Source organism: Salmo trutta, chromosome 4, assembly GCF_901001165.1.
Source record: "Salmo trutta chromosome 4, fSalTru1.1, whole genome shotgun sequence".
NCBI classification, from domain to species: domain Eukaryota; kingdom Metazoa; phylum Chordata; class Actinopteri; order Salmoniformes; family Salmonidae; genus Salmo; species Salmo trutta.
Window position 1 is genome coordinate 15,271,297 of NC_042960.1, and position 71,860 is coordinate 15,343,156.

A 71,860-nucleotide genomic window follows, 5' to 3' on the forward strand; every position below is an offset into this window, starting at 1 on the left:
CCTGGAAGGTTATTGACCTCATCCCGTCAGTAGAGGATGCCTGGTTATTTTTAAAAAATGCCTTCCTCTCCATCTTAAATAAGCATGCCCCTTTCAAGAAATTTAGAACCAGGAACAGATATAGCCCTTGGTTCTCCCCAGACCTGACTGCCCTTAACCAACACAAAAATATCCTGTGGCGTTCTGCATTAGCATCGAACTGCCCCCGCGATATGCAACTTTTTAGGGAAGTTAGAAACCAATACACACAGGCAGTTAGAAACGCCAAGGCTAGCTTTTTCAAACAGAAATTTGCTTCGTGCAACTCCAACTCTAAAAAGTTCTGGGACATTGTAAAGTCCATGGAGAATAAGAACACCTCCTCCCAACTGCCCACTGCACTGAGGATAGGAAACTCTGTCACCACCGATAAGCCCACTATAATTGAGAATTTCAATAAGCATTTTTCTACGGCTGGCCATGCTTTCCACCTAACTACCCCTACTGCATTCAACAGCACTGCACCCCCCACAGCTACTCGCCCAAGCCTCCCCCATTTCTCCTTCTCCCAAATCCATTCAGCTGATGTTCTGAAAGAGCTGCAAAATCTGGACCCCTACAAATCAGCTGGGCTTGACAATCTGGACCCTTTCTTTCTAAAATTATCTGCCGAAATTATTGCAACCCCTATTACTAGCCTGTTCAACCTCTCTTTCGTGTCGTCTGAGATTCCCATAGATTGGAAAGCAGCTGCTGTCATCCCCCTCTTCAAAGGAGGTGACACTCTTGACCCAAGTTGCTACAGACCTATATCCATCCTACCCTGCCTTTCTAAGGTCTTCGAAAGCCAAGTCAACAAACAGATTACCGACTATTTTGAATCCCACCGCACCCTCTCCGCTATGCAATCTGGTTTCAGAGCTGGTCATGGGTGCACCTCAGCCACGCTCAAGGTCCTAAACGACATCGTAACCGCCATCGATAAGAAACATTACTGTGCTGCCGTATTCATTGACCTGGCCAAAGCTTTTGACTCTGTTAATCACCACATCCTCATCGGCAGACTTAGTAGCCTTGGTTTCTCAAACGATTGCGTCGCCTGGTTCGCCATCTACTTCTCTGACAGAGTTCAGTGTGTCAAATCGGAGGGCCTACTGTCTGGACCTCTGGCAGTCTCTATGGGGGTACCACAGGGTTCAATTCTTGGGCCAACTCTTTTCTCTGTATACATAAATGATGTCGCTCTTGCTGCTGGTGAATCTCTGATCCACCTCTACGCAGACGACACCATTCTGTATACTTCTGGCCCTTCTTTGGACACTGTGTTAACAACCCTCCAGACGAGCTTCAATGCCATTCAACTCTCCTTCCGTGGTCTCCAACTGCTCCTAAACACAAGTAAAACTAAATGCATGCTCTTCAACCGATCGCTGCCTGCACCTGCCCGCCCATCCAGCATAACTTCTCTGGACGGTTCTAACTTAGAATTTGTGGACAACTACAAATACCTAGGTGTCTGGTTAGACTGTAAACTCTCCTTCCAGACTCACATCAATCATCTCCAATCCAAAGTGAAATCTAGAATTGGCTTCCTATTTCGCAACAAAGCATCCTTCACTCATGCTGCCAAACATACCCTCGTAAAACTGACCATCCTACCAATCCTCGACTTCGGCGATGTCATTTACAAAATAGCCTCCAATACCCTACTCAACAAGCTGGATGCAGTCTATCACAGTGCCATCCGTTTTGTCACCAAAGCCCCATATACAACCCACCACTGCGACCTGTATGCTCTCGTTGGCTGGCCTTCACTTCATCATCGTCGCCAAACACATTGGCTCCAGGTCATCTACAAGACCCTGCTAGGTAAAGTCCCCCCTTATCTCCGCTCACTGGTCACCATAGCAGCACCCACCTGTAGCACGCGCTCCAGCAGGTATATCTCTCTGGTCACCCCTAAAGCCAACTCCTCCTTTGGTCGTCTCTCCTTCCAGTTCTCAGCTGCCAATGATTGGAACGAACTACAAAAATCTCTAAAACTGGAAACACTTATCTCCCTCACTAGCTTTAAGCACCAGCTGTCAGAGCAGCTCACAGATCTCTGCACCTGTACATAGCCCATCTTTAATTGAGCCCAAACTACTACCTTTTCCCCTACTGTATTTATTTATTTTATTTATTTTGCTCCTTTGCACCATATTATTTATATTTTAACTTTTAACTTTCTTCAAACTACAAATCTACCATTCCAGTGTTTTTTCTTGCCATACTTTATTTACTTTGCCACCATGGCATTTTTTTGCCTTTACCTCCATTATCTCACATCATTTGCTCACATTGTATATAGTCTTATTTTTTTCTACTGCATCATTGATTGTATGTTGTTTTACTCCATGTGTAACTCTGTGTTTTTGTATGTTGTCGAACTGCTTTGCTTTATCTTGGCCAGGTCGCAATTGTAAATGAGAACTTGTTCTCAACTTGCCTACCTGGTTAAATAAAGGTGAAATAAAAATAAATAAAAATAAAATATGACTGGATCTCTATTCCCTTCATACGTTTTAACCAATCGTATTTTTGATAACATTTTTGTGCAGGGTAATAAAAGAAAGGAAAAGATGCTGTGTCCATCTGTTTGTGAGAGCTGTGAGGCAGGAGAGGATCCGTTCTATGGGGGACATGGGTTTGTGTCAGGATGTCCTAAAAACAATATATATATATATATACACCCAACAAAACAGTATATTTAATTAATACAATTAAATATTTGTGTTAATTAGGAAAAATCCCCGTATCAGCCCAGGGTTCAAAGTATTTGTTTTTCTGTGAAATACGTTACCTGCACTTGATTGAGCTCTCCTGATGCAACAGAATAAATTAAATAGTCCCAAAAGTACAGACTCTGCTCATCTGGCACTCCATACCTGCTCAATCAAACGCTCAAAGTATCTGAAAGAAAACAAATATATTGTGAACCCAGGTCTGTCCTGTACCCTGTGGTGGACATCAGGAATAAATCCCACCTGCCACTGACCCTCATCCTGTCGTCTATGCTGCGTCTGGCCCACTACAACCTGGGCAACGTGGCCAAAGGCTCCTTCATCATAACCCTGTTGAAGATCCCTGGTCTCATCCTCACCTACATCCACCACCAGCTCAAAGGAAAAGTATGTGTTTTATCAAAATCACTATCCTAAACCAACAACCTACTGAAGACTGGTTATATTATATTCACTGTCTTGGATCCACAGCCAGCTCAATGGAAAAGTATGTCCTTTATCGAAAGTGCAGAACTGTGTAACCAGCTCGAAGGCTGAGTAAGTATTTGACCACATTCACTTATACAGTAGCAACAACAAGCTAGAAGGGGCAATCTGTAGTTTCAAAATCCATTTTTGGACTTCTAAATGAATGATATACACCTATTGATTCTTGAAAAATATGACTTATAAATGCCTCATCAGCTTAGTTCAACTGTCACACCCCATTTGAACCCAAAATGTAAGCTTGTTTCTCTCCAATTTTTGTGAACATTTTAAATGTAAAAATAAACTGTATTGCCTCAAAACATGGTTAAAACTATAATTTTGATATAATGGATGGTCAGTCCTTGCATCCATAGCTCTGTCTATTAATCTGAGAGTGGTTAATTAGATCCAGGCACATCCCTCAGCTTTTTACCAAAGCACTTTGTTACTGTTTCAACTGTGGATTTGCGCTTTAAAGTCCTTTGTCACATTCACCTACATCCAAAACAAGTTCAAAGGCTGAGTACGTCCTTAATCACCACATTCACTTAGAGAGAGAATAAGCGGTTGAGAGAAACAGAGAAACGGAACGTCGCTTTAAGGGATGGTTTCAGTCTGTAATAATTATGGGTAAATTATATGAATAATCAAAGCAACATAACTTTAATTCCAGTTAATAGTCTTCATTTTCAGTAAATACAAGCATTTATTATCCATGTTAAGATATACAGAATACTTTACATTCTCATTTGAGGATACAATTTCAGAGGACAATGTGGATATTCAAATCATGTGACGTGTCAGTATGTTTACAATTTGAAAACGTGCATTTTAAAATATCTGGAAAAAACAGTTTCCTTTCCATCGTTGAATCAGCATGTGTGATTGACAGGAGAGATGATGAGAGGGGCTGAGTTTTGACCATCATCATCATCATCATCAGAGGGGCCGAAGTATGGAAAGAGTTTCTCTGTGAAGGTGCAGCCAGTGAAAGAGTATATATGAGACCTGGCCTCCACATCATAAAAGGAGACCTGACCCTCCTCATAGTCCACAAACACCCCCACCTTCTGGGGCTTCTCTCTCAGGTAGAGGAGGACAGGGGTGGAGGTGCAGCCATGGTAGTCATTCCCATCCCTTAGTATCACAGTCCAGCATCCATCCTCAGGGCTCAGTGTGATAATCCCCGTCCTGTCTATGGACTCTCTGGCCACTCCTAAACTCCAACTAGTCTTCCCCTTAACCATCACCTCATAGTAAAATCTTCCTGAGGAGAAGCCATCCTTTCCAAGGACAATTAAATGCTGATTAAACCTTTTTGGATTGTCAGGAAGATTCTGTGGTATTTCTCCACATCTTACTTGTTTCCCATCCTCAGACAGGATGAGGTAGAGATTTGCTGTATCAGGGTCCAGAGTCACATCCACCGTATACTGCTGAATCCTCTGCAGTTTCACTTCAGGCAGCTTTTCCATCTCTTTACTCAGTGCTTCTTCCATCTGGGACACAGCTCTCCTCACAGTCCCCACACACAGATCACTGTGAACACTGATCTCAGACCAGTCCTTGGTGGGTGGAGGGGTGTACACTATGGATGGGAAGTTCTGGAGAAGTTGGAGGTGGTCCTCAGTCTGTGAGAGCTGCTTCAGATCAGTGCTTCTCCTCTTTAGCTCAGTGATTTCCTGCTCCAGCTCTTTAATGAACCCTTCAGCCTGCCTCTCTACTGCTTTCTGCTTCTCCTCAATCACCTCAATGAGCTCAGCCTGGCTTTTCTCAATGGAACGAACCAGAGCAGTGAAGACCTGCACGCTGTCTGCTATCTCCCTCTCTACATCTCTCTTGCTGAGATCTACTGAGAGTCTGATCTCTTCAACCTTCTTCAGTCTCTCCTGGATAATCAGCTGCACTTCTGCCTCAGTTTTCCCCAGCTGAGCCTTCCTCTCTCCACACTCTTCCTCTATAGGGACAGTGTCATGAGTCTTGTGGTCTGCCTGACACACACATGTTTGACACACACATGTTTGGTCAGTCCTACAGAACAGCTCCAGGAGTCTGTCATGCTTTTTACAGATCCTGTCTTCCAGGTTCTCCACAGGGTCGATCAGTTTGTGTCTCTTTAAGGCTGGGGCTATCTGATGAGGCTCCAGGTGAGTCTCACAGTAAGATGTTAGACACACCAGGCAGGACTTCATGGCACTGAGCTTCTTCCCAGTGCAGACATCACAAGCTACTTTTCCGGGTTTGGGAGGGGACTCATCTTTACCTCTGTCTCTCATCCGTTTAAAATTCTCTACAACCTGTCTTAACGTTGTGTTGACACGAAGCTCAGGTTGTCTGTATAACTTCTCCTTACACAGAGGACATTGACACAGGTCATTGCTATCCCTGTACTTTGTGATACAGACCATGCAGAAGTTGTGTCCACATGAAGTGGTGACTGGCTCAGTGAACACATCCAGACATATAGAGCACAGGAACTGGTCTTCAGAAAGTAGAATGCTGGAGGAAGCCATATCTAGAGCGAGAGAACAAAGTCGAAACTGTAAAGCACAGTTAAAGTTCAAAGTTTTTAGTTAGCAAATTGCCGCAAACCTTCAGATCAAAATAATAATAGACTCCAGCTCCAGAATATAATCAATCAGTCATTAATACAATATTTATGTTTTTAACGGAGCCTATTCCATTTCCTGGAATTGGTCAGCTGTCAATAGTTTCAGTGTCATTGTCAACACGGCATTAAGAGACATTAACCAATCTTGATTAAAGTTGTTTAACCGTACTACATACAGTATTAATTTGACAATGTACTAAATATAGTTAAACATAGGTACTGTAGATGAAGAAAGCAGGAGACTACCATAAAATAAATATTCAAGGTAATACTTCTTCACCGATCGTTGTAAATCTCTACTCACCCGTGTTTGTGTAAAAAAGTGTGGGCGTGTTCTCAGATTTTGCTCTAGTATTTACTGTAGTTTAAAAAACATGAGGCTGTGTAGCCGTTTAAGAGAGATTTGAAATAGTTTAGAGTTTGAAATAGTTTATTCATGTGTGCAACGTACAACATGTCTAGCAACTTCAGTTTCACTTTAGCAAAGTGACATCAGCAGTCTCCTCCCCACCCAGTGCTGCTCTGGAACAGAATTAACCCTTCACATGGCTGATATATTGTTTTACCTTCTCAATACAACCAGGGTTGAACAGTTTAAACACGAGTGTTATAATTGTTTTTTTACTGATCTAGGTAGAAGTGTGAATCAGAAATGTGAAACAAGGACCTATTGCAGGTTTATGGAAGGTTTTCAGACATCAACAACAGAATTCTAATTCCACATTGGAATGAAAAAGTAGTGGCTGTCTTGTTAGATTTTACCATTCATTAAGAAGCAAGAAATTTCACAGATTGTGCCTTTAAACATACTCACTTTGACTTATACCAACTACCAGTTTATCAAGTCAAGCCAGACAATGGGTGAAAGGAGAAAATGCACAATGTCTTTACTGTTTGTAGGAAAATGCCTGTGCTCGCTGTATGCTGAAAAACTGCATCTGCTGCTTGTGGTGCCTGAAGAAGTGTCTAATGAAATGCAGGTCCTACAAATATTGAGGTTGTTTTGTGTTAAAGGCAATGCATGATCATCACTGACAATCCCTAAATTGTGGCAATATTGAGTTTGTCTCTTTCATATATTTTATTGGAGTTTAAAAAACAAATCTGCAGGACATAACAAAACATGCCACTTGGTGGCAGACAACCCACACAGCATCCATAAGCAACAACAGATAAAACAACACTGACAGACAATTGACAACAAAAACTAAGAGCAATAATGGTAATACAGTTATGGTCCTTTACGATGCCAAGACTGTGATCTTGAGCTTTGGTTAAAATACAATCAAATGGGTGCATCGTTCCAGACCTGTACAGGCCGTAAATCCCTAAATCGTGGCAACATTGGGTCATTACTGCATCATGAGATTGTAATTCTGTATTAATATATTCATGGACCAAGAGAAAAATGAAAACATAAAATAATTGATCTATCGTCTCTCTTAGTTTCATAATTTTCATTCAATTCGCAAGAGGCTGAATGTATCTCACTGGAGAAACATCCGCACGAGCGAAACAGCGTCGCTCTGTCTCAGTATGTGTAGGCCATCTATCTGATGCTGTCCGGTCCAAAAGAGTATAACATTGTTGCCGCCCATAGCATTGAATGCAAGGGAAGCCAGCGAGCATTTGGCCTCAGTTGATGAGAAAAGTATGAAATAATAGCCAATCAGAGCTAAACTGAGTGAGCTCAACTGTGAATGGTCCTGGAGCGCCAAAAAAAAGTGTCAATAGAAGCTGGTTTGGATTTGGCTTCTCTCCAATCGCATCGAGAGCATATGTCATTGACAGAAACAACTTGAATTCTTGCATCTCTTTGTGTTGTTGTCCATCGGTGGCTAGCTAGTTAGATAAATTTGTCTCTTTCCTAAATTAACCATGGATGGAGACAGGGATTTGGACTTGTGGTGTTACTTCATTCTCCATACTGGACACTGATTTTAATGGCGATTCTGATCCAACCATAAATACATACATAGTGCCCCTGGCCTGAGAGGATGGAAGTTCAATATGTAGCTTGATGTAGAAGGCTAATGTTACTTTAACTAGCTAACGTTGCCCATGAAATTAAGTTAAACTAGCGAGCAAGCATTGTAGCCAAGTAGCTTAGGACAACAAAAAACAACGTGTGTACTGTATGACAGAGTGATAAACCATTTCATCTCTATGAAAGTGAGGATGGCATTGGAGTTTCTGGACATACACACATAAACACATACAGAAATTAGAACCATGGACAGCCACATCATATTTAGCTTACCTTAATTGGACTAAATTGTTTTTGGTATCTTTTAGTTGTCACTGAATTAGACTAAGCATAAGATGATGTTGAAACGTTGAAGTTGAAATGGTGCTGGAATAGTGGAGGCAGCTCCTGTTGTCTTTGCGTCTTGCGGTAACTCTCCGTGGTTCTAAATCATTAGTGGTCCGAAAATGTCAGAAATGCTAACTTGCTGTAGGTCATGTAACTGTTTGTTCCATGCAATATGCTTTGGGGACTTCACTGGACAAAGGTTTCTCTCCGGTTTTGTGATGAAACAAAGGTTTGTTTGAATTTATTCTAAAACCTTTTTCAATGTGCCATTTCTGGCGCTGGACAACATGACAGGAAAATGTTTAATTTACCAGACATTTGAGAAATGTAACATCTATATGCATTAAAATCCAACCTGGACAGCCAGCGCCTTCAATAAATGAGGAAAGTTGGCTAATTAAATCATATTTACGTGTAATTAAAACCAGACTATAACAATTTACAGAACACTATTTATTGTGTTTCGATGTGTGGCATATGCAAAACTTTATAGCCAATTCATTTTTTATTTTTGGGGGGGTACTTTCCTAAAAAAATAGTTGTCCACCTTACGGTTCAGCTGTCAGAGATTTGATTACTAAATGTATCAGGGCATTGCAAAGGCTGATAGGCTTAGGTGTCCACTGTATGATATTAACATTTAAATAAATATATATATATATATATATATATATATATATACACGTAGCATCTATATAGGAAAATAAGCTTAGGCCTAACCCCAGAGAGAGATATGCTGGTGGCATGCTACGACACTGACATGCATTTTTTTTTATGGCAGATGGCTACGGCATCTGCTACACGGATATAGACACTCAGAAGGGGGGCAAATTTATAGGCTTTCAAGCTGAATATTTTGTATAATGATGAGCATTATATTGGTAGATTAATGGAGTAACTCTGGTAGGCCTGAAACTGTCTCCCTCACCTCAAGTTCAACTGTCGGAGTCAGCTGGAGCACAGGGGGGCACTGCCTTCATATCACAGGCCTGCAGTAGCTAAGGCTTAATAATAGCTACACCATACCAAAACTTCCCCAAATATTTCTAAACTTTATTAGGGTAATATCAAAAGTAAGTCAAGCCACTGTTTGTAGGGAAAATACGAGCAGAATGGTGAATGTAAACCCGGGAAAAAATACACTACCCTCCCCTGTAACCCCCAAAGCCCACACAACCCTCTCCAAAGCAATAAAAAATGTTTGACAAACCTCCCATATTTTGGATGACCCCTTCACAAGTAATACTCAATCTGTCCCTAACTGAGTAAAGAAGATTCAATTTTCGTTTGATGATGAGATTACAGAGGACATCCATGGAAATTCTAATCATGTGTCATGTAAACTGGCTAAATATGATAATTTCTAAACTGATATATTCAATGATTTGTGAATGTAATTAGTTGATTATCTGGTCCTTCTCCATCGTTGAATCAGTGTGTGTGATTGACAGGAGAGATGATGAGAGGGGCTGAGTTTTGACCATCATCATTATCAGAGGGGCCAAAGAATGGAAAGAGTTTCTCTGTAAAGGTGCAGCCAGTGAAAGAGTAGATATGAGACCTGGCCTCCACATCATAAAAGGAGACCAGACCCTCCTCATAGTCCACAAATAACCCCACATTCTGGGGCTTCTCTCTCAGGGAGAGGAGGACAGGGGGGGAGGTACCAGCTTTGTACACATTCTCATAGATCCAGGACACAGTCCAGAGTCCATCCTCAGTTCTCATTTTGATTTTCCCCTTCCTGTCAGTGGACTCTCTGGCCACTCCTAAATTCCATCTAGTCTTCCCCTTAACCGTCACCTCATAGTAAAATCTTCCTGAGGAGAAGCCATTCTTTCCAAGGACAAACCGATGACCATCAAACCTTTTTGAATTGGGAGGAAGATTCTGTGGTGTGTTTCCACGTCTTACTTGTTTCCCATCCTCAGACAGGATGAGTTTGGGATGTGCTGTATCAGGGTCCAGAGTCACATCCACTGCATACTGCTGAATCCTCTGCAGTTTGACTTCAGGCAGCTTCTCCATCTCTTTACTCAGTGCTTCTTCCATCTGGGATACAGCTCTCCTCACAGTCCCCACACACAGATCACTGTGAACACTGATCTCAGACCAGTCCTTGGTGGGTTGAGGGGTGCACACTAGAGATAGGAAGCTCTGGAGAAGTTGGAGGTGGTCCTCAGTCTGTGAGAGCTGCTTCAGATCAGTGCTTCTCCTCTTTAGCTCAGTGATTTCCTGCTCCAGATCTTTAATGAGCCCTTCTGCCTTCCTCTCTACTGCTTTCTGCTTCTCCTCAATCACTTTAAGAAGCTCAACCTGACTTTTCTCAACGGAGCGAACCAGAGCAGTGAAGACCTGCACGCTCTCTGCTATTTCCCTCTCTGCATATCTCTTGCTGAGATCTACTGAGAGTTTGATGTCTTTAACCTTCTTCAGTCGCTCCTGGATAATTTCCTGCAGTTCTGCTTCAGTTTTCCCCAGCTGAGCCTTCCTCTCTCCACACTCTTCCTCTATAGGGACAGTGTCATGAGTCTTGTGGTCTCCCTCAGTGCAGAACTGACACACACATGTCTGGTCAGTCCTGCAGAACAGCTCCAGGAGTCTGTCATGCTTCTTACACATCCTGTCTTCCAGGTTCTCCACAGGGTCGATCAGTTTGTGTCTCTTTAAGGGTGGGGCTATCTGATGAGGCTCCAGGTGAGTCTCACAGTAAGAGGTCTGACACACCAGGCAAGACTTCAGGGCCTTGCGCTTCGTCCCAGTGCAGACGTCACAGGGCACTTTTCCAGGTGTGGCAGGGGACTCATGTTTACTTCTGTCCCTCATCTTTCTATAATTCTCTACAACCTCTCTGAACGTTGTGTTAACACGAAACACAGGTTGTCTGTAGAACTTCTCCTTACACAGTGGACATTGGTACAGGTCCTTGCTATCCCAGTACTTTGTGATACAGACCATGCAGAAGTTGTGTCCACATGAAGTGGTGACTGGCTCAGTGAACACATCCAGACAGATGGAGCATAGGAACTGCTCTTCAGAAAGTAGAATGCTGGATGAAGCCATATCTAGAGAGAGAGAGAACAAAGTCGAAACTGTAAAGCATAGTTAAAGTTCAACGTTTTCATTTAGCAAATTGCAGCAAACCTTCAGATCAAATTAATAATTGACTCCAGCTCCAGATTATAATCAATCAGTCATTAATACAATATTTATGTTTTTAATGGAGACTATTCCATTTTTGGAATTGGTCAGCTGTCTATAGTTTCAGTGTCATTGTCAACACGGCATTAAGAGACATTAACCAATCTTGATTAAAGTTATTTAGCCGTACTACATACAGTATCATTTTAAAAATTTTATAAATATAGTTTAACATAGGTACCGTAGATAAACAAAACAGCAGATTAAAATAAATGTACACAGTAGTATTTCTTCACCAATCCTTGTAAATCTCTACTCACCTGTGCCTGTGTAAAAGAGTGTGGGCGTGTTCTCAGATTTCTCTCTAGTATTTTCAGTAGTTTAAAAAACATAGGAAGCTGTGTAGCGGTTTAAGAGAGATTTCTGAAGAGTTTAAGAGTTTATTCATGTGTGTGACATACAGCATGTTTAGTAACTTATGTTTCACTTTAGCAAAGTGACATCAACCTGCTCCTCCCCACCCAGTGTTGCTCTGTGCTCTGGAACAGAATTAACCCTTCACATGGCTGCTCTCTCTTCATTCTTGATGCATTGTTTTAGCTTCTCAATACAAACATGGTTAGCAGTTTAAACAGGAGTGTTATAATTGTTTCACAGATTTAGGAAGAATAAGTGTGAATCAGAAATGTGAAACAAGGACCTATTGCAGGTGTATTGAAGGTTTTCAGACAACAACAACAGAATTCTAATTCCACATTGGAATGAAAAAGTAGTGGCAGTCTTGTTAGATTTTACCATTCATTAAGAAGCAAGACATTTCACAGATTGTGCCTTTAAACATACTCACTTTGACTTATACCAACTACCAGTTTATCAAGTCAAGCCAGACAATGGGTGAAAGGAGAAAATGCACAATGTCTTTACTGTTTGTAGGAAAATGCCTGTACTCGCTGTATGCTGAAAGCCTGCATCTGCTGCTTGTGGTGCCTGAAGAAGTGTCCAATGAAATGCAGGTCCTACAAATATTGAGGTTGTCTTATATTAAAGGCAATGCATGATCACAACTGACAATCCCTAAATTTTGGCCACATTGGATCATTACTGCTTACTAAGTTTGTCTCTTTCATATATTTTATTGGAGTTTAAAAAATATATCTGTAGGACATAAAACATGCCACTTGGTGGCAGACTAACCACACAGCATCCATAAGCAACAGATAAAACAACACTGACAGACAATTGACAACAAAAACAAAGAGCAATAATGGTAATACAGTTATGGTCCTTTACAATGCCAAGACTGTGATCTTGAGCTTTGGTTAAAATACAATCAAATGGGTGCATCGTTCCAGACCTGTACAGGCCGTAAATCCCTAAATCGTGGCAACATTGGGTCATTACTGCATCATGAGATTGTAATTCTGTATTAATATATTCATGGACCAAGAGAAAAATGAAAACATATAAAATAATTGATCTATCGTCTCTCTTAGTTTCCTAATTTTCCTTCAATTCGCAAGAGGCTGAATGTATCTCACCGGAGAAACATCCGCACGAGCGAAACAGCGTCGCTCTGTCTCAGTATGTGTAGGCCATCTATCTGATGCTGTCTGGTCCAAAAGAGTATAACATTGTTGCCGCCCATAGCATTGAATGCAAGGGAAGCCAGCGAGCATTTGGCTTCAGTTGATAAAAAAGTATGTCAGTGCTAAATCAGTGCTAAACTGAGTGAGCTCAACTGTGAATGGTCCTGGCGCACCAAAAAAAAGTGTCAATAGAAGCTGGTTTGGATTTGGCTTCTCTCCAATCGCATCGAGAGCATACGTCATTGACAGAAACAACTTGAATTCTTGCATCTCTTTGTGTTGTTGTCCTCCGGTGGCTAGCTAGCTAGATAAAATTGTCTCTTTCCTAAATTAACCATGGATGGAGACAGGGATTTGGACTTGTGGTGTTACTTCATTCTCCATACTGGACACTGATTTTAATGGCGATTCTGATCCAACCATAAATACATACATAGTGCCCCTGGCCTGAGAGGATGGAAGTTCAATATGTAACTTGATGTAGAAGGCTAATGTTACTGTAACTAGCTAACGTTGCCCATGAAATTAAGTTAAACTAGCGAGCAAGCATTGTAGCCAAGTAGCCTAGGACAACAAAAAACAATGTGTCTACTGTATGACAGAGTGATAAACCATTTCATCTCCATGAAAGTGAGGATGGCATTGGAGTTTCTGGACATACACACATAAACACATACAGAAATTAGAACCATGGACAACCACATCATATTTAGCTTACCTTAATTGGACTAAATTGTTTTTGGTATCTTTTAGTTGTCACTGAATTAGACTAAGCATAAGATGATGTTGAAACGTTGAAGTTGAAATGGTGCTGGAATAGTGGAGGCAGCTCCTGTTGTCTTTGCGTCTTGCGGTAACTCTCCGTGGTTCTAAATCATTAGTGGTCCGAAAATGTCAGAAATGCTAACTTGCTGTAGGTCATGTAACTGTTTGTTCCATGCAATATGCTTTGGGGACTTCACTGGACAAAGGTTGCTCTCCGGTTTTGTGATGAAACAAAGGTTTGTTTGAATTCATTCTGCCACTGTGTCTTCTTATTGTCTCGGCCTTAGATCTATATATCATGGTGGCAAGGCATATGATCAAACATTATTGAGCAAATAACGCAATTAACACAACACATAGGTTGTAATATGGCTGTTTTTCTGGCTTCCCCGGTGATTTTACCCACACACAGCTACTGTGCACCACACAACCAATAAACAAAGCATACCAACTTTGGGCACTTCTACATCATGGTTTGCATTTTCAACACCACATTAAATAGACTATGTCAATCTCGACAAACAGAAAATACATCCCTTCCTACCTTGTAGGCTTAACCGGTATTGAAGGTTTGGCTTGGCAATCTCTGAATGTCATAACAAAAATGTTTTTTTGTAACAGATGTCTCTTTCCATTCATCAATTGGACGCTGCAGAGATCAGATTGATTATATTTGTCAGTAAAAAAATATCCTTGTATACACAAAGATTTTCTTAAGTGACTGGGATTGAACAATAAAGTCAGGGTCGTGCAGTATTTCCATTGTGGTCCCTATTTATTTTTAATTTTTTTACATAGATACATATACAATTACATAGATACAGACACATTACAGAGATACAGACACATTACAGAGATACAGACACATTGCGTAGATAAAGACGCATTGCATAGATACAGACACATTGCTTAGATACAGACACATTACATAGATACAACCTCTAGATGAGTATGAGGGGGGAGTTTAAGTACAGTTATTACAAGCTTGTTTAGCTGGTAGCTTATTCTTTAGATGTTTGGGGCTGCTGGTGAACCATGATGTGCAGACATAATCAAAGTGACACTGGACTATCGCCCTTCAAATCAAATCAAATGTATTGGTCACATACTCGGGTTTAGCAGATGTTATTGCGTGTGTAGCGAAAATGCTTGTGCTTCTAGCTCCGACAGTGCAGTAATATCTAACAATGAATATCTAACAGCTTCACAACATATACCCAAAATACACGTAAATCTAAGTAAGTTATGGATTAAGAATGAATACATATACACTACCATTCAAAGGTTTGGGGTCACTTAGAAATGTCCTTATTTTTTAAAGAAAAGCACATTTTCTATCCTTTAAAATAACATCAAATTGATCAAAAATACAGTGCAGACATTGTTAATGTTGTAAATGACTATTGTAGCTGGAAAAGGTTTGTTTTTTATGGAATATCTACACAGGCGAACAGAGGCCCATTATCAGCAACCATTACTCCCATGTTCCAATGGCACGTTGTGTTAGCTAATCAAAGTTTTTAATTTTAAAAGGCTAATTGATCATTAGAAAACCCTTTTGCAATTATGTTAGCACAGCTGAAAACTGTTGTCCTGATTAAAGAAGCAATACAAGTGGCTTTCTTTAGACTAGTTGAGTATCTGGAGCTTTAGCATTTGTGGGTTCGATTACAGGCTCAAAATGTCCAGAAACAAAGTACTTTCTTCTGAAACTCGTCAGTCTATTCTTGCTCTGAAAAATAAAGGCTATTCCAAGAAATTGCCAAGAAACTGAAGATCTCGTACAACGCTGTGTACTACTCCCTTCACAGAACAGCTCAAACTGGCTCTAACCAGAATATAAAGAGGAGTGGGAGGCCCCGGTGCACAACTGAGCAAAAGGACAAGTACATTAGAGTGTCTGGTTTGAGAAACAGACGCCTCACAAGTCCTCAACTGGCAGCTTCATTAAATAGTACCCGCAAAACACCAGTCTCAACGTCAACAGTGAAGAGGCATCTCTGGGATGCTGGCTTTCTATGCAGAGTTGCAAAGAAAAAGCCATATCTCAGACTGGCCAATAAAAAGAAAATATTAAGATGGGCAAAAGAACACAGACACTGGACAAAGGAACTCCGGGAACAGCATCCCAGAGTTACCTCCTCACTGTTGATGTTGAGACTGGTGTTTTGAGGGTACCATTTAATGAAGCTGTTCTGTGAAGGGAGTAGTACACAGCATTGTACGAGATCTTCAGTTTCTTGGCAATTTCTCGCATGGAATAGCCTTCATTTCTCTGAACAAGAATAGACTGACAAGTTTCAGAAGAAAGATAATTGTTTCTGACCATTTTGAGCCTGTAATCGAACCCACAAATGCTGATGCTCCAGATACTCAACTAGTCCAAAGATGGACAGTTTATTTGCTTCTTTAATCAGGACAACAGTTTTCAGCTGTGCTAACATAATTGCAAAAGGGTTTTCTTATGATCAATTCGCCTTTTAAAATGATAAACCTAGAATAGCTAACACAATGTGCCACTGGAACACAGGAGTGATGGTTGCTGATAATGGGCCTCTGTACGCCAATGTAGATATTCCATACAAATTCTGCCGTTTCCAGTCATTTACAACATTAACAATTTGATGTTATTTTAATGGACAAAAATGTGTTTTTCTTTCAAAAACAAAGACATTTCTAAGAGACCCCAAACTTTGAACGGTAGTGTATGTCAGAGCGGCATTGGACTAAGATACAGTGGCGTAGTATTGAATAAAGTATGTACAGTGAGGGAAAAAAGTATTTGATCCCCTGCTGATTTTGTACGTTTGCCCACTGACAAAGAAATGATCAGTCTATAATTTTAATGGTAGGTTTATTTGAACAGTGAGAGACAGAATGACAACAAAAAAATGCAGAAAAACTCATGTCAAAAATGTTATAAATTGATTTGCATTTTAATGAGGGAAATAAGTTTTTGACCCCTCTGCAAAACATGACTTAGTACTTGGTGGCAAAACCCTTGTTGGCAATCACAGAGGTCAGACGTTTCCTGTAGTTGGCCACCAGGTTTGCACACATCTCAGGAGGGATTTTGTCCCACTCCTCTTTGCAGATCTTCTCCAAGTCATTAAGGTTTCGAGGCTGACGTTTGACAACTCAAACCTTCAGCTCCCTCCACAGATTTTCTATGGGATTAAAGGTCTGGAGACTGGCTAGGCCACTCCAGCTGCCTTGAGATCATTGACAAGATCCTCCTGTGTGGTTCTGGCTGATTCCTCACCGTTCTCATGATCATTGCAACTCCACGAGGTGAGATCTTGCATGGAGCCCCATGCCGGGGGAGATTGACAGTTCTTTTGTGTTTCTCCCATTTGCGAATAATCGCGCCAACTGTTGTCACCTTCTCACCAAGCTGCTTGACGATGGTCTTGTAGTCCATTCCAGCCTTGTGTAGGTCTACAATCTTGTCCCTGAAATCCTTGGGGAGCTCTTTGGTCTTGGCCATGGTGGAGAGTTTGGAATCTGATTGATTGCGTCTGTGGACAGGTGTCTTTTATACAGGTAACAAGCTGAGATTAGGAGCACTCCCTTTAAGAGTGTGCTCCTAATTTCAGCTCATTACCTGTATAAAAGACACCTGGGAGCCAGAAATCTTTCTGATTGAGAGGGGGTCAAATACTTATTTCTCTCATTAAAATGCAAATCAATTTATAACATTTGTGACATGTGTTTTTCTGGATTTTTTTGTTGTTATTCTGTCTCTCACTGTTCAAATAAACCTACTATTAAAATTATAGACTGATCATTTCTTTGTCAGTGGGCAAACGTACAAAATCAGCAGGGGATCAAATACTTTTTTCCCTCCCTGTACATATGATGTGGGTGATGCAATATTTACAAACAATTAAAGTGCCTAAGATACCGTAGAATATCATGGAGTACAGTATTTACATATGAGATGGGTAATGCAAGATACGGAGACATTATTAAAGTGGCTAGTGTTTCATTTTGTCACGTCCTGACCAGTAAAAGGGGTTATTTGTCATTGTAGTTTGGTCAGGGCGTAGCAGGGGGTGTTTGTTTTGGTGTTTTTGGTTTAGGTTCTATGTTTTATATTTCTACGTTGGGTTTTTGGCAATGACCTCCAATTAGAGGCAGCTGGTTGTCGTTGTCTCTAATTGGAGGCCATATTTAGTTGTGTTTGTTTCCCTTGTGTTTTGTGGGTGGTTGTTTCCTGTATAGCCTGTGTTGCCTTACGGAACTGTTTCGCCGTTTTGTTTATTTTTTAAGTGTTATCTTTAAATAAATTAAGAAGATGAGCACTATACCCGCTGCGCCTTGGTCCAATCCTTATGACGCCTATGACACATTTCCTTAAAGTGGCCAGTGATTCTTAATTAGGCAGCAGCCTTTGATGTGCTGGAGATGGCTGTTTAACAGTCAGTGGTGTAGTATAGAATACAATACAGTATAAACATATAAGATGGGTGATGCATTATGTAAACACAATTTAAATGTGACTAAGATACCGTAGAATAGTTTGGAGTGCAGTTTATACATATGAGATGAGTAATGCTAAATATGGAACCATTATTAAAGTGGCTAGTGATCCATTTCTAAAAGTGGCCAGTGATTCCTAATCTGTCTATAGGCAGCTCTAGCCATTGCTGATGTGCTAGTAATGGCTGATTAGCAGTCTGATGGCCTTGAGATAAACAGCTTCTATCAGTCTCTCGGTCCCAGCTTTGTGCACCTGTACTAGCCTCGCCTTCTGAATGATAGCAGGGTGAACAGGCAGTGGCTTGGGTGGTTGATGTCCTTGATGATCTTTTTGGCCTTCCTATGGCATCGGGGGCTGTAGGTGTCCAGGAGGGCGGGAAGTTTGCCCCCGGTAATGTGTTGGGCAGACCGCCCCTCCCTCTGGACAGCTTTGCGGTTGTGGGCGCTGCAGTTGCCGTACCAGGTGGTGACACAGCCCGACAGGATGCTCTCAATTGTGCATCTGTAAAGGTTTGTGAGGGTTTTAGGTGTTAAGCCAAATTTATTTAGCCTTCTGAGGTTGAAGAGGCGCTGTTGTGCCTTCTTCACCACACTGTCTGTGTGGGTGGACCATTTCAGTTTGTCAGCGATGTGTATGCCAAGGAACTTGAAGCTTTCCACCTTCTCCACTGCGGTCCCATCGACGTGGATAAGGGGGTGCTCCCTCTGCTGTTTTCTGAAGTCCACGATCATCTCCTTAGTTTTGATGATGTTGAGTGAGAGGTTATTTTCCTGACACCACACTCCCAGAGCCCTCACCTCCTCCCTGTAGGCTGTCTCATCGTTGTTGGTAATCAAGCCTACTACTGTGTGTCGTCTGCAAACTTGATGATTGAGTTGGAGGCGTGCGTGGCCACGCAGTCATGGGTGAACTCTTGTGGAGCCCCAGTGTTGAGGATCAGCGAAGAGGAGGTGTTGTTGCCTACATTCACCACCTGGTGGCGACCCGTCAGGAAGTCCAGTATCCAGTTGGTCAGGGCGGGGTTCAGACCCAGGGCCTCGAGATTGATGATGAGCTTGGTGGGTACTATGGTGTTGAATGCTGAGCTGCAGTCAATGAAGTGGAAGTTGGAATAGTTATATTTCAGTGTTTCAGCAAATGGTTAGTGAGGGAGGCCCTGCTCTCTCGCTTCCCCAGTTGTTTAGTTAATTTTCTTTCCAATCTCCTTTGCATTAGCGTAGCCTCTCCTGTAGCCTGTCAACTATGTGTCTGTCTATCCCTGTTCTCTCCTCTCTGCACAGGCCACACAAACGCTTCACACCGCATGGCCGCTGCCACTCTAACCTGGTGGTCCCAGCGCGCACGACCCACGTGGAGCTCCAGGTCTCCGGCAGCCTCTGGAACTGCCGGTCTGCGGCCAACAAGGCAGAGTTCATCTCAGCCTATGCTACCCTCCAGTCCCTTCACTTCTTGGCGCTGACGGAAACATGGATTACCACAGAAAACACTGCTACTCCTACTGCTCTCCCCTCGTCTGACCATGTGTTCTCGCATACCCCGAGAGCATCTGGTCAGCAGGGTGGCGGGACTGGAATCCTCACCTCTCCCATGTGGACATTCTCTCTTTCTCCCCTGACCCATCTGTCTATCTCCTCCTTTGAATTCCATGCTGCCACAATCACTAGCCCATTCAAGCTTAACATCCTTATCATTTATCGCCCTCCAGGTTCCCTTGGAGAGTTCATCAATGAGCTTGACGCCTTGATAAGTTCCTTTCCTGAGGATGGCTCACCCCTCACAGTTCTGGGTGACTTTAACCTCCCTACGTCTACCTTTGACTCATTTCTCTCTGCCTCCTTCTTTCCACTCCTCTCCTCTTTTGACCTCATACTCTCACCGTCCCCCCCTACTCACAAGGCAGGCAATACGCTTGACCTCGTCTTTACTAGATGCTGTTCTTCTAATAATCTCACTGCAACTCCCCTCCAAGTCTCTGACCACTACCTTGTATCCTTTTCCCTCTCGCTCTCCTCCAACACTACTCACTCTGCCCCTACTCAGATGGTATTGCGCCGTCGCAACCTTCGCTCTCTCTCTCCTGCTACTCTCTCCTCTTCCATCCTATCATCTCTTCCCTCTGCTCAATCCTTCTCCAACCAATCTCCTCATTCTGCTTCCTCAACCCTCCTCTCCTCCCTTTCTGCATCCTTTGACTCTGTCCCCTATCCTCCCGGCTGGCTCGGTCCTCCCCTCCTGCTCCGTGGCTTGACGACTCATTGCGAGCTCACAGAACAGGGCTCCGGGCAGCCGAGCAGAAATGGAGGAAAACTAGCCTCCCTGCGGACCTGGCATCTTTTCACTCCCTCCTCTTCCTCTGTTTCTGCTGCTAAAGCCACTTTCTACCACTCTAAATTCCAAGCATCTGCCTCTAACCCTAGGAAGCTCTTTGCCACCTTCTCCTCCCTCCTGAATCCTCCCCCCCCCCTCCTCCCTCTCTGCGGATGACTTCGTCAACCATTTTGAAAAGAAGGTTGACGACATTCGATCCTCGTTTGTTAACCTGTTGGGAATAGGGGGCAGTATTTGCACGGCCGGATAAAAAACATACCCGATTTAATCTGGTTACTACTCCTGCCCAGTAACTAGAATATGCATATAATTGTTTGATGGATAGAAAACACCCTAAACTGTTTGAATGTTGTCTGTGAGTATAACAGAACTCATTTGGCAGGCCAAAACCTGAGAAGATTCCAAACAGGAAGCGCTCTCTCTGACTACTTCTTGGCCTTCTTGATCATCTCTAACCAAAACAGGGGATTTCTGGCATAACGTGACATTTTCTAACGCTCCCATAGGCTCTCAGAAGGCGCCAGAACGATGAATGGTGGCTTTGCAGGCCATGGCTGAAAAACATTAGCGCATTTGGATAATGGTCGATCTGAGGACAATGAGACTGGAGGCGCGTGCACGAGCCGACACCATGTTTAGACTCTCCTTTATCTAACCACACTGTCCGATTTCAAAAAGGCTTTACAGCGAAAGCAAAACATTAGATTATGTCAGCAGAGTACCCAGCCAGAAATAATCAGACACCCATTTTTCAAGCTAGCATATAATGTCCCAAAAAACAAAACCACAGCTAAATGCAGCACTAACCTTTGATGATCTTCATCAGATGACACGCCTAGGACATTATGTTATACAATACATGCATGTTTTGTTCAATCAAGTTCATATTTATATCAAAAAACAGCTTTTTACATTAGCATGTGACGTTCAGAACTAGCATTCCCACCGAACACTTCCGGTGAATTTACTAAATTACTGACGATAAACGTTCACAAAAAACATAACAATTATTTAAAGAATTATAGATACAGAACTCCTCTATGCACTCGCTATGTCCGATTTTAAAATAGCTTTTCAGGTGAAAGCACATTTTGCAATATTCTAAGTAGATAGCCCGGCATCACAGGGCTAGCCATTTAGACACCCACCAAGTTTAGCCCTCACCAAAGTCAGATTTACTATAAGAAAAATGTTATTACCTTTGCTGTTCTTCGTCAGAATTCACTCCCAGGACTTCTACTTCAATAACAAATGTTGGTTTGGTTCAAAATAATCCATAGTTATATCCAAATAGCGACGTTTTGTTTGTGCGTTCAAGACACTATCCAAGGGTGACGAAGGGTTACGCGCCCGACGCGTTTCGAGACAAAAAAATTCAAAATATTCCATTACCGTACTTCGAAGCATGTCAACCGCTGTTTAAAATCAATTTTTATGCCATTTTTCTCGTAAAAAAGCGATAATATTCCGACCGGGAATCTGTGTTTTAGTTCAAAGAGAGAGAAAGTAAAAACATGAGGTCGCCCCGTGCACGCGCCTCAGTCTGATGGTCCCCTGATAGACCACTTACCAAAGGCGCTAATGTTTTTCAGCCAGCGGCTGGAATTACATCATTCAGCTTTTTCCCGGGTTCTGAGAGCCTATGGGAGCCGTAGGAAGTGTCACGTTACAGCAAAGATCCTAAGTTTTCAATAAACAGAGCCAAGAAGCCCAAGGAATGGTCAGAGAGGGTACTTCCTGTACAGAATCTTCTCAGGTTTTTGCCTGCCATATGAGTTCTGTTATACTCACAGACACCATTCAAACAGTTTTAGAAACTTTAGGGTGTTTTCTATCCAAAGCCAATAATTATATGCATATTCTAGTTTCTGGGCAGGAGTAATAATCAGATTAAATCGGGTACGTTTTTTATCCGGCCGTGCAAATACTGCCCCCTAGCCATAACAGGTTAAATCCATGTGTAACAGGTTTACCATGATATCACTCCAGTCACAGAGACTACAATATTTTTGATAACCTGTTTATTCATTTATGGCACACTTTACATGAAAGCAAAATGCCTTTTTGATACACCTTTTTATATCACAAAAGTACTTCATTCAAAAATACTGTTAGTGTAGTTTGGTTCTAGTTTACAGGTTGTAAAGTATGTTTTGTTTAGCTTCTTGTGGGTGAGAGTATTGTTAGATTATTGAAATGTTTTCCATGTCACCACTGTTATTAAGCACTATTTCCGTACACTACAAGTGTTTGTACAACAAATGTATTTTTTTAAGATTGTGGTAATGACGATCATGGTTGCTACTTGTGCCGCGTTGCTCCTTTTTTAATACAGTTTTGACAAATACAACTGACTAGCATAACAGATGATTAACAGGTGCTTTTCTGTCTGAAATAACTCCATCACACCTTGTTTAAAGTCTTCTTGCATGGACATTCTTTTTATTCTAAATTTGTGCAAGATCTTGTCCCACGCCTGATAACAGGATCATGTTACTACGGTGGATCAAATATGAACGAGCCTCTTACTCTGAGGATGTTTTATATTACTATAATGTATGACATGCAGGTCCTACAAGTACTGAAGTTGTCATGTCAGAGGCAATGTGTGATCATAACTGACAATCCCTAAATTGTGGCAACATTGACTCATTACTGCTTACTAAGCTTGTAAAACTCTATCCATAGAAAACAGGATTCCCTATGACTGTATGTCTATTCCCTTCATGAGTGTTTGATATATAACAGAATTGTTATACCTTTTTTTGCATTTTAATAAAAGAAAAGAAAAACAATCAATGTCCTCTTGTCTTTGTGAGAGCTGTGGGGCAAGAGAGGATCAGATCAGATCAATCTTGAACATCGGTTTGTGTCTGTATGCCACTAAGATATCCACTAAGAGGGAGAAAAAATAAAACAATATACCCAAATATAAACAATTTTAAACAAATTTAACCAGAAACCATGTGTAGTGTACATACACTAACAATGACCAACCTCCCCTATTCCACTGATTAGTACTTGTATAAGTGTGCCCTTTGGTTTCCATTGGGCCGTCCATTATTGTTACAATGTCCATCGGTGCGTGTGAGTACCTGAGCTGTGTGTTTTGGCTTTTGTGCCATTGTGGATTGCGCAGTTAATCATTGTGCGCGTGTGTTTTTATTTGAGGTACCCCTCGCTCTTTTGTTTTGGGTTTCTACCCTGTGTTTTGTTATGTGTATGTTTGGTCTTCATCCCCGTGCCTTTACACGTCACGCAGTAATTTGGGCTGAATAAAAAACCCTATTACGCATTCCTGTACCTGTCTCCCGAACCATTTATGCCATCGTGACAAATACCTTACGAGGCTTCTTCTCTCTAAGCTGAGATCTTGAGTCTGAGATATATTTCGTTCTCAAATTGCCAAATTGAAGCTACTGATAGTGAGGATTTGTTCAGTCAGTCACTTGCATGAACACATTTGTTATTAGAAAAGCACAAACATACATTTCCAGCACAGTGGTCACAGCAGTAATTATTTATCATGAGAGGACAAACAATGACTAATAATGCTGCATACTCCAAGAAAGGTTCAAATCTAACTGGTAAAAATAATTATACATTTCTGAATATTGTCACTATTGAGGACACAAGCTCAAATACACGTCGTAACGTTGGTCATTAATCTGACGACAGATATTCATCAAACAATTAACTGTGTTTATAATTACGTGATTAGATTAATCAGGAAACCATTAACTCAGTAACCTGGGGCACCATGAGAAAAGTTTGTTTAATGAGTTACCGTTTCCCAAATTAACTCAAAGAATATCAGAATATCGATTTCATAGTAGCCGGCAATTAATTAATTTCCTCTTAAGTCTCATTCTGAACGTCGCATAATTCTTAAATCTGCACAAACCCGGGTCTCACTAAATCATTCCGTACCACACAAATTAAGTTGATTATTTATTTACTAACAAGCTAAATGATAATATAAGATACACATACACAAACAGTCTAGGCCATTGATTAGAACTTAATACAATGAAACCGATCCCTAGCGGACCAACACCAATAGAAAGAGAGAGAGAGAGAGAGAGAGAGAGAGAGCGAACAAGAGAAAAGCACACTTGGATACATTTTTAACCTGCTTAGTTTAGCCCTAACACCTTGCCCCGAACTGCCGCTCTTATGGGTCAGAATTATAATGAATGTATTTACTTGTTGAAAGTCTCTTTTGGGTATATTTTCGTGGACCGAGTTCCGCTTACTGGGATAGGATGGCCGAAGCCCTTTTCTTCCGATGGCCGTGTCTCCTTCGTTACCGGGTGTAAGTCTCTGATTGTCCACATGATGTCACAATGTCCTTTCTGTTGGTTGTCTGTTTCCTTGCACTCGTTCTGTGAGAGTAGTCTTATTCGGAGGATAATCAACCGTGTCGACGCTCCCAGCTTTGGTAGAAGGGCCGTGTAGACAACCGATGATTTGAAGAGAATAACTAGCTGGTTCTTCTTGAATTCCCCTTTCTTAGATACAGTAATCAACCGTAGCCTTGATTGTTAAGAGGTTCCTTTGTCCTTTTCCTCATGTTGAGTTTGTGGGGTTGTGACTATCTTAGATCACGCTGCAGCTGTGGTCCGTTTTATTGTGGTATGTAGATTCTTATACCCCCGGGTCACAAAGGGGCATTTTGGTCTATATGGCAAGTTCTCTGGGGCGTATCTAGTTACGAGGCAAGGTATCACAATATTCTATGATCTCGTTAGACAACTAAATAATAGTTAATTGTTACAAAAATATTCTCTTTGATCTGGATATTTTCTACACAGCGCACAGTATGTACATATTATGAAAACCTGTCAAGTTACAATCTTTCCGTTATAACGTCGTCATTTAACTTTTAATAACATAACAAAAACAACATTCATTTTCATATGTCATCTAGCATTGTTACCATCATTTCGGCTGATAAAATATGTACCAAAGTCCATTTATTCCATGTTACAGTTCTGCGGTAGGTTCTCCATAGGCCAACCATACATTCCAATCCTCCACTGACAGGACAAAGGATTTGTCTGCTGCCTTAAGATTTACAATGGCTTGAGGTGTCATGTATTCCTGCGCCTGTCTCCAATCATTTTTACAACGTGACAGGGGTGCACTGCCTTCATATCATAGGCCTGCAGTAGCTAAAGCTTAATAGCCACACCATACCAAACCTTTCCCAAATGTTTCTAAACTTAATTAGGGTAATATCAAAAGTAAGTCAAGCCAATGTTTATAGAGAAAATATGAGAATGGCGAATGTAAACCAGGGCAAAAACGCACTACCCTCCCCTGTGCCCTACCCAAAGAAATATAAAAGGTTTGACAACCCTCTCCTATGTTGTGGCACCCTTCCCCTAGTAATATTCACACTGTCCCTAAAAAGTAAAGAAGTTTCAATTTTAATTTCATTATGAGATTTCAGAGGATATCTATGGAAATTCTAATCACATGTCATGTCAACTGACAAAATATATTTAATGATATGTAAATGTAATTACTTAATTAACTGTTCCCACTGCATTGTTTAATCAGTATGTATGATTGACAGGAGCAATGATGAGAGGGGCTGAGTTATGACCATCATCATTATCAGAGGGGCCGAAGTATGGAAAGAGTTTCTCTGTAAAGGTGCAGCCAGTGAAAGAGTAGATATGAGACTTGGCCTCCACATCATAAAAGGAGACGAGACCCTCCCCATAGTCCACAAAGACCCCCACCTTCCGGGGCTTCTTTCTCAGGGAGAGGATGACAGGGGGGGAGGTACAGTTAAGGTACACATTCTCATCCCTTCGGGACACAGTCCAGAGTCCATCCTCAGGTCTCAGTGTGATAATCCCCTTCCTGTCAGTGGACTCTCTGGCCACTCCTAAATTCCATCTAGCCTTCCCCTTAACCGTCACCTCATAGTAAAATCGTCCTGAGGAGAAGCCATCCTTTCCGAGGACAAACGGATCACAATCAAACTTTTTTGGATTGTCTAGAAGATTCTGTGGTGTGTCTCCATGTTTTACTTGTTTCCCATCCTCAGACAGGATGAGCCAGGGGTTTGCTGTATCAGGGTCCAAAGTCACATCCACTGCATACCGCTGAATCCTCTTCAGTTTGACTTCAGGCAGCTTCTCCATCTCTTTATTCAGTGTCTCCTCCAGGTGAGACACAGCTCTCCTCACAGTCCCCACACACAGATCTCTGTGAACACTGATCTCAGACCAGACCTTGGTGGGTGGAGGTTTGTACACTAGGGATGGGTAGTTCTGGAGAAGTTGGAGGTGGTCCTCAGTGTGTGGGAGCTGCTTCAGATCAGTGCTTCTTCTCTTTAGCTCAGTGATTTCCTGCTCCAGCTCTTTAATGAACCCTTCAGCCTGCCTCTCTACTGCTTTCTGCTTCTCCTTAATTACCTGAACAAGCTCAACCTGGCTTTTCTTAACGGAGCGCACCAGAGCAGTGAAGACCTGCACGCTCTTTGCTGTCTCCCTCTCTGCATCTCTCTTGCTGAGATCTACTGAGAGTCTAATCTTTTTAACCTTCTTCAGTCGCCCATTGATAATCTGCCGCACTTCTGCCTCAGTTTTCCCCAGCTGAGCCTTCCTCTCTCCACACTCTTCCTCTATAGGGACAGTGTCATGAGTCTTGTGGTCTCCCTCAGTGCAGAACTGACACACACATGTCTGGTCAGTCCTACAGAACAGCTCCAGGAGTCTTCCATGCTTCTTACACATCCGGTCTTCCAGGTTCTTCACAGGGTCGATCAGTTTGTGTCTCTTTAAGGGTGGGGCTATCTGATGAGGATCCAGGTGAGTCTCACAGTAGGAAGCCAGACACACCAGGCAGGACTTCAGGGCCTTGCGCTTCGTCCCAGTGCAGACATCACAGGACACTTTTATAGGTTTGGCAGGGGACTCATCTTTACCTCTGTTTCTCATCTTTTTAAAATTCTCTACAACCTCTCTGAAAGTTGTGTTGACACAAAGCTTAGGTCGTCTGTAGAACTTCTCATTACACAGTGGACATCGACACAGGTCCTTGCTTTTCCAGTACTTTGTGATACAGGCAATGCAGAAGTTGTGTCCACATGAAGTGGTGACTGGCTCAGTGAACACATCCAGACATATAGAGCACAGGAACTGCTCTTCAGATTGGAGAATGCAGGATGAAGCCATATCTAAACAGAGAAGGTGGAACTCTGAATTATTCCCTGGAATTATTCAGCTCTTGATCATTTCAGTATCATTGTCAACACGGAATTTAGAGACACCAAGCAATGTTGATTCAAGATGTTTAACCATACAATATAAATTAGTCTAAGTACAAAATAAAGTTAAACATAGGTACTGTAGTCAAACAGGAGAAAAGAAAAACAGAGAATACAGGAATTCATTAAAATACAAGAATTCACACAGTAGTATTTATCTTCACCTGCCCTTGTAAATATCTACTCACCTGTATTTATGTGTTTGCGACAGAGTGTGGGGTGCTTTCTCAGATTTATTGGTTCTATAAACTGTAGTATAAAAAAACGACTGTCTTAGCAGATTTTTCAGAAGAGTTTGAGACCGTTTGCTTGAATGCGCACATATAGTATGTCTATGCACTTCAGTTTCACTTAAGTAAAGTGACGTTGACATGATGCTCCCCACCCAGTGCTAATCTGTGCTCTGGAACAGTTAACTGTTCACATGTCTGATCTCTTTTCATTTTTGATACATTCTTGATACAAAAGAAGGAATTACTGCAGATGTAATGAAGGTTTTCTAAAGGCATCAACTACAATAGAATTCACAGGGGATGAACAAATACTGTCAGTCTAGGTAGATTTGATCCTTAATTAACCTTTTACTGCAGTGGGCTAAATCAGGGTCGCAGAGTGTTTCTTGTTAGTCTTTAACAAATCTATTTTGAAACGAAAGTATACACCTCACACACATGGTTATGGGCTTAACAAAAATAATACACTTATACCATGTCAGATATAGAGTTGAAATGTAATACATTTTGAGTTTACATCCCAATATTACACTTTATATACATCACAGAAGACTGAAATACAACAAAACTGTTTGACATAGCAACACCGGATTTTAGGCTTGTTGAAACATATGAATAACATTCCACCCATGAGGTCACAAGGCCATTTGACTTCAGGAAAGGTCTACATAAAGAGCACAAAATATTATTTTCAGATTATTCCTTTAAACATACTCACTTTCGATTCTACCAAGTCAAGTCAGAAAATGGTTGGAGAACTAAAACTGAATGTATTTTCTGTTTGTAGGAAACTGCCTGTGCTTGTTGAAATCCTGCATCTGCTGCTTGTGGTACCTGAAGAAGTGTCTAACGTACCTGAATGGTTTTACAGAATACCACTTTAATCCATTTCTAAATGGTAAATAGGGTTTATGCACATAATACACTGAACTCGCCTTGTTAGCATTTACGATACTTGCCCGCTATTGTCTCAACATCCAACACACATTCACCGTCTCTTCTTTCTCCCTTTCTCTCTCTTTAGGAGTTCGTAGAGAACAGTAAGAATATGGAGGGATGGGATTGGCCCGAGGCAGATGGAGACGGTCGTGTGATGAAGCCTATGGTGAGTTAACAATACTTTTCCAACAGAGAATACATTCATTTACCTCCATAATCTAGAGTCATGTACTCAAAATGATGATGCTGATGAAGACAATAGTAAAGTTTAACACTCCATTTGTTAATTGTTGTAGACTCAAGGAGGAGGGACTTTTGTTTGACCAAACCAGGAGACTGAAACCGAAAGGCATTTGATGATTAACAGGCACTTCTCTGTCTGAAAAAACTCCATTGTGCAAGGTGTTCTCCCACGCCTGCTTATAGGATCATGTTACTACGGTGGATCAAATATGAAATATCCATTTACTCTAATAAGAACATTTTATATTACTCTAATGTATGACATGCAGGTCCTACAAGTACTGAGGTTGTCTTATGTCAGAGGCAATGCATGATCATAACTGACAATCCCTAAATTGTGGCAACATTGAGTCATTACTGCTTACTGAGTTTGTAATACTCTATGCATAGAAAACAGGATTCCCTATGACTGTATCTCTATTCCCTTCATGAGTTTTTGTTATATAACAGAATTGTTATACTTTTGTTTTGCATATTAATAAAAGAAAACGAAAACAATCATGGTCCTCTTGTCTGTGTGAGATCTGTGGGGCAAGAGAGAATCAGTTCAATCTTGAACATGGGTTTGTGTCTGTATGTCACTAAGATATCCACTAAGAGGGAGAAACAATAAAACAATACACCCAAATATAAAAACAATAATGTATATTTACCCAACAATAAAGTATTGAATTAAATTAAATGCTTGTAATTATGATGTGTTGAAATGGAAATTTCCCTGTATCAGACCAGGGTTCAAAGTGTATTTTGTATTCTGTCTAGTACGTTAGCTGCACTTGATTGAGCTTCCCTGGTGCATTATAACCAATAGAATAGTCCCAAAAGTACAACCCCACCAATCTGGCACCATAGAAATATAATGTTTAAATGTCAATGTCTGGCACTCCATATACAGGCTCAATCAAATGGTCAAAGTATCTGAAAGAAAACAAATACTATTGGAATCCAGGTCTGTCCTGTATCAGTTTGACTATTTCCTAACTTCATTTTCCTCTACCCTGTGGTGGATATCAGGAATAAATCCCCGCTGACCCTGACCCCCATCCTGTCCTCTATGCTGCGACTGGCCCACTACCACCTGGGTACGTGGCCGTCCTTACTTAGATCCACAACCAGCTCAAAGGAAAAGTACCTCCTTTATCACATTCACCTACATCCACAACCATCTCAAAGGCTAAGGATGTGCCATATCATTAGCTTCCCTTTGAGAGAGAATAATAGTTAGGAGAGAAAAATAGTATCACTTTCTGTCAAAGGTCAGCATTAGACCTAAATGATATTAATAATTAAAGCAAAATAACTTGGATTACTTTTTAATTTCATTTGAGTTGAATGAAGTGACGCAGCATGACAACGTGAATGTTCAAGAATCCCAAATCGCATTATGCATTTCCTCCTTTCTAGAGTAGCTTTGATGACAGTTGTGTTTGTGATGCTAACGTTATCTCACAAATGTGAGGATGTTTGAGATGGAAAAACCTAAGCATTTTATAATGAACAAGTCTGGTTCTTTCAACATTACATTGGCGACCATGTCTTGTATGATTGTAAACAAGTCTGAGGCACGCATGCCAATGGTTAATTCTGCTGTCTGTAAGGAAATGGGCAGGCTGTAGGTTGACTCTGATGCTACGATTAAATAGAGCACACTCAGCGCACCTTTTCTTCCATTCACCCTTCCCTTGTTACAATTCTCCCTAGAAATTACCATCCCGTGTTAGAGGCCAAGTGGGCATGACTGGGCATGATTGAAATCATACTCAATCCTCACATTTCCAAGGAACGTCATACATTTCACAGAATCTCGCAAATCTCTGTTTTGAAAGATACTGACTTTATGACAAATTATCCTATGTACCCTTGGTAGTCAATTTTGGAATACTAATAAATGCCACGTAGGCCGCTTTCAACCAGAGAAGTAGTTTTTTTGGTTTAGCTCCCATTTGAGGGATAGTTTTCCTTCTGTCAAAGATGGTCAGCATTGTGGGTCGATGAAAAGCTATGATCCCTTATTGATATCACTTATCAAATCCACTTCAATCACTGTGGATGAAGGGGAGGAGACATGTTAAAAAATGATTTTTAAGCCTTGAGACATGGATTGTGTACATGTGCCATTCAGAGGGTGAATGGGAAAGATTCAAGATTTCTGTGCCTTTGAACAGGGTATGGTAGTAGCTGCCAGGCGCACCGGTTTGAGTGTGCTAAGAACTGCAATGTTGCTGGGTTTTTCACGCTCAACAGGGGGGGTGGGTCCTAATGTTTTGTGAAATCAGTATATTACGATGTAAAGAAAGGTTTTCATTTTAATTTCATTATAATATTTCAGAGGAGACGTGGCATCAAAACTCACACTCAATTCGTGCAAATATGTACAAAAAGTATTTCAGCAGATTTTGTGCATTTTCCTGCGTTTTTGTGCGGCTTAATTCGTGTGACAATTTATTTGTGCCACTTCATTCGTAGGAAAATACACACAGTTTTGTGCTACGTCAATCATAGGAAAATACATTGTTTTGGGGAAAACTTAGGAACAACTTTTAAATTGTCTAGCTCCCGTCCCATTACGTGATCTAGAGGTGAGAAGCAGTCTGAAAGTGCTATGCCCTGACCTGTTATTCAGAAGAAAAACCTCTGTTTCTGTCTAATTTACATAATGCAGCAGAATGCAACTATCCTTTTTTAGGATGCAAACCAGTAATATTAATCTCTGTTGATCCATCTAATGAAATGGATGTAGGATTTTGTACGACCTTGAATCGAGGCCTTTCCCAGTCATGAAGGACGAAGCTAGGCCCCTCTTGGTTCTCATTGGTGAAGACTGAACTCAAGTTAGGTTTTACATGTCAGACTCTCCTAAACCACTTTGCCCAACATGTTATACCCCAGAGGTTGTAATTAAACCCTTTTTAAGGGGATATAACTTGTATCATTGTTATAGGGCTGTGAAGCCCATAGTCGAATGTCTTCAGACTGAGCATTTCTCTCTGGAAATTGCTGCTGACATTGAACACAGCATAGGGTTGAGGGTATTTAATTGATTTCAGACTCTCCTATACCACTATTCCCAACCTCTTATTCCCCATAGGTCGTAAATAAACCCTTTTTTAGCTGATATAACTTGTAGAATTATTATAGGGCTGTGAAGCCCATAGTCGAATGTCTTCAGACTGAGCATTTCTCTCTGGAAATTGCTGCTGACATTGAACATAGCTTAGGTTCGAGGGTATTTAATTGATTTCAGACTCTCCTATACCACTATTCCCAACCTCTTATTCCCCATAGGTCGTAAATAAACCCTTTTTTAGCTGATATAACTTGTAGAATTATTATAGGGCTGTGAAGCCCATAGCCGAATGGCTTCAGACTGAGCATTTCTCTCTGGAAATTGCTGCTGACATTGAACATAGCTTAGGTTCGAGGGTATTTAATTGATTTCAGACTCTCCTATACCACTATTCCCAACCTCTTATTCCCCATAGGTCGTAAATAAACCCTTTTTTAGCTGATATAACTTGTATAATTATTACAGGGCTGTGAAGCCCATAGCCGAATGGCTTCAGACTGAGCATTTCTCATCTTTTATTTACGGAAAGCAATTTCCATTTTATAACAGGTAGTGTCCATTTATTTACAGTAGTGTGTTGATTAATTATTGCTGTCTTCAGTAGAAAAACTGATTATGTATAAAAATGCCAAATATACCTGAAGCTAAATCAAGCAGAGATGTACGACTATTTAGCCATCTTAATCATTACTGAAACATACTAACTACAAACATTTAACCAGTTAAAGATAATGAATGCATGACAACTAGAAACAAAGATTTGATAAAAAATAATTCATACAAAAGAAAACAGTATTGCCATTAATAATAATAAAAACTACGTACGGCTACTATTATATTATCATTAATTCGGTGACAACTTGGTTGATTAGCAATATTGGGATGTTAACACATTTAGTTTTTTTATATAAATAATTGTGGGACATAAAAAAAAGGCAGTGTAGAACACCATTGCCCATCATGCATTGCTTTAATAACTTTCAAAAGATTGTTCCGAAGTTTGCCCCCCAAAAATGTATTTTCCTATGAATGAAGTCACACAAAAATGTGTCTTTTCCTACGTATGAAGTCGCACAATTTTTGGGGTCTTTTCACATGAATTAAACCACACAAAAACGCATGAAATCTGCTAAAATACTTTTTGTCCATATTGAGTGTGAGATTTTGTTGCTTCTGTCGGATCTGACAATTAATCTTGATGGTTGTACAGTCGTCTCAAATAAAACTGCAAAGGACCTCGCCGTTACTCTGGACCCTGATCTCTCTTTTGACGAACATATCTTGACTATTTCAAAGACAGCTTTTTTCCATCTACGTAACATTTAAAAAATCTGAAACTGTCTGTCCAAAAATTACGCAGAAAAGTTAATCCATGCTTTTGTCACTTCTAGATTAGACTACAGCAATGCTCTATTTAAATAAACTTCAGTTAGTGCTAAACACAGCTGCTAGAATCTTGACCAGAACCACATTTTTTTATCATACTACTCCAGTACTAACCTCTCTACACTGGCTTCCTGTTAAGGCAAGAGGTGATTTCAAGGTTTTACTGCTAACCTACAAAGCATTATATGGGCTTGCTCCTACCTATCACTCCGATTTGGTCCTGCCGTACATACCTACACGTACGGTCACAAGACGCAGGCCTCCTTACTGTCCCTAGAATTTCTAAGCAAACAGCTGGAGGCAGGGCTTTCTCTTATAGAGCTCCATTTTTATGGAATGGTCTGCCTATCCATGTGAGAGATGCAGACTCGGTCTCGACCTTTAAGTCTTCATTGAAGACTCATATCTTCAGTAGGTCCTATGATTGAGTATAGTTTGGCCCAGGGGTGTGAAGGTGAACGGCCAGGCACTGGAGCGACGAACCGCCCTTGCGGTCGGTAACCCCTCTCTCCACTTGGATTCTCTGCCTCTAACCCTATTACGGGGGATGTGTCACTGGCTTACTGGTGCTCTTCCATGCCGTCCCTAGGAGGGGTGCGTCACTTGAGTGGGTTGAGTCAATGACGTGATCTTTCTGTCCAGGTTGGCGCCCCCCTCGGGTTCATGCCATGGGGGAGATCTTCGTGGGCTATATTCAGTCTTGTCTCAGGGTAGTAAGTTGTGGTTGAAGATATCCCTCAAGTGGGTGGGGTTATATCCTGCCTGGTTGGCCCTGTCCGGGGGTATCGTTGGATGGGGCCACAGTGTCTCCCGACCCCTCCTGTCTCAGCCTTCGGTATTTATGCTGCAAAAGTTTATGTGTCGGGGGTTAGGGTCAGTCTGTTATATCTGGAATATTTCTCCTGTCTTATCCGGTGTCGTGTGTGAAGTTAAGTATGCTCCCTCTAATTCTCTCTCTCTCCCTCTCCCTCCCCTCTCAGAGGACCTGAGCCCTGGGAACATGCCTCAGGACTACCTGGCCTGATGACTCCTTGCTGTCCCCAATCAACCTGGTCGTGCTGCTTTCAACAGTTCTGCCTGTGGCTATGGAACCTTGACCTGTTCACCGGATGTGCTACATTGTCATGGACCTGCTGTTTTCGACTCTTACTACCGCACCTGCTGTCTCTAACTCTGAATGCTTGGCTATGAAAAGCCAACTGACATTTACTCCTGAGGTGCTGATCTGTTGCACCCTCTACAACCACTGTGATTATTATTATTTGAACCTGCTGGTTATCTATGAACGTTTGAACATCTTGGTCATGTACTGTTATAATCTCCACCCGGCTCAGCCAGAAGAGGAGTCGCCACCCCTCAGAACCTCATTCCTCTCTAGGTTTCTTCCTAGGTTGCTAACCTAGGAACATCTGCAGTCCTCTTGCCTCCTTGCAGCATAACTAAGGCACGTTCACACAGATGAGCAGGGACACTGGGCATCTTTCTTTTGGTGTTTTTCAGAGTCAGTAGAAAGGCGTGCTGCGCAGACAGAGATGGCCGCCTCGCTTCCCATTCGTAGGAAACTATGCAGTATTTTGTTTTAATTGTATTATTTCTTACACTGTTACCCCAGGAAATATTAATTGTCATTACATACAGCCGGGAGGAACTATTGGATATAAGAGCAAAGTCAACTTACCAACATTACGACCAGGAATACGACTTTCTCGATCCTCTGTTTGTTCCACCACCCAGGACAACGGATCGGATCCCAGCAGGCGACTCAGATAGCCCCACCCTTAAAGAGACACAAACTGATCGACCCTGTGGAGAACCTGGAAGACCGGATGTGTAAGAAACATGACAGACTCCTGAAGCTGTTCTGTAGGACTGACCAGATGTGTGTGTCAGTTCTGCACTGAGGGAGACCACAAGACTCATGACACTGTCCCTATAGAGGAAGAGTGTGGAGAGAGGAAGGCTCAGCTGGGGAAAACTGAGGCTAAAGTGCAGCAGACTATCCAGGAACGAATGCAGAAGGTTAAAGACATCAGACTCTCAGTAGATCTCAGCAAGAGAGATACAGAGAGGGAGATAGCAGACAGCGTGCATGTCTTCACTGCTCTGGCGCTCTCCATTGAGAAAAGCCAGGCTGAGCTCATTGAGGTGATTGAGGAGAAGCAGAAAGCAGTAGAGAGGCAGGCTGAAGGGTTCATTAAAGAGCTGGAGCAGGAAATCACTGAGCTAAAGAGGAGAAGCACTGATCTGAAGCAGCTCTCACACACTGAAAACCACCTCCAACTTCTCCAGAGCTTCCCATCCATAGTGTGCACACCTCAACCCACCAAGGACTGGTCTGAGATCAGTGTTCACAGTGATCTGTGTGTGGGGACTGTTAGGAAAGCAGTGTCTCAGCTGGAGGAGAAACTGAATAAAGAGACGGAGAAGCTGCCTGAAGTCAAACTGAAGAGGATTCAGCAGTATGCAGTGGATGTGACTCTGGACCCTGATACATCACATCCTGAACTCATCCTGTCTGAAGATGGGAAACAACTAAGATGTGGAGACACACCAAGTAATCTTCCTCCGAATCCAAAAAGATTTGACCGTCATCGATTTGTCCGTGGAAAGGATGGCTTCTCCTCGGGAAGATTTTACTATGAGGTGACGGATAAGGGGAAGACTAGATGGAATTTAGGAGTGGCCAGAGAGGGGTTTATCACATTGAGCCCTGAACATGGACTTTGGACTGTGATACTAAGGGATGGGAATGTGTACCATGCCTTTACCTCCCACTCTATCCTCCTCTACCTGAGAAAGAAGCCCCAGAAGGTGGGGGTGTTTGTGGACTATGAGGAGGGTCAGGTCTCCTTTTATGATGTGGAGGCCAAGTCTCATATCTACTCTTTCACTGGTTGCGCCTTTACAGAGAAACTCTATCCACACTTCAGCCTTTCTTATAATGGTCAAAACTCAGCCCCTCTCATCATCTCTCCTGTCAATCACACACACTGATTAAACTACGGAAAGCAAACAGTTTTTCCTAACAGGTATTTTAAAATGCACATTTACAAATCATTACATGTATCAATATGTTTACGAATTAGTTCATTTAATCAGGTTGACATGTCATATGGTTAGCATATCCACTGATGTCCTCTGAAATTGTATCATCAAATTAAAAGGTAATCTGTTCTGTACATCTTAACATGGATAGTAAATGTTTGTATTTACTGAAAATGAAGACTATCAACTGGAATTAACTTAAATATAGTGAGTAATACAAGTCGTGCTGCTTTATTATTCATGTAATTTACCCATATTTATTTTACAGAGGAAGATTATCCTTTAAAGTGATATTCCTATTTCTCAGTTTTTATCTTATTCTCTCTCCAAGTGAATCTGATGATAAAGGCCATACTCAGCCTTTGAACTGGTTGTGGATGTGTGTGAATGTGACGAAGTCCTTTAAAGAACCGCATATTATCAAGATATCAAAGTGGACTGAATCTAACCGTTAACCATGTTGAGGCTATACAGTGTTTGTTTTTGATAACATTATTTACAAACAATGGAGTAAAAAATATATTCTGGGTTCTGATCAGGTACGACAGTTGAACTAAACTCACGAGGCATTTACGAGTTATATTCTTCAAGAATGAATGGGTATTTATAATGAATTTAAAAGTCTAACAATTGATGTAGAAACGGCAGATTGCCCCTTTAAAGCATGTTGGTGAGTTAATTTACACTGTAAAGGGGTTGCTGAGAAATTGACAGTAACTTACAGGCAGCTGTGGCAAGTCAAATTCTGTAATATAAATACAGTATCAAAGCAAGTACTGTGTAATGACAGTACAATACTGTAATATTTATTATACTGTTAAAAAAGTGAATACTAGCGTAATCGTAATGAATGAAAAAAATGGTTTACTGTAATTACAAGGGATTGGTGCTAGCAGGTTGGCTGCTAGGTAAAGTGTTTACACATTACAGCATATTAATGAATATTCGGTGTCTTATAACACTTGCACTTCAGGAAGCTTCCAAACTGTAAGCGACTACAGGGGAAAACAGAGCAAAAGGACATGGCAAAATGTGCAACCATTTAAGGTTTAAGACTTGCCCCACTCCAATCTGTCCCCTATACATTTTAAATTGATGGGGCACTATAACCACATAGGACTTAAATTGGTACAGCATTCTCACTCACAGATGCAATATAGCCTCTTACAAAGTACGCCTCAAAATATGTTAATAAGCCAGAAACAACAATACCATTTTTGGCACTCCCAATGATACAGTACGGGTACTGTATTCTGTGGGTTGGAATTACAGTACCACTCAAAATAGAGCAATTATTTCCCCGCCCACACCATTTTCCCACAATGGCCCATAAATTACAGTATGCTACAGTAAAACGGAGTATTTTACTGTTGATAATACCCCAAATTACCGTATAAAGTAGTTTTGCTACAGTGTACATATGCTTTGTCTAAACAGGTGAGCAGAAGTTCCATGTTATCAGTGAAACCAGGAATACGGTTGAGCTCCAGGACCACCCAGAAGATAACGGATACTGGGAGATCAATGGAAACAGCTGCAAACACTATGGGAATGTTGTCACCAATGGTTACATGGGTGAGTCACGCTTCACGGAAATTCAAAATGAGATGCAACATGTTTTATTTATGGTTCTGTTAATCATACAGTGATTTATTTCATACACCAGATTGCACAACAAATTATGTTTCTCTTGTATATACAGTTGGTGTTTCTGAAATAAAGAAATAAAAGAAAATCTTTCTAATGATGAGAAAATCTAGAATTTTCCACATATTTACTGGATTTGACCCGAGTGGGGACTATGCGTAAGCTAAGGCGAGCTCTTACAGAGCTGAGAAGTGGCTTCTTATGGTGGACGAGAGTGACCAGAGATATGAGAGAGCATTCATCATCAAGAACAAACATTGTGGAAGGCTATTGGCTGTCCAAAATGGCTGCTTTGTTGGACTTACATTGTACATTGAAGATTGCAAAATGGTACTTAGAATAAGGAGTACATTGAAAACCCCAAAAATTATAGTAAAAATAAAAGCCAACTCGTTTTTGTGCGAATATTCTTCTTTAAAAAATTATGGGAGTTCTATTGATGGGAATATTGACAACAGAAATGAATGAATGTATTTTTTTGTTTGTTGCAAAACTAGAATCTTTTCCTCTTGAGGATCTCCGGTTTCCAGTTTATTGGGTGGCTTTCCTCGGTCTGAAAGAAAAAAACAATCCCACCCTAGTCAGAAACAAGAACTTATGAAGTACTCATAGTGACTGTCATTTTCCCTGACTGAATAAACATCCACTTTGTATGAGGTTGTAAATAACACATTCATTATTGAATCACATCTCAAATCAACAAAAACTTGTGTAGCTATACAGCACAGGATAAAAGTATTTCCCTACCGCCGTGTCGTCCTCTTTGTACACCTTGATGGTCTTGTCGGCCTCGGCCGTGATCAGCCTGCTCTCCGAGTGGTCGAACATGCAGGCGAAGATCCCCGATTCGCTGTCCAGCGAGCCGGGCTGCACGGCGGCGTGGATACGCTGGAAGTTGTAGCCTGTCCGCCAGTCCCACAGGTGAATGGTGCCGTTGTCAGCTAATGGAGACAATAAAAAGATGTAAGGATTAGCTGTATCTAGGTATAGATAGAAAGCAGTGTCTAGGTTCTAGCCGTATATACGATTTCCTATCACTTAGCCATTCAATATATTTGCTTCCAGCCTCTCCAGTTACCACTTCCCTTTCATTTGTTGCCCATCTTTAGTAGTGCGCTTTCGAAGCAACAAAGCCCTTCAGAGTCATTCAAATTACTATGACTAGAAATAATCTGACCCAATCATCCTGACAGAGGCTCAAAACTGTCTATTTCCATCGCAACATATATACAAGATATTTTTTGTTACATTTTTTTTACCCCTTTTCCTCCCCAATTCCGTGTTATCCAATTGGTAGTTCCAGTCATGTCTAATCACTGCAACTCCCGTACGGACTTGGGAGAGGCGAAGGTTGAGGGCCGTGTGTCCTCTAAAACACAACCCAACCCAGCCAAGCCGCACTGCTTTCTGACACAATGCCCACTTAACCCGGAAGCCAGCCGCACCAATGAGTCGGAGGAAACACCGTACACCTGGCGACCGTGTCAGCGTGCACTGCGCCCGGCCCGCCACAGGAGTCGCTAGTGCGCGATGGGACAAGGACATCCCTGTTGGAAAAAATAAAGGACGTTTTCATACCTCCTGATACCAGCACGCCGTCTGAGTTGACCGCCATTGCGTTGATGATGGCGTTGTGTCCAGAGAGGTTCTGGATGAAGTTGCCGTCTGGGAACGTCCACTGCTTGATGTTGTCGGCAGAGCCAGAGGCTAAGGTATACCTGTAACATTCAGCCAACGAATGGTTCAGTGCCATAATTCAAAACGCACAAATAAAATGAACGAGCCTATCAACCCTATCATTAACTACAACTAGATAACAGAAGATGACTAACTTGGGTGCATCATATGCATCATCGTTTACTACGTATGAGGAAGTGACGTACTGTCTGGGATGTAGGGCCAGCGCTCTGACAGACTTCTTGTGGTTGGTGAGAGTGGCTCTGGTCTTCCCAGCTATTAGATCCCATAGCCTGATGGTGGAGTCGTGGCTCCCTGGAACGGAAAGAGCCGGGTCGTGTTCAGAAGGTCACACCGTAGCAAAACGTGAAACTAACAATAAAACACTGCGTTCTTATTTGGACATGTTCAAGTGGTCTCTCCTATTTTCTCCCTACTGAACATGACCCAGGAGAAAATCCTGATTTCTCCGCGCGCCAGCTCATAATAGAACATAACAAGATGATAAGCCATTGATGGTACTTTGGAGTGAGTCAACTAGCCAATATATGAACACAGCAAGGCAAAGCAGTTGTAACATATCCGTGTCCGTACCTGTGATGATCTGCGGTTCGGCGGCCTGGCATCTGACTGTGGCCACTGTGTTGGTGTGTCCGGACAGGGTGTGCACGTTGGCTTTGCTCCTGATATCCCACACCTATAGACGTAGAGATTTCATATTGACCTCCCAATACACCCCAAAATGTTCCACTAAAATAACATTTTGAAAAGTCAAGACAACTAGTCGTTAGCAAGACTTACCCTGGCTGTGGCATCTCGACTGCATGTGACCAGCACGTCGATGGTTGGGTGCAGGTCCAAGTCGTACACGGCGCTGAGGTGGCCGTGGTAGTGCCTGATAACCTAATTTTTTTTTTTTTAAAGGAAAAGTGATGTAGGCGTAACTATACTAATTACTTAACTAAATAATAATGGACCAACAGTCCATTGAAACACGTCATATAAAGTAAAGCAGAAATGAAAGGGTACTAGTACAATACCTTGTTGTACTCCAGATCCCAGCACTTGACCTGCTTGTCCTCGCCGCAGGAGAACAGGTAGGGGCTCCGGGTGCTCACGGCCACGCCGCGCACCGTGCTGATGTGTCCCGTCAGGGAGAGCTTTAGCTTCCCACTGGCCAGGTCCCAGATCTGTCAGGAGAATGAGAAACAATGGGGATTTGACGTCACGGTCGAACTTATAGCCGACGTATTACGAGATACATGACTAAATGCCACCAGTTGACAGACATTGAGTAGATCAAATGGGTGCCCCAAAACCCTTATGATGTCACTTCTTATTATCATATCTACTGTTTCACTGGCTGCACCTTTACAGAGACGATCTACACATTCTTCAGTCCCTGTAGTGATGTTAGTGGTAAAAAACGTAGCCCCTCTCATCATTTAATTTTTTATTTTACCTTTATTTAACTAGGCAAGTTAGTTAAGAACAAATTCTTATTTTCAATGACGGCCTAGGAACAGTGGGTTAACTTACTTGTTCAGGGGCAGAACGACAGATTTTGTACCTTGTCAGCTCGGGGATTTGATCTTCTAACCTTCCGGTTACTAGTCCAACGCTCTAACCACTAGGCTACGCTGCCGATCATCTCAAATCAAATCAAACAAATTGTATTGGTCACATCTCTCCTGTCAATCACACACACTGATAAAACAAAGGACTTACTCTTCCTTTAAAATATGTAACTTTTTGGGGGGGACCTGACAAATTCACATAGAAATGCGAGTTGTAGATTTCTCATTGAAAGCAAGTCAAGAAGCGGTATATCTGTTCTATGTGCACTATTTCTATGCGTTCCATTCTTAAGTTTCATTTTTGCGTCTTTTACTTTCAGTTTTGTACACCAGCCTCAAAACCGCTGTTAAGAAGTTACAGATCTCCCGGTCTCTCTCTGTACTCACCTTAATGGTTCTGTCGCCAGCGCCGGTCACAAACCACTGGTTGCCGGGCTCTACGGCAATGGACCTCACCCAGCCAAGATGACCACTGATGACCTGGAAGGGATAAAGCAAACTGTATCAGCTACCACACAAAACAGAGAGCAAGTCAATAGCCCTGAAGTTATCTTAAAACGCACAGGCCTTACATGAAGATATTCTAAGATTATTGTAGTACGTCCGAAGGACTAGGGACAGTTCCTTACAAAACATCCAAGCTTTTTGTAAGTGTGCCACGTGCATTTGATAAAGTGTGTGGACTGTAGAGCAAGTAAGTGTATTCAGAAGCCCTTGACATGACAAAACGACGTTCTTTACCCGAAACAGCTTCCATGGAGCGTGCCACTGGGGCTTGGGCATAGTGGGGGCTTTTCTGGCAACGAGGGACGAGTTTTTGGTGCCGCCTCCTTCCAAAAGAGACTAGAAAGAAGACAGAAAATGATTATTATTCATAGTGGTAGCATTATATCATATAAGACTGATGTCACGTTAGTGGAATGTTGGTGCAGAAATGCATGCGAAGTGTTAGCAGATGCAAAAAAAAAGGTGTGTAGGGCTAATGATGCGTATCAGAGAGCATTACCCCACCATAGCGTGTGAGTGAGGAGCGGGAGACCTCTCTGCCCCCCCTGCGTGTCTGTGAATGTCCCCGACACTGGCTGCAGTGCGACTGGCGTCCAGCCTGCAATTACACACACAACAAAAAAATGGATGCTGGATGGTCTTAAAGTGCACTCTAATAAGATAGGCAACCCCGATTGTAGTCCCGTGTTGCTTGGATACAATAACACTTTGTTCATGTCTCTAACATCTGGGGTCTGTACAGGAGGTTGTGATGCTACGGAATTGCGGGGAAGTACTGCGTCAAACAGACGAATGTCTGATGTGGACTATTGAATTCCGTTTGCTCTGGTGTCTTCTCACTTCGACACATCTACCGTGCATCATCTGAAGGAAGTACCTGGCTTGTGATGGCGGCAGGGCAAGAGCCATGGCGTGAACTCCCCCCTTACTGGGGTTCCTATGTATCTGAGTGTCCGCCGTCAGAGCCACCCCTGTGGACGACAATACACAGCGTTATAAAAGTCATGTAACACCCCCGAGGACACAATATGAATGAATGTGGTTTTACATGCAACAGTAGCATTGCATGGTGTCCAAGTCTGGTCCTGGAGAGATACTGGGCGTGCAGGGTTTTGTTCCGGCCCATCATTTAACACACCAGATTCAAATAAGCATGATCTTCAGCCATGATTCGCTGAAATCAGGTGTGTTAGGATAGGGCTGAAACGAAAGCCTGCACCCCCAGTACCTCTCCAGGACCAGAGTAAGGGAACCCTGGGTAAGACTGTTGTAATTACCAGGTCCTGAGGGGTATGCGTGGGTCCCAGTTATCAAGTACTCTGGATCATCACCTGGAAGACCAGAGGGTTATAAATGAGAAATACTTGGGAGGTTTTGCTCTCATTCGTTGCCCATGAAATCAATAATGATTTGTCAATGATTGATGTTGAAGTGATGGCATTCTTACCAGGTTGGGCATAGTTCTGATTGCCATGCATGTTGGAGCCCAGTGGCCTGTCCTTGCCCTCTTTCAGAACGGGCATGTGTAGAACGGCACTGTAGTCTGCCCTTAGCTTCGCTGCCATCTTCACCTTGTGACTACGAAGGGAAACGCTAGTTAACTCAATTGAACATATCAGAGCCTGAAAGTAGGGGTGGGCGATATGGCCTAAAAATCATATCTTGATCTTTTCAAACGTTTAGCTGATTCAGAATACACAGTACCAGCCAAAAGTTTGGACACCTACTCATTCAAGGGTTTTTATTTATTTTATACTATTTTCTACATTGTAGAATAATAGTGAAGACATCTTAACTGTGACACATATGGAATCATGTAGTAGCCAAGAAACTGTTAAACAAATCAAAATATATTTCATATTTTAGATTCTTCAAAGTACCTTAGCCTTGATGACAGCTTTGCACACTCTTGGCATTCTCTCAACCAGCTTTACCTAGAACGATTTTCCAACAGTCTTGAAGGAATTCCCACTTATGCTGAGCATTTGTTGTCTGCTTTTCCTTCACTCTGCGGTCCAACTAATCCCAAACCATCTTGATTGGGTTGAGGTCGGGTGATTGTGGAGGCCAGGTCATCTGACGCTACACTCCATCACTCTCCTTCTTGGTCAAATAGCCCTTACACAGCCTGGAGGTGTGTTGGGTTATTGTCCTGTTGAAAAACAAATGATAGTCCCACTAAACCAAAACCAGATGGGATATCGCTGTAGAATGCTGTGGTAGTCATGCTGGTCAAGTGTACCTCGAATTCTAAATATTCACCAACAGTGTCACCAGAAAAGCACCATCACACCTCCTCCTCTATGCTTCACGGTGGGAACTACACATGCGGAGATCAAAAATCTCAAATTTGGACTCAGACTAAAGGACAGATTTCCACCGGTCTAATGTCTATTGCTCGTGTTTCTTGGCCCAAGCAAGTCTCTTTTTCTTATTGGTGTCCTTAAGTAGTGGTTTCTTTGCAGCAATTCGACCATGAAGGCCTGATTCACACAGTCTCCTCCGAACAGTTGATGTTGAGATGTGTCTGTTACTTGAACTCTGTGTAGCATTTATTTGAGCTGCAATTTCTGAAGCTGGTAACTCTAATGAACTTATCCTCTGCAGCAGAGGTAACTCTGGGTCTTCCTTTCCTGTGGCGGTCCTCATTAGAGACAGTTTCATCATAGTGCTTGATGGTTTTTGCGACTGCACTTGAAGAAACGTTCAAAGTTCTTGACATTTTCCGGATTGACTGACCTTCATGTCTTAAAGTAATGATGGACTGTCATTTCTCTTTGCTTATTTGAGCTGTTCTTGACCTAATATGGACTTAGCCTTTTACCAAATAGGGCTATCTTCTGTATACCACCCCTACCTTGCAACAACACAACTGAATGGCTCAAACGCATTAAGGAAAGAAATTCCACAAATTAACTTTTAACAAGGTACACCTGTTAATTGAAATGCATTCCCGGTGACTACCTCATGAAGCTGGTTGAGAGAATGCCAAAAGTGTGCAAAGCTGTCATTAAGGCAAAGGTTGGCTACTTTGAAGAATCTCAAATCTTTTGGTTACTACATGATTCCATGTGTTATTTCATTGTTCTGAAAATAGTAAATATAAAGAAAAACCCTTGAACGTGTGTCCAAACTTTTGACTGGCACTGTATACTATTTTTGAAAGCTTTGTCGTACAATTAAAGGTAAAATATGTCAGCCAATCAGCTCCTATGTTGTTCAATGAGACGTGCCATTCCATAATGGCTGTGTGGCTACTGCTATCTAGCATAATGAAAACATCAGTTTACTTTAAAACGAGTTGTTCAATCTTCTGCTCCCAAGTGGCGCCGCATCTCAGTGCTAGAGGCGCCACTACAGACCCTAGTTCGATTCCAGGCTGTATCACAACCGGCCATGACTGGGAGTCCCGTAGGGCGGTGCACAATTGGCCCAGCATGGTTCGGGTTTGGCCGGGGTAGGCCGTCATTGTAAATAAGAATTTGTTCTTAACTGACTTTCCTAGATAAATAAAGGTTAAATAAAAAGTGTAATTCACATACGTATTACACTGACACCCCAACACACACATACTTGTTTTCACTAACTCCCCTATGAGCCCACAGTGGACTCTACCTACACACTCACACACATACATACACCCACACACAAGTAACAGGCGCACACATGCATACTGAACCACACACTTTCACACTCACCACATACACTGCTGCTACTGTCTATCTATCCTTTTGCCTAGTCCCTACCTATATGTACATAGGTCTCAACCTTGTATCCCTGCACATTCTACTCTGTACTGGTACTCCCTGTATATAGCCATGTTATTTTTACTCGTTATTCACTGTGTATTTATTCCTCGTGTTACTATTTCTATTTCTATCTTTAATTCTGCATTTTTGGAAAAGAACTGTAAATAAGACCTGTACGTAAGCATTTCACTACACGTGTTGTTTACGAAGCATGTGACAAATAACATTGTATTTTATTGGATGATGGGACAATTCGGAGTACAACGAATTTGTCATCCCTGGGTGGAGGTAGGTTTTCCAAGATGCGCTGGGTCCCGGTATCTTAATCTGAACAGAAAGCCTGTCCGACCCTTGCGCAGCTGTAAGCAAGAGTAGGGTCGGAAACTATTATGTCTATCCTGAACACACAGACAGGACTCATCCACACACAGCTTATCTTTATCTCACACAGAAACGAGTAGCTAGATGGGAGAACAAAGACAGCATATTGTTTTACAAAACACGAGTACCTTGTTTCATCCAAGGAGACTGGTTTGGCATGGTCAGCTACAAACATATCATGAGTTCTCTTGAGGGACCTGAACACGAGCGTGTGCACAGAGTGCTTTTGCACATCCTGAAAAATGAAATAGACGGAAATATTACTTTCGACAACAGCAATATTTGTCATTGTTAGTTACCTACTGTAGCTACATAGTCATGAGGCATGCAAGATTGCCAAGTATATCCCAACTCCACGATACCACATCCGCGGATATTACTTGGTCTAGATGTGTCTATATAAAGTTAATCCGACTAATATTAATTTTCCAAATGGAATTATTTTAAGTGTGCTTCAAATAGGCTAGGCATAATTGAACGTTGCTAACGTTAGGTAGTGGCGCGTCAGCTACACCTATTGTTATTTCAGCTTTACTGACATAAAGATGCACGAAAGAGCACACACCTCAGTCATTTCTGATGTTATTTAGCCAGATACCTCGACGATCTGTAAAAAAAACTTTAGATAAAACAGGTGTAGAAATGTAGCTAGGTCCAGCTTGCTAAACAAACGCATATGCTGTTCCGATGCACCGGATGCAAACAATAAGGTTGTGTTCATTTCCGGGTCAATTTTGTTTTTCTCCCCCTGACGATGAGCGCCACTCCGTGGCCACATCTAGTAACATTTACGATACAAGTATTTGATGAATTCTGCAGCGCTGCTTAACCCTACATAATAATTCAGGCCTTATTTTCAATATACATTTTAAGCCCTAATCACATGTAAAGCCTAGGCCCGTTGTTGTTGTTGTGGCTTTCGGACACTTCAAATTGTCTATTTGGATTTCATCCTGCCTTTATCAAATCAAATGTTATTGGTCCCATACACGTGATTAGCAGATGTTATTGCGAGTGTAGCGAAATGCTTGTGCTTCTAGCTCCAACAGTGCAGTAATATCTAACAAGTAATATCTAACAAATTACACAACATATACCCAATACACACAAATCTAAGTAGGAATCAATTAAGACTATATACTGTACAGTATATGGACGAACAGTAGAATGGTATAGAATACAGTATATACATATGAGATGATTAATGCAAGATATGCAAACATTATTAAGTGAATGAGATATCGTAGAATAGTATAGAAAACAGTATAAATATCAGATGAGTAATGCCAGATATGTAAACATTAAGTGGCTAATATACCATAGAATAGTATAGAATGCAGTATATACATATGAGATGAGTAATGCAAGATATATAAACATTATTGACTAAGATACCATAGAATAGTATAGAATACAGTATATACATATGAGATGAGTAATGCCAGAAATGTAAACATTATTGACTAAGATACCGTAGAATAGTGTAGAATGCAGTATATACATATGAGATGAGTAATGCCAGATATGTAAACATTATTGACTAAGATACCGTAGAATAGTGTAGAATGCAGTATATACATATGAGATGAGTAATGCCAGAAATGTAAACATTATTGACTAAGATACCGTAGAATAGTGTAGAATGCAGTATATACATATGAGATGAGTAATGCCAGATATGTAAACATTATTGACTAATATACCGTAGAATAGTGTAGAATGCAGTATATACATATGCGATGAGTAATGCCAGAAATGTAAACATTATTGACTAAGATACCGTAGAATAGTATAGAATACTATATATATATATATATATATATATATATATATATATATATATATATATGAGATGAGTAAGGCCAGATATGTAAATATTATTAAAGTGACTAGTGTTCCATTCCTTAAAGTGGCCAGTGATTTCTAGTCTATGACTATAGGCAGCAGCCTCTAATGTGCTAGTGATGGCTGTTTCACAGTCTGATGGCCTTGAGATAGAAGCTGTTTTTCATTCTCTCGGTCCCAGCTTTGATGCACCTGTACTGACCTCGCCTTCTGGATTATAGCGGGGTGAACAGGCAGTGGCTCGGGTGGTTGATCTTTTTGGCCTTCCTGTGACATTGTGTGCTTTATGTTCTGAATACGTCAACACTGCCTTTTGAAAACCTCTGGAAACTATGGTACTTGGGCAATGTTTGCCAAGGAAAGTGCATTGATTAATATGTGTCTAATACTCTCAATTCTAAATTACCCCCATTCAAGACCCACCTCTGCATTTGGCCATTTTCAATGTGTATTTCAAATCAAATCAAATGTCATTGGTACAATACACATATTTAGCAGATGTTATTGTGGGTGTAGCGAAATGCTTGTGTTCTTAGCTCCAACAGTGCGGTATTATCTATCAATTCACAACAATACACACAAATCTAAAAGTAAAAGAATGGAATTAAGAAAATATAAATATTAGATTGAGCAATGTCGGAGTGGCATTCACTAAAATACAGTAGAATAGAATACAGTATATACATTTGAGATGAGTAAAGCAGTATGTAAACATTATTAAAGTGACTAGTGTTCCATTATTAAAGTGGCCAGTGATTCCAAGTCTATGTATAGGGCAGCAGCCTCTAACGTGCAGTTTGAGTAACCGGGTGGAACCGGCTAGTGATGGCTGTTTAACAGTCTGATGGCCTTGAGATAGAAGCTGTTTTTCAGTCTCTCGGTCCCAGCTTTGATGCACCTGTACTTACCTCGCCTTCTGAATGATAGCGGGGTGGACAGGCCGTGGCTCGGGTGATTGTTGTCCTTGATGATTTTTTTTGGCCTTCTTGTGACATCAGGTGCTGTATGTGTACTGGAGGGCAGTTAGTATTTCAATCACAATCAAGAACCAAACAAAAATCTCTTAACCTCTACTGTAGATTCTAGCATATTTGTGTTATTTCCCTGCAGTCCAATGCTTCGAAAACATGATTAAGCATGTTGCAGCTAACATATTTGACTCAATATGAGTAACAAGTATGGAATGTCTGTCAGAGACGTGGACTTCTATTCAACCAACATTGAAACTACTATCCAAAAGTGTTGAATAAAAGTGTTCCCTGATCCCATTTATCTCCTGGATGGAAAAGTGATTGTAAATTGATGACTATTGCAGAAGTACGTTATGAAATACATTCATTTACTAATTTTGGCTTTTGGTTGACTCCATAAAAACGCTGATAGGAAAATGCAGTGCATGTTGGGTAATATTGACATAAAGAGTGTTCACATAGGGGACCTGTGCAATGTACAAACAAAGACAAATAAACACCCACACATAGCCTACTTACCAGTCAGCAGAAACCCACCCACACACACACACACACACCCACACACATAAGCAAACATACACACACCTGTACACAAAGCCTTTCTGAGATCCCTATGATTAGACGGGAGAAAGAGAGAGAGCCTCAGTCTTTTTGGTCATAGTGTCACATCTACCGAATGACATCCAAATATGATTTTGTCCATGTACAGTCTAGTAAATCACGTGACAATGATTACAAAATGTTCTTCTCAAAACATGTATGGACAACATTTGTCTTGATAATGCCACGCATCAATGGGACAACAACAGTATAGGTTCTAATTCCTGTACTGTTGGTGTTGTTGGAAAGAAAAGATTGACTGAGTCGTATGTTCAGATAGGTATTTATTTTGTAATAGAACAGCATAAAGGACATAACAGGATTTTTAATAGTTTCACAACGTTTTGTCCATACTGAACATGACCCTGGATTTGGTGTGCAAAAAACACATACCCTCTTTAACATGGTAAATTCCTACTTAACATTCCTACCTAATAGCGTTAGTTTGTTTCCCCGTTGACACATCCTCTCAGAATTCAACCCAGGCCATTTGAATATTGGTTCAAAGAACTTCCAATAGATCATTTCCAAGAACTTCTGATTAGCAGAATAATCAAAGTAGCAGTGAATCAAAATAGCTTCTAAAAATCGTTGAACGAATTGATTGAGTTTGGTCCTCCCAGCACAGTGCCTTCTATTTAAAAGCCTTCCAGTGCCACCACCTACTTCCATGGTTATTAAATTTATCATCCGATGCCTATGTGCAATTCATCATATACTGCTTGTTCGATTTCTAAATGAAATGTATATCATATAAATGTGGGTATCATTTATCATATTTAGCACAATTACAAGTGGTACCAGGAATGGATATCAGCGAAAGTACAATAAAGAAATTGGCATGTTCTTTTAAATGCTAACCGAGGTGATTCGGTACCTTGGCCTGAGACCTGAAGACTTGCGTTATCTCCCTGAGGTATTGGCTTTTAGCTCAGAGGGCTTACACAGTCTTATGGCTTTCAGACCACCCAGGTTCAAACCCTGTCTTAGATCATGTAGTCGGGGCAGGGGTATCTAAAACCAGCACAAAATACATCTTACATGTAGAAAAATACAACATTTATTCATTGGTTAAACCAACCAGATGTAGTAAATCTCCATAGACAGTAGATAAAGTTTGTTCTAACATGGTGCTAAATAGAAGAAGTCAAACCAATCTTCCAAGGTCCAACAACAGCAATTTGATCATAGACAATATTTTAGGCAAGAGGACAAAAAACGAAATTGATCGAACCAATAAAAAAAAGTTACAAGACAGAGGGTCATTTTCCCAGACACAGATTAGGTCTAAAGTTAGCCCTGGACTACATGTTTAATAGAGATTCTCCATGTGCTTTTTAGGGACTTGGCTTAATCTGTGCCCGGAAAAGTTCAAGGAAGTTCTAGCTTCCTTGAACTTTCCCGGACACAGTATGTGTTTTAGTTGTCTCCCAGGCCTCCAAACTGTTTGACCCCTCCGGTCTGCTGTCCGTCACCCGCCGTGATCCTGTTGGTGGGGATGATCTTCATGGTAGTCTCCTTCATGGAGTACCAGCGGCTGTGCCACGTGGCCCAGATGATGCCATTGTCGTAGCCCGACTCGCCGGCGTCCTTCTCCGTGTACTTCCCACCTAGGGATGGAAAGATGGAAAGACAGAAGTGTCAATGAAAAGTGTGTTACAAGAAAGAAAATCACAGTGTTGGGCCTACTCCTAAATGTGGCCTTCTTGGAAAGGTAACAGTAAAAATGTCAGAGAACCCCCAAAACTGACATTGGTATAGGTTGGTAGTGACTTGCATGAATGTATAACTGTAGTATGGTTCATGTTACTTGGAGAGTAGTATTCTTTAAAAGAATAAACAGAAAAACGCAAGAACGTGCATGTGTCTGTGTGTGAGAGTGCGCTCGTGTTTGTGTACGTGCGTGTCCTTGCCTGGGTAGTATTTCCCGTTGAGGTGGGCGGCGTGGCATCGGTTCATCCACCAACCGGAGCCGTCCTGCTTAGCACAGTTACCCTGGAACTTGTCGTTGTCCTTGTCGCTGGTACTAAACTGCATGCCGTTGTGAGACGTGTAGAACTTGTCGCTGGGGTCATCTCCGAAGTCAAAGCCGTCAAACGCGTCACCCGCGTCACCGCCGTAGTAGAAAGCGTAGGTCAGACGGTACATGTCGACTTCCGGACCCACTTTGAACATGGCGTAGTCGGCATGCCTAAAGAAAGAAAAGAAATACATTATATTTTTTATGCGTGTGGTTTTATTGAATAAATAAGACAAGAAAAGCATGAGCGCCGCAGGTCAGAAAGGCATTTGAACCCATGCCTACTGTGGTGTGTGTACCAGGGTCCGCTGCACAAAGCATTAGACCACACAGGCCACAAAGTATTCATTTAAAATGCAGCATACTAGCCTGACGGCTTGGGTCATGGCCTTCAAAACCAGTGTCATGAAGTAGAATACGTTGTTAGCTTTGATTGTGGAGGTCAATTCTTTCAGCTATGTAACTTGGCACCAGATAATCTATTCCACAAACTAAAGTCCAGAGGTTTGAGATGTGTGGAAAAACATGTTATTTTTAAGTTAGACACCTCACCAAAGAAAAGGCTTACCACTGCTTATTTCCACAATTCCTCATATAAAATAGCACTAAATGGAACTAAATATTTCACCACTAAATATATTAAAGGGGCGAATCCTAACTTCCACTTAAGTCGAATTTCAACTTAGTCTCTTATTGACATTAATACTAAGTGAAAATTTGACTTGCTGAAATATTTCACTAATTTAGTGGAGAGAATTGCGCGAGTAAACGTTTCATATAGGCAAGACCAATGGTGCCAAGCCCCCAATAACTTTGAGGGGGACTTGATAATAGCAAAATCTGGTATTTATAGCATTTCTATAGCGTGAAACCTAGACACCACAGAATTGGATTGGTAAGCATCCCAATGGGTCAAGTTGGTTGCAATGATGTCATTATAACGTCCTTACAACGGGTTGCAGTGACATCACTGGAACCAGTTTTACCTGCTGGGATAAGACTTTGAGCTGTTCCCACTACATTTTGAACACCATTTTATATTCAGGAGTGGGGAATGTAGGCCCTAAGTGTGCACTAGTAGTAGCCTTAGTAGAGAACTTAGTAGTACGTACTTCTTGTTGCCCTGCCAGTCGGTGAGCTCGATCCTCAAAACGTATGGGATGGTGGACTGGGTGGAGAGCAGGTGCATCTTCTCATTGCCCAGCCAGAACTCGGTGGTGTCATCTGGGCTCAGGTAGCCGAAGCCCTCCTTATACTGGATCCAGTCCTTGTTGAAGTCCACTTTGCCATCACGTCTCTGTGGAGATATATGTTGGACAGTGGTTATGATAATAATACAATATGTGGTTCCAATCGGGTTTGGGTCAATACCATTTCACTTCAGTCAATCCGGGAACTGAAATCCCAATTGGAATGTTTACTATCTGAAATAACTTAAATAGAATTGCCCCCAACCCTGGTTCCAACTTCCAATGGCTCAGTGGGTTGGAGCATGGTGGGGTTGGGGGTTTGAATCCTGCATGGGCCAACCATAATGAATATACTATGTGTCACTTGCAAGGGAAGAACACACGTACCCGCTGCAGGACGGTAAAGCCGCGGCCGAAGCTGTCGATCTCGCAGTAGACAAGGAACTGCTCCTTAGCCTTCAGTGGCTTCACGTAGTACAGACCGCTGGTTTTGGCACCCTTGTTGGCAATATCCTGGCAATCTAACGACATGCCATGACCATGTTGTTACGTGTTAATAACAAAGATTAGTGTTCCCATAAGGCAATGCGCTATGCACAATGTTATTGTAGTGTTTTTAACCTGTTCCTGGACTACAGATAGAAATGATAAATGCCAATAAATGATATAAACTAATTCATTAAACTAATCTAAAATACATCCATATAACTGGATTGATACCCCTTACTTAAAGAATATCACTTGTTGGCATTTATAAGTGATATAAACAAATGAATTTATTAACCATTGCTAAAGTGCATCCATATAACTGGATTGAGACAAATCGGCTCAGCCTCTATTGATTGATGCCATTGATTCACTTCTGACTAAACAAGCAACAAGGACAAATGATGGGTACGTAGAGCGAATTCTCCAGGAGCAGGATTGAGCAACCTCTCTGATGAAATGGGGAACGATCTACAGAACGTCGTTGATTTTACCTTTCCCTGTAATGGGTTTGATTTCCACAGTATCCTTGCAGGGATCTTGGCATTTCTGATCCAGCTGAATGGACATCTGTTTGAGGTCTAACATCCTCTTCTTATTGGATTCCAGCATCGACTGGAGTTGACTGAGCAGAAGAGAGGAACAGACTGATAATGTTTCTCAGGTGATTTGGATATAAACTTAGATTGCGGTTTATAATGTAGGTCAGCGGGTGTATGATTTGACTATCAATGTGTTTGAAGTACACAGCATTTGACACTTGTACCCTTACTTAGTCTGGGAATTTCCAATTTTAGCAGGTAATTCGTCCCCAGCAGGGAATCATTGTTTGTAATGATGTCATTGAATGGTTTCAACCAGCTTTAGCCGCTGAGAGACATACAAGCATTGGGGTCAATTCCAACTAAATCCCAGAAGTGAATTGCTCTACTAAGGAGAAGTTCCAAGTCCAATTGTAAGTGAATTGAGACCAAATTAGATTCTGATGTAAAAAAAAAAAAAAAAAGGTTTAGAAGTAGGACTTACTATATTTGCTCCTCCTGGGAGACGATGGTCTTCTCAAAGCGCAGGACATCATCCAGTATGCTCGCTGACCTTTTGTAGTAGACGTCTGTGGAACAATCACAATACCTGCTTCAGCTACAGTAACCTAAATGAGTTACCAGAGTCTATAGTTCTTTTAAACTAGCCTAACACCTGGGTGTCTCCAGTAGGGCAAACTGTAGAAAGTTCAGACACTACCTCCCGGATTCACTCTGTTTCAAAATGTTTTCTCCCTATTGAACACAACCCTGATGAAGGTTATAGACAAACTGTTTGTGAAGTGATAGAAAATAAATCCCATAGCAATGAAAAGCGGAGTGTGCCACATTGATGTATTCCTTTAAAGTTTCGACTTTTCTGCTACTGACTTCTCTACTTCTTAGCACAACTATTAATAGTGTTGATTTTTCTTTTGTGTTAGCTAGTTTAACACAGTCAAGTAACCGAAGATACAGAAAAGTCAATTACCTCCACCAGACTTCTGATGTTGTGTTGCTGAATCCTTCATATAGGTGACTTTCTCTGTGGCCCCCGTGGTAAGGTTGGTTATTCTACCCAGGATATCCTCCATTTCATCAAGGTCCTTGTCCACCACTGGCTTGTACTTGTTGAGGTAGTCAGCCACTCCACATGTCGTTGGGCAGTACTTGCCCTACAACAGGCACAGAACACAGATGCTTTAATTTTAACACTCTGTGAGAGATGTGTCTGTCGCAAATGACACCCTATTCCCTTTATAGTGCACTGCCGTTTGACCAGGGTTCATTGATCTTTGGTCAAAAGTAGAGCACTTTATATGGAATAGAGTGCCATTGGGGACACATTTTTACAAGATATTGTAATTTTGTGACAGTGGATGTGTGAGTATTGGAAAACATCATTGGATTCAAAGAAACTAGAAAATGTTTAATTACGTGTGTTCTTGAAGAGGCACCAACTGAATTGGTTGTAATACCCCAGAATGAACTACACATCATATGCGTGAGAGGAATATAATTTAGCAACAAATCCATGTAAATAACAATGTTAGTAAGTATACAGTACAAAGAGGATGAAATAGTAAGACGGGGAATTTCTTCCTGTACACGCCGCTTAACGAGTGGAGTAGAGTACATAGGTGCGCCCATCTACAATCATACTTACAAACCCGTCCCTTGGTGTGCAGTCCTCGGAATAGTCTCCCCTCGTTTGCTGTGGAACAGAAGCAAAACAGCACAGTCTGTTATCTCAGTAGATGCTGCTGCATCTCTTGTTGTTGCAGAACACTGTTTATGAGAACACGTTCAATTCAAACAGGTTCATTGAGATGTGACACTTACTGCTGAGGAGAGGGAGAATAGCAAAAGAACGCCTGCGGCTGTGGACAAAAGTGAAGGAGCCATGTTGCTAGCCTTTGGTACACCAGTTGTGGTGTTGTCCAGTTGGAGAATGAAGAGCCTCTGGCCCCTGATGGTATATTTATCCGATCAAGGTCCTCCTTTTTGTAGCAGATAAGGGGTCCGCGTGTAAACAGAACCGGGTCAGCCAACTCATGTCCTAGTAGATGACTCAATGTTGGGACAACGTTGTGACTCAAATGTCCTACTACTTACCATTTCCCAGATGTGACAAGGATTGCTTAACAGGTTTGGTGTGGATCCTTCCATGGCTGTGACAAGGAAAGTCGTGGGCAGCAGGCTCGTGTGGCGAATTTCATTGGGGTCAAAACAACACTGGGTCAATCATGCCATATCATTACCTTGCCAATTCCAATCCAGCCAGTATAAAACATACGACAAGATACTACATTACATATTATATTAGAGTGTTTTCTAAATAAAAAGGTCTATAATTAGTCCGTCCCCTTTAAGGTTCTTTTAGGACCGCAATCACTCCTCAAGTTACAGTCCTCTACCATTTGGCTGTTTTTGTGGCGAGAGGGATGCACTATATACACAAAAGTATGTGGACACCCCTTCAAATGAGTGGATTCAGCTATTTCAGCTACACCTGTTGCTGACACTTGTGTACAATCGAACACACAGCCATGCAATCGCCATAGACAAACATTGGCAGTAGAATGGCCTTACTGAAGAGCTCAGTGACTTTCAACGTGGCACCGTCATAGGATGCCACCTTTCAAACAAGTCAGTTGGTCAAATTTCTGCCATGCTAGAGCTGCCCCGGTCAACCGTAAGCACTGTTATTGTGAAGTGGAAACGTCTAGGAGCAACAACGCGAAGTGGTAGGCCACACAAGCTCACAGAACGGGACCGCCGAGTGCTGAAGCGCGTAGTGAGTAAAAATAATCTGTCCTTGGATGCTACACTCACTGCCGATTTCCAAACTGCCTCTGGAAGCAACGTCAGCACAATAACTGTTCGTCGGGAGCTTTATGAAATGGGTTTCCATGGCCGAGCAGCCGCACACAAGCCTAAGATCACCATGCGCAATGCCAGGCATTGGCTGGAGTGGTGTAAAGCTCGCCGCCATTGGACTCTGGAGCAGTGGAAACGCTTTCTCTGGAGTGATGAATCACGCTTCACCATCTGGCAGTCCAATGGACGAATCAGGGTTTGGGAGATGCCAGGAGAATGCTACCTGCCCCAATGCATAGTGCCAACTGTAAAGTTTGGTGGAGGATGAATAATGGTCTGGGGCTGTTTTTCATGGTTCGGGCTAGGCCCATTAGTTCCAGTGAAGGGAAATCTTAATGCTACAGCATACAATGACATTCTAGATGATTCTGTGCTTCCAACTGCATGAAAATGCCCCCGTGCACAAAGCGAGGTCCATACAGAAATGGTTTGTCGAGATCGGTGTGGAAGAACTTGACTGGCCTTAGTTGTTGGAATTAGATGTTCGACGAACAGGCGTCCACATACTTTTGGTCATGTAGTGTATAAGCTTTGTTTGTAAACAATGTGATTGTAAACAAAGGCTGTATAACCTTAAAACGTGGTTAAAACTATCATTTGGATATCATGGATGGTCAGTCCTTTCATCCATAGCTCTGTCTATGAATTTGAAAGTGCCAACATTTCTTCATGCCCATCCCTCAGCTGTTTACCAAAACAGTGACGGCTTTGTTGTTTAAAGTGCAGATTGCCCCTTTAACCCCAAATCCTTCCATTAAACATTAGGAGAGTAAAAAAAAAGAGCTAGCCCTGTATCAGCAGTTAGGAACAACTTGATCCATCCTCCCCCAATACCAACAGAACTTGTGGGCACAAAGCCACTGTACTGTCGGCTGCCTCAAGCTAATGATTACCACTAATGCAATATTTATTTTCCAAACATCGGAAATAGTGCCTGACTGTTCCTCTCTTCATACCTTCCAACAAGATGTGAAAATGAAACAGAAAAACAGCAACTTCATTTGAAGAGAGTTCTACTTATAGTAGTTTCACTAGTGCTAGTAAGACAAACTCTGTAACTTCATTGTTACAACGGTTTTATGACAAATGATTGTTGTAAAAGTGGCGTACATTTCAGATGTGCTCATTTGTAACAGGCTGAAGTTGTTCTCTAGCATTATGGAGACTCATTTGTGTTAATATTACTCACCAAGTATAATCTGATAGGCAATGCTGAGGCAGACAGTTGGAGCAATGTTGCTGATGCTATTCTGTTTCTTGCTGATGATTGAAGGAGACATTGGTATGGATCAATGCTCTGGCATACCATAGGAGAATCTCAATTGCATACTTTTTGAGACTTCTGGCTTTCTGATCCAATGGGTTTTGAAAAGGAGCTGAGGAGAGTCGAAGTAGGAATTGCTATTAACCACAGATCAGATTATCCTTGATCCCCCTAATGGAAGGGGTCACTTCCCCCAATACGAATTTTAACAAATAGGGGGATGAAAAGTATCTGTAATGATGAATAATAACCAGAGGTGTAAAGTAACTAATTACAAATTCTCTCGTAACTGTAATTGAGTAGCTTTTCCGAGTACTTGTACATTTGTTTGGTATTTTTCAAAGTCAATCACTTTATTTCTACTTGTGTAAATATGAATTAAAGTAAAAGTACTACTTAAGTAGGATATTTCAGTACTCTTTCCACCCCTGGGGACGGAGGGACTGTTAATGAGTGAGTGAATGTCAGCCAGTCACATGGATACATAACAAGTAACAGAGGTGAATGAGGGATTGAATGGGTGACATTTTAATTGCTTTGAATGTTTAATTTATTTTCAAATGTAATAGTATATTGGACAAATGCTTCATCTTTTACATACAGATGCCACCATGGCCTATTTATTGCCTTACCTCTCTTATCCTACCTCATTTGCACATGCTGTAAATAGATTTTTCTACTGTATTATTGATTGTATGTTTGTTTTACTCCACGTGTAACTCTGTGTTGTTGTATGTGTCGAACTGCTTTGCTTTATCTTGGCCAGGTCGCAGTTGTAAATGAGAACTTGTTCTCAACTTGCCTACCTGGTTAAATAAAGGTGAAATAAAATAAATAAAAAGATGTGCCTGGTTGCGACTCATAAAATAAATTAACTTAGTTCCTGCTGTACATTGATTTACTCTCTTCCTTTTTCAATTTAATGCATGGAAAATATCATTTGTATCAATGTTCAGGTAACCTTAGCGAAATTAGCTAATTATCAAAGTCAATGTTTTTATTTAAAAAGTAACTCAATTACTTTTACTGAGTACTTTTTAAACTTTTTACTTTTACTTGAGCAGCGTTTTTTATAGCAGTGATTTTACTTCTACTTGAGTAAAATGTCATTAAAGTAACAGTACCTCTACTTGAGTAGGCTATTTCAGTGCTCTTTCCACCCCTGGTAATGAGCCTCTGTCAGTAGTAGGGCGGGCAAATTTGTCCTAGTCCAACCATGGCTGCATTTCTTAGGATAACCACCAGAGGGAGATGAGCTACCATGATCTGAGGAACACTGGAGAGGCCAACAATTCAGCTGTTGGGAGAAGTTGCCTCTAGATGCTGATCTGGGGTCAGTTTAGCATTTTCCATACTAATGGTCAAGGTTAGGATTTGGGGAGAGAGAGCTGATCCTAGATCTGTACAGAGGGGAAACTTCACCCAGGAGCTACAATATAAGACAACGAACGGTGTCCATATTATAACAGCCTCAGTTTGGATCTCAGCTTCTTACAGACAGTTAAAAAAAGAGGGAACATTCCTACAACCCTTCTTTCTACAGACATAGAAAAATAGGAAACATTACCACAAACATTCTTCTTACCGACACTGAAAAATAGGAAACGTTTTCACAACTATTCTCAGCTTCTTACAGACAGTGGAAAATAGGAAATGTTCCCACAACCATTCTTTTTACAGACAGCGAAAAAGTGGAAACGTTCCCACAACCATTCTTTTTACAGACAGCGAAAAAGTGGAAATGTTCCCACAACCATTCTTTTTACAGACAGTTAAAAAGTGGAAACGTTCCCACAACCATTCTTTTTACAGACAGTGAAAAAGAGGAAACGTTCCCACAACCATTCTTTTTACAGGCAGTGAAAAAGAGGAAACGATCCGACAACCATTAACAGGCCTGTGATTCACAGCATGACAGAGACATCTCTTTAACCAGTCAATCTATCTGAATGAGCATTGTTAAGCCTATAAAGTGAATCAAACTTAATGAACAAACACAAATAATCTTTATGGTACTTCTGAAAAGGCTTTTTGTGTTACGTTGAGACAGAACGAGGCGGGCAAAGACGGCACGGTCGGTGGTGATGCATGTCAACACAATACTCCACGTCAGTATCTCACTGTCATTAAATGATTGTTTTACGAGAGGGCCTTGAATTATAGTTTCAGTAACATGTGGGCATTAATTGTTAGTTTGGCTTCGGCCTGTTGGGCAAACACATTTCCATGTGTTGATGTTGCGCAAAAACAAAGCAGCTTTTTTTTTAAGAGCTTAAAAGTTTTTATTTTGTATTCTTGAGACACTCTCAAAACAACAATTAGGCTATTGGGACTTTGTGATTTGAATTGGAGCCTAGCAGAGCACGTAGGGGATAAATAGGGTAGAGAAAAGTAAGAATGGAGGCTACTTCCAATGCTGTACCCCCCCCCCAAAAAAAAAGACATGCCTACGTACATTGCATGCAAATGTCCCCACTCGAAAGTCACAGGGACAATGCAGTATGTTCAAGAGTGCTTTTTTTGACGTCAGTGAATTGTAGCAAAAGCATGCCTACTGGTAAGAGAGTGAAACGATAAGAGGTTTCTTTCATTTCACAGTTAAGGTGAGCTACAGTCAGGTCCAAAAATTATTGGCACCCTTGATAAAGATGAGCAAAAAAGACTGTAAAATAAATAATACACATACTGAGCTATAGTGTATGCTCAACATTTTTTGAAAATTATATTATTTTATACTACGTAATAAGTCATGTTTTTTAAAGATAGAGTTCAAAATGATTGGCACCACTGTTTTCAATACCTTTCAATACTTCACCTTGAGAGGATAAAGACACTGAGCCTTTTTCTAAAATAGTTAATTGACCACAAAATCAACATTTTGCAAAGGCCATCTAAGTCTCCGGACTTGGACCCTATTGAAAACCTGTGGTTTGAATTGAAGAGGGCAGCCCATTAGTGCAAATGAAGGATATCAATGATCTGGAAAGATTCTGTATGGAGGACCTGTAGCACTCATGTCTGTAGCCATGAAGTGCTTTGAAAGGCTGGTCATGGCTCACATCAACACCATTATCCCAGAAACCCTAGACCCACTCCAATTTGCATACCGCCCCAACAGATCCACAGATGACGCAATCTCTATTGCATTCAACACTGCCCTTTCCCACATGGACAAAAGGAACACCTATGTGAGAATGCTATTCATTGACTACAGCTCAGTACTCAACACCATAGTGCCCTCAAAGCTCATCACTAAGCTAAGGACCCTGGGACAAAACACCTCCCTCTGCAACTGAATCCTGGACTTCCTGACGGCCGCCCCCAGGTGATAGGGTAGGTAACAACACATCCACCACGCTGATCCTCAACACGGGGGCCCCTCAGGGGTGCATGCTCAGTCCCCTCCTGTACTCCCTGTTCACTCATGACTGCATGGCCAGGCACGACTCTAACACCATCATCAAGTTTGCCGATGACACAACAGTGGTAGGCCTGACCACCGACAACGATGACACAGCCTATAGGGAGGAGGTCAGAGACCTGGCTGTGTAGTGCCAGGACAACAACCTCTCCCTCAACGTGATCAAGACAAAGGAGATGATTGTGGACTACAGGAAAAGGAAGACCGAGCACACCCCCATTCTCATCGACGGGGCTATAGTGGAGCAGGTTGAGAGCTTCAAGTTTCTTTGTGTCCACATCACCAACAAACTATCATGGTCCAAACACATTAAGACAGTCACGAAGAGGGCACGACAAAGCCTATTCCCCCACAGGAGAGTGAAAAGATTTGGCATGGGTCCTCAGATCCTCAAAAGGTTCTACAGCTGCACCATCGAGAGCATCCTGACTGGTTGCATCACTGCCTGGTATGGCAACTGCTCGGCCTCCAAACTCAAGACACTACAGAGGGTATTGTGTACAGCCCAGTACATCATTGGGGCCAAGCTTCCTGACATCCAGGACCTCTATACCAGGCGGTGTCAGAGGAAGGCCCTAAAAATTGTCACCCTAGTCATAGACCGTTCTCTCTGCTACCGCAAAGCAAGCGATACCAGAGCGCCAAGTCTAGGTCCAAAAGACCTCTTAACAGCTTCTACCCCCAAGCCATAAGCCTCCTGAACATCTAATCAAATGGCTACCCAGACTATTTGCATTGCCCCCCCCCCTTCTTTTACACTGCTGCTACGCTCTGTTTATTATCTATGCGTAGTCACTTTAACTCTACCTACATGTATATATTACCTCAATTACCTCGGCTAACTAGTGCCCCCGCACATTGACTCTGTACCTGTATATAGCCTCGCTATTGTTATTTTACTGTTGCTCTTTAATTATTTGTTACTTTTATTTTTTCTATTTCTTATTTATCTATTTTTTACTTAACACTTCTTTTTCTTAAAACTGCATTGTTGGTTAAGGGCTTGTAAGTAAGCATTTCACTGTAAGGTCTACACCTGTTGTATTCGGCGCATGTGACAAATACAATTTGATTTGACTGGTCTAAGATCCCCTAAAACATTTGAGAAAAAGGATCAGTGCCATTATCCTCGGAAGGTGAGGTCTCACAAGGTATTGAAAACAGAGGTGCCAAATTATTTTGACCCCTATCTTTTTTGAGAGAAAAAAATATTACTTGTTAATTCTTCTGAGCAATTGTATTAGTTTAAAAGTGAAATCCTTATTGGTGAAACAGCCACGTCTGTTTGCGATATTACCACAACAAAGAAGTTGCTGCAAACAACGAACACTGTTTTTTTAGCATGCAGTATAGAAGAGCATACAGTAATACTTTTGACTATACAGTGCGACATCTCCACAGCTCGACAACAAAAACAATAACAACGGTGGTGGGGCGGCCGTGGCGCTGTTTACTCCTACTGCGTATTCCATCTTTAAATAATAGAATCATCCACTAACATCAAGGCGGTGACCCGATCCTGTAGGTTCATGCTCTACAACATTCGCAGAGTACGACCCTGCCTCACACAGGAAGCGACGCAGGTCCTAATCCAGGCACTTGTCATCTCCCGTCTGGATTACTGCAACTCGCTGTTGGCTGGGCTCCCTGCCTGTGCCATTAAACCCCTACAACTCATCCAGAACGCCGCAGCCCGTCTGGTGTTCAACCTTCCCAAGTTCTCTCACGTCACCCCGCTCCTCCGCTCTCTCCACTGGCTTCCAGTTGAAGCTCGCATCCGCTACAAGACCATGGTGCTTGCCTACGGAGCTGTGAGGGGAACGGCACCTCCATACCTTCAGGCTCTGATCAGGCCCTACACCCAAACAAGGGCACTGCGTTCATCCACCTCTGGCCTGCTGGCCCCCCTACCTCTGAGGAAGCACGGTTCCCGCTCAGCCCAGTCCAAACTGTTCGCTGCTCTGGCACCCCAATGGTGGAACAAGCTCCCTCACTATGCCAGGACAGCGGAGTCAATCACCACCTTCCGGAGACACCTGAAACCCCACCTCTTTAAGGAATACCTGGGATAGGATAAAGTAATCCTTCTAACCCCCCCCCCCCCTTAAAAGATTTAGATGCACTATTGTAAAGTGGTTGTTCCACTGGATATCATAAGGTGAATGCACCAATTTGTAAGTCGCTCTGGATAAGAGCGTCTGCTAAATGACTTAAATGTAAATGTAAAATGTAAATACAGTAGCAGTCAAAAGTTTAGACACACTAATAGACACATGCTAAAACTTACACACTTTTGATAGACTACTCATTCAAGGGTTTCTTTATTTTTACTATTTTCTACATTGTAGAATAATAGTGAAGACATCAAAACTATGAAATAACACATATGGAATCATGTAGTAACCAATAAATTGTTAAACAAATCAAAATATATTTTACATTTTAGATTCTTTAAAGTAGCCACCCTTTGCCTTGATGACAGCTTTGCACTCTCTTGGCATTCTCTTAACCAGCTTCACCTGGAAGGCTTTTCAACAGTCTTGAAGGAGTTCCCACATTTACTGAGCACTTGTTGGCTGCTTTTTATTCACTCTGTGGTCCAACTCATTCCAAACCATTTCAATTGGATTGAGGTCGGGTGATTGTGGAGGCCAGATCATCTGATGCAGCACTCCATCACTTTCCTTCTTGATCAAATAGCCCTTACACAGCCTGGAGGTGTGTTGGGTCATTGTCCTGTTGAAAAAAAAATTGTCCCACTAAGTGCACACCAGATGGGATGGCGTATCACTGCAGAATGCTGTAATAACAATGCTGGCTAAGTGTGCTATGAATTCTAAATAAATCACCAACAGTGTCACCAGCAAAGCACCCCCACACGATCACACCTCCTCCTCCATGCTTCACAGTGGGAACCACACATGCAGAGATCATCTGTTCACCTACTCTGTGTCTCACAAAGACACGGCGGTTGGAACCAGAAATCTCAAATTTGGACTCATCAGACCAAAGGACAGATTTCCACTGGTCTTATGTCCATTGCTCGTGTTTCTTGGCCCAAGCAAGTCTCTTCTTCTTATTGGTGTCCTTTAGTAGCATTTCGACCATGAAGGCATGATTCACCCAGTCTCCTCTGAACAGTTGATGTTGAGATATGTCTGTTACTTGAACTCGGTGAAGCATTTATTTGGGCTGCAATCTGAGATGCAGTTAACTCTAATGAACTTATCCTCTGCAGCAGAGGTAACTCTGGGTCTTCCTTTCCTGTGGTGGTCCTCATGAGAGCCAGTTTCATCATCATTTCAAAGTTGTTGACTAACCTTCATGTCTTAAAGCAATGATAGACTGTCGTTTCTCTTTGCTGATTTGAGCTGTTCTTGACCTAATATGGACTTGGTCTTTTACCAAATAGGGCTACCTTCTGTATACCACCCCTACCTTGTCACAACACAACTGATTGGCTCAAACATATTAAAGAAATTCCACAAATTAACTTTTAACAAGGCACACCTGTTAATTGAAATGCATTCCAGGTGACTACCTCACGAAGCTGGTTGAGGGGATGCCAAGAGTGTGCAAAGCCGTCATCAAGGCAAAGGGTGGCTACTTTGAAGAATCTCAAATATAAAATATATTTTGATTTGTTTAACACTTTTTGGGTTACTGCATGTGTTATTTCATAGTTTTGATGTCTTCACTATTATTCTACAATGTAGAAAATAGTCCAAATAAAGACAAACCCTTGAATAAGTAGGTGTGTCCAAACTTTTGACTGGTACTGTAGCTCATTATATTATTTATTTTGTATAATCTTTTTTATACTCTTTATAAAGAGCAGGGGAGAACGACTGCCCCCTCTCATTGAAGCCACGAGGTTCAAGGCCGACCTCTGTACTGCAGGCATTCTTAGAGGAAAACAGAATACCCATTATAGTGAATGGGAAAAAGTCTTCATATGAATAAACACCATTTTCAAAGACAATCATGGTACCAACATTTGTTTCTGATACACCAGATGTATGTCCTTGAACCAATTATTTTGAAATCGCACACATAATAAGTTGATAATTGCTAATCTCAGCCTGCAGCACAAACTGTTCCGACCGGAGATGCCATCTTAACTGACTTCATTTGGATTCAATGCGCTATTGAGTCTTCACATAGGTATGAATGGTGTCACGTGATAGATGGCTTTGTCTATTCATAAATACATTCATTGATCAAGGGTGCCAATAATTTGGGACTTTACTGTTTTTCAATGTATAGACCTTACACAATGATTCAATAATAATTCCTTTTGAAAATAGAAAGACTTGTTTGTTGTGGAAAATTGGTAAAGCATTTAGCCCCCTGGATATATTACAAGAGATCATTCACTATTTATATTCCAGAATATCCATGCATCTCCTGCCCTGTCTAAAAGAATAAACATCACTGCAGCCAGTTCTTGACCTAAAATGGCTTTGAACCTCCTGAGAAACTTTTTCAGACATACTGACACACCAAGTTTTACTATGAGTCAGGATGTGAAAGCTATGACACATTTGTCCAAAATCAATCACCGGTCTGTAATCATTTACATTAACCACCATTGTAAAAACATCCATTCAAAAATGCTGTGACAGTCCTTTTCATTGTGGTCCTCCTGGGAACAGAGTTGTTCCGAGCTACACACATTGTTAGCCCTGAAGCTAACACTGAAGCTACACACATTGTGTGTACTGTGTAACCCCAACGCTACACACATTGTTAGCACAAAGCCTTTGAACAAAAACAAGGCTTCCAATGGGCAATTTTGCTGCTAATTGGCTGCGGTATCTGGTATGTATTTTTGAAGAACTTTTGAAGGATGGAACCAGATGGCCATTTGTTTCTGGCATCGAGACCATAAACAACACATCAGTGTCCTCATATGTCCCAAGACTTGGAGAGGAATACTTGGTTCATTTGAGGCCATGGAAGAGACAATATTTCCTGTTTGTTTCTTAAAGGCCTACTACTGAATACGAACCATCAGGGCTTTCTGGGTCTTTGTTATTTCAGTCGCCTGACACAGATTATCAGCCTTGACCCTAGCCTAAACAGCCTGGTTATGATCTCCAGAAGTATGTCATTTAGCAGATACGTTTATCTAAAGTGACTTACAGTGCCTCCATACATTTTTGGCATGGGTGGCCCAAGCAGGAATTGAACCCACGACCCTGGCGTTGCAAAAGATCCGCAAGGGGGGTTTCCCTGTGACACTGTTCGCTATATTGGTGTCAGAAGTGGGATGCTGTCTGCGAGGTCATCGGAGAGTCGTGTTCATGTGAAGGACTTGGTATAATGAAACGCAGTGTCAAGACCCTTGCCTAGGTAGGCTTTCGATCTGGGAGACCAGGGGTTCGAGACCCACAAGGGACATTCCCCTGTCGCTGTTTGTTACAATACGATACAGCAATGTACTGAGATGCCCAACTAGACTTCAATAAAGACGACTAGGAATGCAATCTCAATGTTGCAGCTCTCACATGCATTTATTTGACCATGGGAAAAAGAGTCGTGGTGAAAAAAATTCCAGAACGAGAGTTTGATTGAATTGAACTCGGTGTTCTGATATGTTTGACACCCATCTACGTTGTTTTCCAGGGGATTTCAAGCATTCAGGGGGTTGAGAAATTGGAGGAATTGGGATCTCTGACTGGGCAGTAGTTCTGCTCTGAGCACTGCAATCTGAATGCATTCAAAGGTTTAAATGAAGACAAACTGTGCCATTGCAACCAAAACACTCATTTCAGATTTGTTACTGAGGGGAAAAACTGTCACATCTCGGATTTGTCTCAGACAGTAATGGGTTGCTTATAGCGTTTCCACAATGGAATGTATTCAAAGGTTTAAATGAGGACAAACTGTGCCAGTGCAGTCAAAACACCTCAAACTAATTTCAGATTTGTCTCTGTCTCAGACAGTAATAGGTTGCTTGGAGCCTATCTATGTGGTACTGTTGGGTTTTGTGTGGTTGCGTGTTCCACCACATAACCCTATGCTTGGAATACTTTTTGGGGGTATCTTTTTATGCTTCATTTAGACAGATTAGAAGAAGAGGGGGAGAGATGAAAGAGATAGAGTAGGTAGGGTGGACATGGTAATCAAACTAGACTGTAGACTGTAAACTCTCCTTCCAGACTCACATCAAACATCTCCAATCCAAAGTTAAATCTAGAATTGGCTTCCTATTTCGCAACAAAGCATCCTTCACTCATGCTGCTAAACATACCCTCGTAAAACTGACCATCCTACTGATCCTCGACTTCGGCGATGTCATTTACAAAATAGCCTCCAATACCCTACTCAACAAACTGGATGCAGTCTATCACAGTGCCATCCGTTTTGTCACCAAAGCCCCATATACTACCCACCACTGCAACCTGCACGCTCTCGTTGGCTGGCCTTCGCTTCATACTCGTCGCCAAACCCACTGGCTCCAGGTCATCTACAAGTCTCTGCTAGGTAAAGTCCCACCTTATCTCCGCTCACTGGTCACCATAGCAGCACCCACCTGTAGCACGCGCTCCAGCAGATATATCTCTCTGGTCACCCCCAAAGCCAATTCCTCCTTTGGCCGTCTCTCCTTCCAGTTCTCTGCTGCCAATGACTGGAACGAACTACAAAAATCTCTGAAACTGGAAACACATCTCCCTCACTAGCTTTAAGCACCAGCTGTCAGAGCAGCTCACAGATCATTGCACCTGTACATAGCCCATCTATAATTTAGCCCAAACAACTACCCCTTCCCCTACTGTGTTTATTTATTTTGTTCCTTTGCAACCCATTATTTCAATTTCTACTTTGCACTTTCTTCTACTACAAATCTACCATTCCAGTGTTTTACTTGCTATATTGTATTTACTTTGCCACCATGGCCTTTTTTTGCCTTTATCTCCCTTATCTCACCTCATTTGCTCACATTGTATATAGATGTATTTTTCTACTGTATTATTGACTGTATGTTTGTTTTACTCCATTTGTAACTCTGTGTTGTTGTATGTTGTCGAACTGCTTTGCTTTATCTTGGCCAGGTCGCAATTGTAAATGAGAACTTGTTCTCAACTTGCCTAAAATAAAATAAAATAAAAAATAAAAAAAACAGTGTCAGGGGTCAACCTACACTGAATGTACAAAACATTAGGAACTCCTGCTCTTTCCATGACATAGACTGACCAGGTGAATGCAGGTGAAAGCTATGATCCCTCATTGATGTCACTTGTTAAATCCACTTCAATTAGTGTAGATGGAGGGGAGGAGAAAGGTTAAATAATTATTTTTAAGCCTTGAGACAGTTGAGACAGGGATTACGTATGTGTGCCATTCAGAGGGTAAATGGGTTTGACAAAAGATTCAAGTGCCTTGAACCGGGTATGATAGTAGGTGCCTGGTGCACCGGTTTGTGTCAAGAACTGCAACGCTGCTGGCTTTTTCATACTCAACAGTTTCCCCGTGTGTATCAAGAATGGTCCACTACCCAAAGGACATCCAGCCAACTTGACACAACTTTGGGAAGCATTGGAGTCAACATTTGCCTAGTGACTTGCCTAGTTAAATAAAGGTTAAATAAAAGAAATACATTGTGGAATGTTTTTGACACCTTGTCGAGTCCATGCCTCAACGAATTGAGGCTGTTCTGAGGGCAAAAGAGGGTGCAACTGAACATTAAGAAGGTGTTCCTAAGGTTTTGAACACCCAGTGTATGCTAGGAGTAGTATGTTATAGGGTAGGGCGATATTTGGGGAGACTTCTTCTACGATGTGCTACTCCAAATATCGCCATATCTGATATAATCGTTTTTCACCATTAATAACTACATCATTCCAGACTGTACAATTGTTGTCCTTATTTACAATATTATAGTCACACTCTCATTAAATTATCTTTGTGTGGCGAAAAAAATAAGGCTTAGATAAAACTTAGAACGGCACAGTTTTGAGTTGTAAAGTTCAAATAGAGTATAGTCTTCCATGTTGTCAATGTCAAATATCACAATATTCGATTTAATTATATATCGGCTGAGTCGGCCCAACCCTTGTCTGTTACCACTAAAACACAGACCATAGGCCACTAGACCACATATTTAAAATGCTGTTCCTGTGAGAGATCTGGGGGACCACTTTCTCAGAACTGCTTTCACCCAATAGGGGCCCATTATATTCAAAGTACAGTATGCTGGGAGGTCAGTCGGTGGGTCGGTAAGCCCGGCTGTGCTCCTCTACTTCGTCCCACTTCCACCTATAATACATGGCATTCTCAATGGTATTCCTCTCTAGAAAATGCACTCACAGTTCTCTCAAGAACTTGGCTATACTGTGGTAGCACTTGCCTGTGCTCTTGTACTTATTACAAAACTAGGGCATTATAATGTCTCTAGTCCAAAGAGTGCATTGCAATTGTTTTTATTTGTACAAATAGGCCTATACATATTCACCCAGGCAGTGCTCCAACATTTTCTGATTTCCCACCAGGGTCTTAATTGACGGATCAATATGTAATATGCTGTAAATGAACCGTAACTGACACTTCTAATATCACCATGCAGACCACCATAAACACAATGCTAGTTGTATCTTATTTACTGGTAGCCAAGCTACATTTCTGGTCAGGGTGTCCTAGATCTTCTTTCAGTTCTGTTTTGCTTTCCACACCAAAGCAAACAGTTGGCGGAGTCATAACGATACCTAGTGGGTTATAAAGTTACATCTGTAGCCCCCGTTGTTGACATAGGTGATAAATCACACCTTGGCTACCTCTCGATGACCCATTTTTACTATGGGAAACAACACGTGAAACCCAGGCACCCAGACAAATAAGGCCTGGCTGACCTGGGAGTCAACTGTCGGGCCCCCAAACCTAAACAACAGTAAACTCTCCCTGAACTCTCGTTGAACTGCCCTCTTCCTCCTCCTTGAAACTGGGGAGAGACGCCAGATGGAAAGTGTTTCCTAGTGCTCTCGTGCTCTCTCAAGTGCCAGGAAAAATACTTATTTTCTAGGCTTGGGACCAACTGATTAGATAGGGCTTGGATGCTCTGTCATGTGTTGGTGTGACTGTCTGTTGAAGGGAATTTGTGTTGGAGAGTTTTCAGTCACGTATGCATTAACATGAAAAAACAGAAAACCTCTTCTACTTTATTAGTTAGTTACACTGAGGTAACTGCATGGACATTTGAATCTGCAATCGGCCTTTTTCCAGTCCTGTATTTAGTCTGCTGCACCCACTGATGTGTATAAACCGTGGATGACTGTCAGGGGCGCTGTATTGAAGACACCACGCAGCCATTTTGGCGGTACGCCTCCATTGCACATTTGTTTTTGGGGGGAGAGCTATAATTTATTTAATTCCTACGGAGGGACTGCTCCTTCTGGGGGGTACCAATATGCCGGCCGACAGCGTCAAAGCCTCTCATTGGCCATTACATTGGCTTCACCACAAAGAGATAGCTGTGTTTCATATTTCATTACATATACAGTACAGTTAGCTGTTCAGTCAGTTAGTCTAAGAATTTTAAGACTCAGTATGGGAGGGGGGGCTTGAACTTCAGTCAAATGTTAATGTAGTCTCCCAATGACATCAATGCATGACCAAGTGGAAAATCTGCTTAAAGATGGAATCCGCAGGAGGGGGAAAGAGCGCCACTGGGGATTTGCACTATCTTCTTTGTTGTTGTATTGCAAACGGCCCTGGCAGTTTTACCATGAAGGATTCCAGCTTTAAGTGGAAGTTAAGGTTCACCTCTATTTGCCTTTGCAATCCTAAATGGTTAAATGAGTTATACAGTGTATATCACTGACAGTTCAGTCAAAAGAAGTGCCTAACGAGCAGTTTTTGGGTTATCCTCAAACTGGTGACTCTCACCTAGCAAATAGACAACGTGCTTCTCTCAGTAATAATCTCAAGTTTATGGTGCCAAGAACAAAGCCGACACTGACTATTGGTGGCCCTCACGGAATTACCTTTCAGGACCCTTGTTAAAAGTCCCCCAGTGGTGACTGCTATAACTATGGGGCCATTTGACTGGGGAGTAAATCTCTGAGTGGGGAGAGGCCAAATGTTTGTTTGAATGCCACCCAGGAGTTCAAGTTATGGTCACGAACTGTAAGCTCATTCAGCTGAACGTGGTACGACCACCAGAAGTGGAACGTGAGAGTGCTGGTTGACATGTGGTTATCATAACCTTCTTAATTTTTATACCACGTTCTGCGTTTGATCATTTCTTAAAATATGACAACATTTGGTTTTTATAATAATATATACAGCCATGAATAAAGTTGTTATTCACAAATGGTAAGCCTATGTTTCATTTGTAAATCCAAAAATATCATGCAAAATTGATGTAAATGGCATAATTTAATGTAAACTTCAAGATTTACGAATCACTCCAACCACGTTTCCATCCACAGTTTTTATGCAAGTAAAGTCACACCGTGATGGAAGCAAG

At 41.7% G+C, this 71,860-nt stretch overlaps 5 protein-coding genes and 1 pseudogene across 8 annotated transcripts in view; 1 reads left to right on the top strand and 5 right to left on the bottom strand.

Moving 5' to 3' along the window:
- The window catches only part of LOC115191886 (E3 ubiquitin-protein ligase TRIM39-like), a 25,232-nt gene extending 19,010 nt beyond the window's left edge, over positions 1-6,222 (bottom strand). The window contains exon 1 of the mRNA XM_029749887.1: positions 6,146-6,222. The gene's annotated coding sequence lies outside the window, so the exon portion shown is untranslated. The remainder of the gene's footprint in view (positions 1-6,145) is intronic.
- Positions 3,871-11,789, bottom strand: LOC115191884 (E3 ubiquitin-protein ligase TRIM39-like). 4 transcript variants are annotated; one of them, XM_029749881.1, is made up of 3 exons: positions 11,623-11,789; positions 10,694-11,220; positions 3,871-5,215 (listed from the first exon to the last, which is right to left on the bottom strand). In XM_029749881.1, exons 2-3 carry the CDS (start codon positions 11,216-11,218, stop codon positions 4,103-4,105), a joined length of 1,638 nt encoding a protein of 545 aa, XP_029605741.1. In that variant the 5' UTR covers positions 11,219-11,220; positions 11,623-11,789; the 3' UTR covers positions 3,871-4,102. The 4 variants fall into 4 exon arrangements, with proteins under 4 accessions (XP_029605741.1, XP_029605743.1, XP_029605740.1 ...); XM_029749883.1 differs by having other exon boundaries at positions 3,871-5,185; positions 10,664-11,220; XM_029749880.1 differs by lacking the exons at positions 10,694-11,220; positions 11,623-11,789 and adding an exon at positions 6,146-6,284 and having other exon boundaries at positions 3,872-5,745.
- Positions 11,790-26,019: 14,230 nt separating this feature from the next.
- On the bottom strand, positions 26,020-27,651 carry LOC115191888 (E3 ubiquitin-protein ligase TRIM21-like). The gene has a single exon (XM_029749890.1). It carries the CDS (start codon positions 27,649-27,651, stop codon positions 26,020-26,022), a length of 1,632 nt encoding a protein of 543 aa, XP_029605750.1.
- Positions 27,652-35,143: 7,492 nt separating this feature from the next.
- LOC115191604 (zinc finger protein RFP-like) lies at positions 35,144-36,605 on the top strand (annotated as a pseudogene).
- Positions 36,606-38,259: 1,654 nt separating this feature from the next.
- Positions 38,260-46,904, bottom strand: LOC115191891 (pleiotropic regulator 1-like). The gene is made up of 15 exons (XM_029749891.1): positions 46,760-46,904; positions 46,323-46,429; positions 43,512-43,642; positions 43,342-43,395; positions 42,942-43,035; positions 42,569-42,662; positions 42,299-42,400; positions 41,945-42,037; positions 41,021-41,170; positions 40,782-40,883; positions 40,575-40,677; positions 40,187-40,295; positions 39,882-40,021; positions 39,051-39,244; positions 38,260-38,856 (listed from the first exon to the last, which is right to left on the bottom strand). Exons 1-15 carry the CDS (start codon positions 46,766-46,768, stop codon positions 38,797-38,799), a joined length of 1,542 nt encoding a protein of 513 aa, XP_029605751.1. The 5' UTR covers positions 46,769-46,904; the 3' UTR covers positions 38,260-38,796.
- A 2,977-nt stretch (positions 46,905-49,881) lies between these two features.
- Positions 49,882-55,817, bottom strand: LOC115191892 (fibrinogen gamma chain). Its single transcript, XM_029749892.1, has 9 exons — positions 55,670-55,817; positions 55,494-55,541; positions 54,819-55,002; positions 54,333-54,417; positions 53,801-53,931; positions 53,208-53,341; positions 52,743-52,927; positions 51,524-51,801; positions 49,882-51,220 (listed from the first exon to the last, which is right to left on the bottom strand). Exons 1-9 carry the CDS (start codon positions 55,730-55,732, stop codon positions 51,030-51,032), a joined length of 1,299 nt encoding a protein of 432 aa, XP_029605752.1. The 5' UTR covers positions 55,733-55,817; the 3' UTR covers positions 49,882-51,029.
- Positions 55,818-71,860: the final 16,043 nt, after the last annotated feature.

What these genes read in the sequence shown, in the direction of transcription:
- LOC115191884 (XM_029749880.1), bottom strand. Translation starts at nt 5,743, where the DNA reads ATGGCTTCCTCCAGCATTCTACTTTCTGAAGACCAGTTCCTGTGCTCT.
- LOC115191888 (XM_029749890.1), bottom strand. Translation starts at nt 27,651, where the DNA reads ATGGCTTCATCCTGCATTCTCCAATCTGAAGAGCAGTTCCTGTGCTCT.
- LOC115191891 (XM_029749891.1), bottom strand. An exon ending in GTCTCCTTGGATGAAACAAG is followed by an intron (nt 43,643 to 46,322) that starts GTACTCGTGTTT and finishes TTCCCTTCGTAG; the next exon opens with TCACAAGGTGAAGATGGCAG. An exon ending in CTCCATGGAAGCTGTTTCGG is followed by an intron (nt 42,038 to 42,298) that starts GTAAAGAACGTC and finishes TATCCCTTCCAG; the next exon opens with GTCATCAGTGGTCATCTTGG.
- LOC115191892 (XM_029749892.1), bottom strand. Translation starts at nt 55,732, where the DNA reads ATGGCTCCTTCACTTTTGTCCACAGCCGCAGGCGTTCTTTTGCTATTC. An exon ending in TATTCTCCCTCTCCTCAGCA is followed by an intron (nt 55,542 to 55,669) that starts GTAAGTGTCACA and finishes TCTGTTCCACAG; the next exon opens with CAAACGAGGGGAGACTATTC. An exon ending in CAAACCCATTACAGGGAAAG is followed by an intron (nt 53,342 to 53,800) that starts GTAAAATCAACG and finishes GCATGTCGTTAG; the next exon opens with ATTGCCAGGATATTGCCAAC.